Genomic DNA, 72,089 nt, shown 5'->3' with positions numbered 1-72,089 from the left:
CGGGATTCATAACTTCCACAGTCGATCGGTGTCCACCAGGTCCTTCCGCTAAATCCTTCATCAAGGTACCTCCAACTTCGACCACCTAGGTCTTTACATCAATTTTTCTACCTGGGTCCTCTATCTAGGTCTCACCAGAAGAAGGGAAAACGAAAGGGAGAGACTTAACAAAATACTGGGGACTGACGGTCCACTTGTCAAGACGATCGATTTCACAATCCAAAACCGATCAAGAAATCAAGACCAGAATAAAACCTCACATCTCTCAGAAGTCCAAGGTTCAAGATATCATGGAAAGAAAACTAAAGAAAGTCAGCAAAATAAGATTTCTGCTTTTCTTCATCCATCTTCTTCAACACGGCATCACTGGTGGTGAAAGAAGTGTCACCTTCCACCGCTTTCCTTATAGCATCAATCTTTTGACGAAGCCACTTCAGATTGAAGCCAAGTTCTTCAGCTTTCTTCAAGTTGTACTCCCAATCAAAGAGTACATCCCGGGTGACAGTATTTCCAGTTTGATGCGGATATCATTTATAACACGCAATATGGCTTCTACTTGCCTCGTCAAGAAATAACTATGCTCCGGATCCTTGGTAACGACGATGTGCCCATACATCTTCCACGGTTTCTCGTACAAGCCTGCATATCCAATGGGAACGCTGAATCCGCCAACTAGTTCATGATACGGGAGTGAAGCATCGAACGGAGGATCAAAAGCAACTCCTGCACTTGGATATTCATGCACCACTATACGGTTCTCAATTACTGGAGCAGCCTCCAGGGCAACAGTTTCTTCAGTATTCTCTACTGGTGTTTCGGTTTCTTCTATCACTGAAGCAGCAACAATCTGAGTTTCCAAGACTTCAATGACAACCTTCTCATGGCCTTGAAGTGCAGAGATGGTTGTCTCTTCATCAATAACTCCAGGGCAGTTTGAGTTATCCTCATTGGTTTCAATATCCTCAACTTCGGTATTTGGCACCTAATACGAAGATTACATGAGGATTAGAGTCATTTAAGCTTGAAACCAAATGAGATCATAAAATACATCATACAATCAATCCAACATTATCAAGATTAATCATTATACACTCAAGGCACGAGCAAATAGCATGAAAGTCATGAAAATACGTTTTACGGTAACCTCGTCTGAAGAAACTGTACTCTTCCCTGTACTAAAAGACGAACTTGGAGCAATCTACAAGGAATATGAAGATGGGTTATATACCATTCCCTTCGTATGCATATCCTCTACAACGTCTCAAAATTTCATGACAATCCGATGAACGAGCAAAGAGATGTGGCTAAAACATGGAGCAACATGCCATCTGAAAAAGTTCTGAAGGTCTCCTGGAAGTTCACTATTTCTCCTTTTTCAGGCCCTAAACATGCTCAAAATTCAAAGAGATTCGTTTCTAAAGCTTGGAAATTTCATGGGCTTGAAGATACATATGCAAACCGAGAAAATCCGACTTCGGACGAAGATTCTACAGCGTTTCTAGTAAAATCTGAAGTCTGGAATTTTCCGGTGACGTATTTCGGCAAAGTTATCCATAAATTCACATGGATTTTCATTCATTCATTCACTAATCAGCGATATCATACTTCTTTTAAGAAATTACAGGAGGTATACTTACTAAGGGAGTCTCTAAATCATTTGAAGGCTTGACGATGCCAGAATCTTCGTTGACAACACCGCAATCTCCATTCGGTTCGGGGTTTCGGGAATTCTCCATATTCCCATCTCTCAAAGAAGAGTGCACTTCATAAACATGATTCTTATCTACAATGATTTCTTACTGGATTCATCAACAAAAATTATTATTATTTCATTCAAGGAGATGCCGCGATCACCTGCACGAAAGAGATATTTACATCGACTTCTTCATAGTACTGGATTCCTGAATTGTTCGCCTGGGAACAAGTTGAAGACCGTCAATCGATGGAGAAAAGGTCTGAAAAGAAATAACAAAACCTTGGTCTCGTGATCCTAATTGCACGGGCAGGAAAAAGTCATGATACAAGGAGCGCTAACAACTCACCAAAAAAACGGCTGGGGACTGCACGTCATTTGCTAACATCCTGTAGTCCTTACTTCTGGGTGCTCCGCCCCGAAGACTTTCTTCCATCTCCGAGGAGTCTACATTGATCTGAAACCTCACTACATGATCATCCTGTGGTATAGTTGATGAAATAACCAGGAGTATAACTCAGTATGAAGGATCTCTCACCATCACTCAGAGGTCCCAGAAGTACCATTTCTTGAAGTTACACCCGCGGAGATGTCATCCCTGGAAACATCGTCTTTGAAAGTGTCATCATGGGAGTCAGTCATTCTTGCAAAGTGGCTGTGACAGATGCATACCATTCAGCGTATCATTTATACAAAGCGCAGGATTCAACAAAACAACGAATCATGGAATAAAGATGCAAAAATGCGGTTCAACACCAATTTATGCTCAAACGACACTCCAATCATGACATTGAAGCCTTTATCAAGTCGTGGTTTGCTCATGCTCTCTAAATCCGGTAACGTCTCAACTTACGACTAAGTTCAATTACTGGTATTGTTATTTATGGTCGGAAAATCACCATTTAATGATGTCTGAGGAACACAGCTTTCCTCAATAAGCAGGGGACTTAATGTAGATGGTGGATTTTAGACAAGGGCTAAAATCGTGAACTCATAATTATACGAAGCTCTGATTCAGCAATCAGACGTGAGTGATAAGTGCATATTTACAATATATTTGGTGTCAATTCCATGCTAGTATTTGTTGGTTTTCTTGCAAATTATTGTATATTACGCTTGTTTTCTCTTATTTATGTTTTATTAGATGAATCATCCAAAAGAAGTGAACTGGCATTTAATTGTGCAATAAAAGAAGCTAGCCACAAGTGAAGAAGGGCCAAAGACCCAGTGGAACTCGTTCAAATAGAGGATTTCTAGTCATCATTTTGTAAAGGACAGGAAGATGAAGTCAATGGCGAAAGAACGGAGTCATTCTGAGTTCGTACGAATAAGTTATGAGCAAAACAAGAACTTGGAAAACCAAAAGGGCAAAATGGTCATTTTCTAGGTCAAGTGCTATTGGCACCCATGTACGTTAAGGGGCAATCATTCTGTTAAGGGGTGACCTGTTTCAAAGGAACTGCTAAAGGCAGTCGATTCATTTACTGGGGAAAGTCATAATTCAAATATTACTTAAAACACCGGGAAGGTTACTCAGGGCTGCCACCTTCTTCCTCATGGCCACGACTCCAACAGGGTATCTTCTCCGGTTCTCATGATCAATTTCTGGTCCAGTGGTGATAATTGATCGCTATGGATGATTACAAGTAATGGGAGCTCGAGAGATAAAACAAGGAATGGAGGTATGGGTTGCTGCTGACGATCAACATCAGTGATAGATGGAGAAGAGTTTCAGCAAAACAATTGGCAGGGACGATGAAGTTGAGATGGTGGATGCTGATCACGATGATGGTGGGTTCTGGTTTGATGATTTTGAGCTGTTGATTGCATCGGAAAGGGGTTATGAAGACTGTGGTTGCAGCCAAGACACAGGGAAGAAAAACGGTGATGGACAAGACTCGAGTTTAGATGATGTCTTGGTTACTGCCATTCATGGCAATGGTGACGAGTTCATGATGAGAGATGGGTTTTGCGGTTACGAGCTCGAGAAGGCAGTGATCATGATGATCAATGGTGACTGATAGAGAAGTTCAAGAGGAGCATGAAGGTGCTGCTAGTTTTGCTGTATCTTTCAAAACACAGACCGTAAACAAAGAGTTTGAGAAGAAACTGATGGATATGACCCTGCTGGATTTGGATGAAGTTGGGCTGAGTCTCTTGACCGAGAAACCAGTGGAGAAGATACGAAGGTGATCACAGATATGGATACAAGATTTTAAGATCAGAATGAAATGTTTCTTACGCGACAATTGAGAAGAAACACGCATGAAAGAAGAATTACGGTGAAGCCTGTAATACATTAAGCTGATGTGTACTCAACCTTGAAAGCAGACACACTGGAGTACATGGGGTCCCTTGAAGTCCACAGCCTATCCCGAGTAGGCTGCACTATATTAAAATGCTTCATGTCATACCGATTCAGTACCACTTGATTTCTCCCACGAGAATTGTTCTCAGCCGACTCACAATGTTTATCTCATGCGGCTTTTGTGGATCGTACGCGGCTATCACACCACTATATAAAGCAGCCCTGCACAGGAGAGAATACAATTTTAGAGAGGGAGAAAAATAAAGAGAGAGGAGTGAGGTTCTTAATCTATATTTTAGGGTTTACCCTTTAGGTGGAAACCAAGCTATTTTCTTTTTCTTTCTTCTTATATTTTTTTGGGTTTTAGTAAATCTATGTGTAACTAATTTCTATCGGTTAAGGATGAATTCAATGTTCTAGCATGAAGCTTTATTATTATATAAGTCTATTTGAAGTTTTAATCATCATCGTTTGTTTTCATTATATCTAGGGTACATGATTGATTCTTAGATTGGTTTGGAGTGCACGCTAGATTAGTCTGTTAATCATTCTATTGCTAGTAGTGAGTTGAGCGATCCGTAATTGTCGTGCATCTCCTACACAAGTGGAAAACATGAGACCTTACAGAGGGATTCTGTAAAGAAATTGTGTGTGGAAACAACACCAGTAAGTGAATCGAGCGTACTGAGTTTAACTGCTGGAATCAAACCTAAATTCACAAACCCTAAAGCATTCGGTTGAGTTACACCTTGTAAGCGTACCTTAAGGCGACTCAGTTGGATAAATCTGGTGACTAAGCGTACCTGTTATCGGTGATACAAGGAGTTTTGGGGATAGCAAAGCGTACCTGCTATTCTACGGTTGGTGATGAATGGTTCTAACGGAAGATAGATAAGTATCCTAATCCAGTAATCGCTTGGTAACGGCGAAGGATTCCTTAATCATCTCTTTTATTTATTATTTTCTTTATATTTATCTTACAACCAAATCCCCCTTTTGCTATTTACTTTATCTTGATGTTTCAAATAACCTATCAATTACACAGCTCTCTGTGGGAACGATCTCTTACTACCGCTATATTATTTATTTAATTAGTGGGAAATATCTCGATTAATTTGTTGTGGTTACGACACGCATCAGTGAGTATTGAGACACGGGACTCTCATCGAATTCTGAACGGAGAGTACTTTCTCTCAGAGTACATGTAGATATGTAGTCTCACGACTGGACAACAGCATATCTCATGAATATTGAATACTTTCAGTGATTATTTCTATATAGTATCACGAGATGGACGGCTCCTAGACAGCTTTCTCTGCTAGTATAGAGCGATAACGTCTTCAGGAACAAACAACGAGTTTACCCTGACTATATAAAGGATATGACTTACCGACAAGCTCATATCGGGATAATTAATGCTCCTAGACATCTTGCTCTGCTAGTATAGAGCCACAAAGTTAATTATTCCAAATTACAATTGCTCCTATTCCATGGTCGAATCCACGACTGGTCCCATGGAATGGCAATAACAATTGCTCCTATTCCATGGTCGAATCCATGACTGGTCCCATGGAATGGCAATAACAATTGCTCCTATTCCATGGTCGAATCTGCGACTGGTCCCACGGAATGGCAATAAATAATTGTTCTGATTCTATGATCGAATCCACAGCTTGATCTCATAGAATAGCAATAACTATATTATCTCATTACTCCGATTTCATGATCGAATCCACAACTGGTCTCATAAATGATAATAGATAAATCTTAATTACTCTGATTCTATGGTCGAATCTACGATCCCATGGAATGGTAATGCTCACTTTATTATTCTGAATTCATAGTCAAATCCTCAGCTGATCCTATGAATTAATAATAAACATCTTATTATTCAGTTTTGTGAATTATTCTCCACTGAATTCCACAATTAGTAATAAATAATCAACAACCGAGCGTCTGAGCTACCTCTAAGTAAGCCCCGATTCAAATGATGAAAGTGTATTCAACGACGATACACTAACAGTCACCGCACGAACGAGTATTTCAAAAATACAACGAAACGATGAACCTATGCAAAATAGAGAAAAAAATAATAAATAATTAAAAATATTGACCAGGGTGCTGGGAGCACGGACACACGACCGACCGACAGTGTCGTGGTTAATCCCACACCAATTTTATATTTTTAATGCATTTTTATTATTTTCCATGATTTGATGAAAATTCTCTCATTTTACCAAATCTCCTTCGTCTCGAGGAAAATCCTCGGTTTCATGGTACTTCCATAAATCCATAAAAAATAATATAAAATTAAGGAAAGAAGTGTGGGGCGTGACCATTGGCCAACCGGCAATGCCTTGGTCCCAATCGGCCCCACACCCCATTGTTCCTTATTATTTTATTATTATTATTATTTCTCTAATTTCATGAAAAAACTCCTTGATTTCATGGTATTTTTGCACAAATCATCAAATAATAATAAAATAAAATAAATTATGAAAACTTGTGGGACCGGGCCTTGGCCGGCCGGCCATGCCCTAGCCGGTCCCACACGCCCCTTTGTTTTATTATTTTATTATTAGTTTTCCTTGAATTCATCAAATTCCTTGATTTCATGGTATTTCTCTCAAATTAAGAAAAATTCTCTCAAATCATCAAAATACCTAAAAATATTAAAAAATTAGGGAAACTCGTGGGACCGGCCTAAGCCGGCCCGCCATGCCTTCCATGGTCCCACACGCCCTTGTTTTTATTATTTTAATATTTTTTGCTTCCTTGAACTCATGAAAACTCCTTCAATTCATGGAAACTCCCTAAATTCATCAAATTTCTCAAAATTCATGAATTTTTCATAAAATCATCAAAATATTATAAAATTAAGGAAAAGGCACCATGGGACCGTGGTCACGACCGGCCGACCATGCCTTGACCACGGCGGTCCCACGTCTCCTTATTCCTTATTTTATAATTATTTTTCATCATCTCATGGTGTTTCCCTCAGTTTCGTCGAAACCCTAATTTTGGCATATTTTCTCGAATGGATGCTCAATTGCACGCCAGAAAATATCAAAATTCTCAGGACTGAGACGCGGACGCCTTGGGGACACGAGCACGCTATCTTGACCGACCAAGATTGGCTCTTTGGCTCACGGAAGCCGGTCCCATCAATTTTCACAGTTTTGACCTAATTTGCACAATTGCTCGTATTAGGTCCAAAACTGTCCCTAACACTTTGGATTTTCATGAAGTGATCGTCAGGCGGTCACGGGACAACCCAGGGCCGGTTTCATGACTCCATGGTCGGTACCTCGCCTCGCCTCGTCATAATTAATTAGGTTTTCTCACCTAAGGCTTAGACGAGCATTTTTGAATAAATGATTAAGCCAGCATTTAATCATTCTTCCACCAACAAATCGTCAACTCTTCAGGAGTTCTTCGTATTTGCTCACTTGAGCATATGGACACTACATGGTTGATCCACGGTCCCATGTAGTCGCTCCCTCCTTCGTCCCATGGTTGAAATTCTGACGAACCGTGAATTGATCATCAATTGATCAAATTAGGGTTTCTGAATCCAAGGATCATCATTCCAGATTCTAACCTTAATAATTTTACGACGACCTCATGGTCATTAATTTTATTAATTATGCTCGGTTCAACGACCAGTATTCTAATTAATATTTTTGGTACGCTACCAATAATCCATCAGACGAGCAACACATGCTCAGACGATCAAATATTCAACAATTCATCACATGAGCAACACTTGCTCAGATGATAAATATTTGCTCAAACCAAGGAATATTGGTTCAACAATCAATATTCAACGATCCACCGAATGAGCAATACTTGCTCACTTCATCGTAAGAACTATACCTCTATCTCATGACATGTTCAATTCATGAGTTTCAGAACATCATGTTCGACACTCAGCAACTACATGGACTCTTCGTCCCATCAAACCACGAAGTCATCAATTGACTAAAAAAACACGAGACGTCAATCGTGTCACTTGGGGGGATATCGCTTAGGGTTTTGGTCTGGCGGTCTACGACACGTGTGTTCAAACACACGATGGAATATGAGAAAGTCGTGCAATCAGTTGAAGGAATTCACGAGGTAGTGGGTGGAAAATCGACCAAGTCTCCACACGTTGAGCAACTGGTTTCAAACACGATCTCCACTTCCCCACTCCTTGATTCCATCAACTGTCACACTTCATGGAATCATGGTGTCTAAAATTCCAACAATATAAATAAGTCTCTGAATCATGATCGAATCATGGGCATCAACAGTATCATCAATCTCACGTCTCATCGACAACATGAGATCATCAACTCATCAATTGAGCAACTACTCTCGATTGAGCAATTTCAATCATTCAGAGCTTATCATATTCAGAATTCACACACCCAAAATCTTTAATTACCATTGATTCCACACATTTCCCAGCTTCCCTCCTACATATCAACCCATCCTCTCTTGTGACCGAATTTACTCTGGAACGGTCATTGTCTTGATTTTGGACGGAGTACTACAGATTGATATCTCGAATCTAAATCACCCCCTTTGCAGAGGTGCATCTGTGTGAGGTTTAACGTTTCGCTCGGTTCGAGGAGTCTCCTCCGTACGGTCGTCTCCTCAATTCCTTAAAAACCAGCAAATCGTTTTTCCTCATCTACACTTCAATATCTTCTTCGTCTTCAAATCTTCTTAGATCTTCAATAAAAACCTGCACACAATCACTTGAATCTCTTGTGATCAATCACGCACAGAACGGAGTCTGTTAACAATGGATTATCACAAGATCGTCTTTAGAACTAACAACAGTCTAAAGAACCCTGTCGAAACTCTGAACTAGTTTGAGTGAATCTTATATCATAAGAGAAGATTCTCAAGCATAAACAAACTAGTTGCAATCAAAGTTCAACCACCGTAAGTCAATCAAATCAATGAAAACAAAAGATAAACCGCAATTATCTAGTTCCCCACCAAGGGTACACGCTAGAGCTTCTCAATCCCAAAGAAGACTTTAAACTGAGCGGTCGTAAGAGATTTCTCCTAATTAGGTTACTCTCCTCTCCGAATAAGCGGCTACACCAGTAACAACACAACAAAGAGGAAGTATGTTGTTATGAAGGATTAGTTTGCAAGAAAGGAAAACTTCAAGTATTTATAGACAAGGAAGTTTGTACACCAAGGAAATTCCAAAACCAAAAATATTCTCAATATATTCATTAAAGCACAAATTAGGCTTCCATAATTCCTGGAAATGCTCTGTCCAAAAATAATGATCGAAATCTCTCGAAAAATCTCTAATTAGTAAATGCACATTACTAATTCTTATTTCCCTACAAAATGAAGTTAAATACCTTAATTAAAAGATTCTTAACTTATTTATGTTTCGATCCTGGAATTCTCTTCCCTTAGCTATTAAGGAATAACTTTGAACAATTAAAGAAATAAACATTCATAGCACGTGTTCAAAGTATGTCGACATCTTAACTTTGTAAGTTCTATTTCACACTTATAACTTTGAAACCGATTTGCCACACTTCCAAACAAGTTTTTCATTGGTTCATCTGACTTTCAAGAACTATGTGATTGATCAAATAACATTCAATCACAATTATGGGTTTAACGGTTCTACCAAAACAAGTTTCGGTTCTACCTTCCATGTGAGTATTGTGCATAGTCGCACTAGTTTTCCAAAATTCGATTGACTAGGTACTAGGATCGGTTCCCCACATATATATGGTATCTAACTTATATGTGTTGCACATGTCCATAGGATCGGTTCCCTTTTGCCTAAAAACGTGTTGGACATGTTCATAGGATCGGTTCCCCTTTCTGCTATAAACCTTGCTACACCTCATACAAGGATCGGTTCCCCTTTGTGATGTACTGCACTTCTTACTAGGATCGGTTCCCCTTTTCCATATTTGGTCAGACAAAAAATCACAAACCCGATCATACCATCTCAGGTGATTACTTAAGATCGGTTTCACTAATAAAAGTCATACCAATACATAAGTCGGGCCTTTGTGAACAGTTCTACTAAGAACACAACAAGTCGTGAACGGTTATACTCAATCACACATATTGGTTGTTCATAATATATGCAATGAATAACAAAACCAATAACGCCTGGCGATTTCCTTTTGATTCACAAACAAGTTTATGAACTTACTTCCTTAGAACACATGTAAAACATTGTTCCCTAGGATGAAATCCTCATCTCATACCCATACATAATCACAATAACATTCAAATTATTATGGCGATGTCTTATCCAAAGTTTAATGGTTAAGCAATAAACCTCGTATTGTATTCCTTAATACTATGTCTATCTAGAGTTTAAATATGTTTCGCAGTTTTGTTTTCAATATGCACGACTTGAAAGATACGTTAGGGAATAAAACAGTTCAAGTCAAATATCACTAACCTCAAGTGGAAGGATGATTGTTGTCGTTGTAGCTCCTTGCTTCTTCACATCTTCAAGTCTTCTCAATACTTGTAAAGTCTCAAATCCTAATACTTCCAAGCTAACCTATACGAAGTTGACTCTAGTACATAATCAAACGACTCTTAACATGAGTTTTAATTCAATAAAATATGACAACCAAACTTGACATACCAACGCTTGGTGGGTTCAACCGAGCTATGCTCTAACATATTTTCGCTTGCAACTCTTAGAGTCTTGACAGTTACAATGTTGAGGTCGGAGGCCGCGTCAATCAGCGTGCTGTCAAACTCGATATCCTTCAAGTGAGCAGTGGTTAGGAGTCCCCAGTTCCATCTATCAATCGTGCTTTCCAGGAGAGGTTGGGGTTTGGGAACAGCTTCCCTGGATGAAAATAGCTGCTTTCTTGATACAGTGCGGTTGAGGGCTGCAAACATGTCTTGACGTTGCACCTTGGAGAAATGCAGAATCTCACAAAAATATTCCATCATAGACTGTATGATTTTGTGGACGGAGTCCCCAGAAATCATGCGGCTCCTGACGGGAAGAGGGTCTCTGTGAACTCAGGAGGATTGTTGATTTTCTTTGCCTCGATTTTGGAGAAGTCGTTCCCGATCCTCACGTGTGATGAAATTGGATTGTTGATTCCTTTCTACTGGGCGTTCAGGAGCAACGTGAGCCTCATCTATAAAGGCGCGTCCTGCTGAAGTTTGCGTCGGGTGTTAAAAATATTCCTTGTCAGCTATATTTGGGGTTGATGTGACTCTTGCGGTAACCTCTCTGTTAGTGTCTTGAGGAAAATAAGTATCTCTTTCTGAGTTGTAGCCATGTATGAGCCTTACGAGAACTTTTGTCTTTCCATCAAATCAACAGTGGTAATAGGGGGTTGGCTTCCTCTGGCTCCTCCATCCTCTCATGATGATGGAGGAGTGGCAGTAGCTCTGGTAGCAATTGGGGGAGTTACGCTCGAAGAAACATTAGGAAGGGTGACAGTGGCTCTGGCTCTGGTTATAGGAGGCGTCACCCCGGAAAACAAGTTTCATGCGCCGCCGGTGTTGGTTCTAGAGGATGTAACGCCATGGGATGTGTTGACTGCGCTTGCGGGCGGTACATTGGTGTTGGTCATTCCCTTTTTCTCTCGTTCGATACGTCCACATACTCTGTATGCATCGTCGTTGGCGGAGGCACAAACTTCAGACAAGGATTCAACATTTTTTGTGCCATCTCTGAAATTTGGTGGCGTTCTCCGAGCGAATGTTTACTGGATCTTGCTAGAGACGGTTTGCCATACTTTTTAAAAGACAAAACGTCTCATTTTGCAGCTTGATAATATCAGCTTGATTTGTGACAACTTCTTCTAATATTTTTCCATACCTTTCATGGTGATTGGATTTCGAGCATTGGCGGATTTGGAAGTGTTTCGGATGGTCGGGATGCATCATGAAGCGGAAAGTTGGGATTGGAGATTAAAGTGAATTATGGATAATGATTGAATTTGACATAAGATCCACCCTTTTGAAATTGAGAAAAATGTAATGAATCCTGAGAAATTTATTTTGCAACCAAGAGATTAATCTCCCACTGTGGTCGCCAGTTGTTTTGGGGTAAAAATTGTTTCTGCTAGTTTTGGTAAATTTGGGTGTGTTGATGAGAAACAAATTTATACCTAAACAAATGCACTGCACGGGAGTACTTTAGATTCGAAAGATCAATCTGTACATTCCTGGACTAAACCAAGAAATGGTAGTTCCAGTCTTGCTTCGGTCACAAAGTGAAGGAAAAGGGTTGGTCTTATGGAGGGAAGCGAAAAAGGTGTTGAAACCAGAATGGTTGATTCTGAAGGTGTGGTTGTTTTATGACTTGTATCAGAATATGGAACTGTCTTGCGGAATGTAAGCTATCAGTTCTTTTGTGTTTTTCTGGATACTTATGTTGTTGTTAACCAAAACTCATGTTTGGTCGAAATAGGTAGAAACCTATTTATACAAGTCATAAGTGAACGCACCCTGATCTCATAGGAAATGGGAGTGATTGAGTGATGGAGAAGTGGGGTAATGTGTAAATGCTAGAAACCATGTCCCCACTATGAAGGAAACGGGTTAGTTTACACCCACTACTTCTTGTCGCCACTAACTTCCCGCTTTCCTGACACTTTCTTATAATGGGTGTGTTGCATGCCGCGCGCTGTAAACCACCAAACCAATACCCTGATGAGCATCCCCCAGTTTGTGACATGTTTGATGTCTCGAGTATTTTCGTGAAAAATGTGCAGCATAATGCTGAGTGGGTCTTGTGTGCAAGACCTGGCTATTCTGATTAATCGTACGCCATCTAAGTAGCGGATAATCATGTGTGGCAAGTTAAGTCTGAGACTTGTTATAGGCCGGTTAACTACGTGGCGAAGTTGGAAGGTTGAGATTGCAATTTATGAGAGAAGGTGGCTGTTGATATGGCCACATCTTGTTGGCGCCAGTAGTGGCATAATGGCGTAATGGAGCCTGTTAGTCGCATAGTGGTGCAGTGGCGCCTGCCTAAATTAGGGTTTGGCATCCGCAACCCTAATTAGTGCGTGTGTCTTGTGTCGTAACGACCCTGCTTAAATTAGGGTTTGGCATGCCGCAACTCTAATTAGCGAGTGTGGCATGTGGCATAGCGGCCCTGCCTAAATTAGGGTTTGGCATGCCGCAACCCTAATTAGCGTGTGTGGCATGTGGCCGCGGCACGCTGACGTTTTTTGTGCAGATGGTGCCATGGCCGCGTCAAAGGAATTATGGCAGGGCCATAATGTGGGAACGACCACATGCGCAAGGATAGACATGGGTGGCCATGTCATGGAAACTTTTTTAGGGTTTTATGGGTTCCGGATGGCTAGTGGCATGTTGTGCGGCCAGAGTGGCATAATTTCGGCCACGACCAAAAATTAGGGTTTCGACTAATGCCACTAAAGCAAGAATCGTGTTCTGGTCGGAATACCCTAACTGGAATCTGTTATGGCGTTGGCCACGAACAAAAAGTGGGTTAGCACGTAGCTGCGCTGTTTGTGGCACGTTGGCATGTTGTTGCGGCGGAGTGGCGTGTTGGCATGTTGCTGCCACAGCATGGCATGTTGGCGCGGCATGGCACGTTTGGCATGACGATTAGCATGGTGGTGCGGCATGGCACATTTGGCATGCCGATTAGCATGTTGGTGCGACATGGCACGTTTGGCATGCCGATTAGCATGTTGGCGCGACATGGCACGTTTGGCATGCCGATTAACATGGTGGCCGTTTGGCATAGTTTGACTTTTTAATGCGTGTGGTGGGTTTAGAACAACCTGATTGGTCAACAGAAAAGGGGTCGGCCAAACATAGGGCGTGGCCACATCTCTAGTGCGCGTGGCGCATTTAAAGCGACCTGATTGGCCGATAGGAAAGAGGGTTAGTAAGTATGGTCCCGACCACATCTCATATGGCGGGTTTAGAGTGACCTGATTGGTTGATGGGAAAGATGAGGTCCGGCAAGAATCATGGGGGTGTGGCCACATCTCTAGTGCGCGTGGTGGTTTTAGAGCGACCTGATTGGTCGATATGAAAGAGGGGGGCCGGTCAAGAAGCATGGGGCGTGGCCGTCTTCGGGTGGCGCCTAAACTGGCCGGCCATGTGACATGGCCACGCCTCTTTTTGTTGCTGCTCCTATTTTCTGCGGCTCCTCTTTTATTTCTTGTTTTCTGGTAAGACTCTGCTCCTACTAGCTCCATGGCGGATTAGTTTCCTAGCTTGCCTAGGTTTGGCCTCGACCAATAGGGTTCGAGATATTTGCACGGGCGCAAAAAGGCCTAATTTTTGCAAATTAATTAGGCCAAAACTTGAATTTCCTGAGTTATCACAAAATTGAACAAACTTAACAAATTATGTGTGTTGACACAAAATCCTTTTATTGTCAGAGAGCAGTTAGCGCATCTTCTGATTGAGCATTTTCATGCAGACCTTAATTTTGATACTTCGGGAAATTCGTGCTACTCAGCTGCGAGTGAACACTAATTGTCATGTCATACCAATACTAAGGGTTCAGCTGGGGAACATAGCATAGGAAAATACTTAATAAACCATACACTAATGAGTAATGTAGGCAAGAGTTTACAGAATGTTTGGGATTGTTGCTACATGCACCATTCTGAATAAATATACAGAATTGCTCAGTACATGTGTGACTAGTGAGGCTCGGGCACTTATTACTTTAATATGGCTCAGTCCTTTTGCAGATGGCGCATTAAATATAGGGTTTTACATTTTTAGCCCTGAACTAAAAACCGCCATCAACACTTACCTTTGTCCTCGTGGGCTCAACTGCATCATAAATATCTGAACTTGTTGTTTATCTGTTTTACAGAAAATCATCGCTCAAACCAAGTTTACTGAAGAAAGCGGAAGAGATTTTAAGCATTTTGAGTGCTATGAACTCTACAAAGAGAATGTCGCTGGATTTGATGTAGTTTGATGTTTTTGTTGGGGTTTATTAAAATGTAGTTTGATGTTAGCAAGTTTAAATTGTAACAAATTTCGCTTAATCTGAAGTGGAAATCTCTATTTTAAAATCTAAATATTTTCATTCATTGATGCCAATTCTTTTACAAGATATAAACTTAGGCAATAATAAAACGTACTAAAAATCTTCAATAAAAATCAAGTACAAGTTTTGGCCTCATGTTTATCTTCATTTGACGTATCTTCCAGTCAACGCGCTCTTTGACAGTTTCGCCTTTGTTTTTGAATTTTTTGTTGTTAACTTTCAAAACTGGAGCTCTTCTTTGACTTTTAGCGGAACATTTTCTTGGAGCAACTTCAAAAAGTTGTACTTCCCTCTTACAATTTTCAATCTTTTTAAAACTCTCACATATCTTAGAAGCAGCAGCTTCAAGTTTTGCATTGCAAAAAAGAATGATTGTCTTTTCAGCCAATGAAATAGATTTTAGAAGAGAAAATTCAAGAGAAGTGAATTTTAGTGTGAGTGAATTGTTTGAAATTGATGGTAATTTATAGAGGTAAAAAGTGAATTTTGAATTTTAAATGCAAATGCAGAAAAACCCCGGGACGTAGTCCAGATTTGAATACCATACTGTATTAATCTGCTACAGACTCTAGCCTACTGCAAGTTAACTTCGGACTGGAATGTAGTTGATCCCTAACGAATCTCACACTAATTAAGGTGCAGTCGCGTTCCTTACGCCTCTTGAACCACGCCGGATTCTACGTACTTGATTCCCTTAGATAATCTCACCCACAACTAAGAGTTTCTACGACCCAAAGTCGAAGACCTGATAAAAAAATCTGTCTCACACAGAAAAGTCTATTGAATAGATAAATTTGTCTCCCACATAAATACCTATGAGTTGTTGTTCCGTCTTTTAATAAATCAAGGTGAACAAGAACCAATCGATACACCAGTCTTATATTACCAAAGAACATCCTAGTAATATCAATCACCTCACAATATTCTTAATTGTACGAAAGAGAAACAAGATATTATGGAATCACAGACGATGAGACGAAGATGCTTTGACTACTTTTTATCTTACCTATCGGAGATTAAATCTCGAGAAAATCTTAGAGAAGATAGTACTCAACACGATAGAACAAAGTAAGATGAAAACACGCAACTACAGAGAAAATAGTTGGGTCTGGATTCAGAATCCCAATGAAGTCTTTAAGTCATTAACCTATAATGGTTTTAGGAAAAACCTAGGTTAAAGGAGAATCGACTCTAGTCGTAACTAGCATCACACAGGAGGTGTGGGGATTAGGTTTCCCAGTTTCTAGAGTTCTCCCTTATATAGTCTTCAAATTAGGGTTTGCAATCAATGTCACCTTGGTAACAAAGCATTCAATATTCATCGTTAGATGAAAACCTGATTAGAGTCAAGCTAATATCTTTCAACCGTTAGATCGAACTTAGCTTGTTATACACAAATGAAATGTGACTTTATTTAGTTATGAGTAACCGTACCCAAACATGTGCGCACATGGTTGGCTCAACAATAGTTAACCGAAGTTAGCCATATGAACACTTTCATATCAACCTTGTTCATCTTAATCACAACTAGTTCAAATGACTCAAATGAAACTAGTTATGGAGTTGTTCAATTGTTTATATTCTCATAATAGTATACAAGACACAATTGAAGCGAAATCGATTTTGATTCACTTGAATCAATTCATGAACATTATAGCCACGATTTGCAAAAGATTGCATTCCTTAATATGTAAATGTATTTGTTCATGAACAAACCGATTTTAGAACTTAACCCACTCAAGTATGCAAACGGGTACGCATACTCAAAGTTCCGGACTTGGCCTGGGTTCGCTAGTATGCGAACGGGTACGCATACCGTCGTACGCGACCAAACTCAGTTGAATTCCCGGACTTGAACTTTTCAGCCGGTACGCATACAGGTATGCATACTAAGTTCCCGGACTTCAACTATCAAACCAGTACTCATACGGGTATGCATACTATGGTTCCCTAACTTGGAATAACTTGCAACAGTCAGCATACAAGTACCCATGTTGTGTTATATCCAATCAACTATTAATCGTTCTAAACTCCATGTTAATCATTGAAACATTCTTGGAAGACGGGAATAGTTGTATCACACAAACTATTAGCTTCAAAGCAATTTTCAAGTGATCAATAGATCAATACGAAACATTCCGAGTCTACATCAAATGACTGTCTCACACAAATTATGTAAGATGTTATCACGCGATTTTCACATGATCATCTTTTGACATTCGTCAAGAATAAAGATGAACTTGATTAAAGCGAAAGCTTACCGACACATATTTCGAGAAATATGTAAGCAAGTTAAACTCAGCTCGAAATATCAAATGTGTATAATATAAAGTTTATATCGCTCTATGACTTTTGTCTCAAAAGGAGATAGAATAGAAATAGACTTCTGAGTGATAGATGAGTTCAAGTCTCCACATACCTTTTGTTGATGAAGTTCCACAAGCTCCCCTTAGTAGTTCTTCGTCTTCAATCGATGAACGTCGTGAAGTCTAAAGCTCAACTACACATTCTATCCTAATCCGAGACGTAGCTATAAGTAGATTAGAAATCAAGACTTATAGTTTTGGCAACTAAACTTGACAAACAAGCTTGAGATAGCAACGCTTGCGAGTTCGACCGAGCAGTGCTCTAACACGTACTGAGTACGTGTACCTACCCTAAGTCCAGATTTCAGTAAGTTCTTGGAACTCTCATTTGATATTTTAAAATATTCCTAAATGCCATAGATATAAAATTTTATTACTTGGGAAATTTCCAAATGATCCATATGACACAAACATAGTTCTTGAACAATAAATTGCTTCGAACTAAGATTGTTAAGGATCTATGAACATCTATTGCTTGAATCATATTTAGAGATGTTTAACAAGACAAGCTTGACCCAAAATTTCTTCTTTACAATATTAAATTTACTAGAAGTCATACGACATAGTCTCATATAGATAGAATTGTAACTCATGTGAGGAAATAAAATGGTTCAGTCTTTTTTTTTTATGAGAAGAGAGAACTTATTAGAGATAAAAGAATTTACAAAAGTCTACAAATGGTATACAAGAGAAACAAGCTAGGAAAAAAAAGACTCTCAATTGTTTACAATATAAGAGAAGTCACAATGCACTCTCTTCCCAAAAGCATTAGCCCAAGTTAGCACTAGAGTTTTCCCAAAAACAGAAGTTTTCAGTCTTCACATACCTCTTGTTGATGAAGTTCTCCAAATGTCTTTGTTGATCTTCAGTCTTCAATATTCGAGCGTTAATCAGCGATGTATAATACTCAAATACCAACCTCTAAACCTAGTCCGAGACTTGACTTTTAGTAAATCATAAATCAAGATATAGTTTTGTGCATCTAACATTGACAACAAGCTTGAGATAGAAAAACTTGCGAGTTCGAACGAGCAGTGCTCTAACAAGTACAGGTTAAACAAGTGAGAAAGTATACCAATGCAGTGAGTCAATGAGGCGTTTAAACCTTTCATTCACCAACACGAATAGATACAATAAAGTGAAAATGATAGAGGATGCAAGAACTTGAATAACATCTTGTATCATTCATTTACAATAACCAAACTAGGATAGAAACTGGAAAGAAGTAAAAGATAAAGAATAACATGCCACATTGTCAACTGAATGCAGACTCATCATTGCCAAAGCATCATCTTCAGTTTCATCATTACACACAAGCCAACTCACTCACATACCATTACTGTGAGCACTGAACCAAAGTAACATTGACAGGAGGAGCTAACTGGAGCAAGATTAAACACACAGTGGTGCAACAAACAGTCAACACACACGTACCCCAATATTCTACTAAATTTAAGAAAATTCTTTCTTCATTATCCAATGGACAAAACTAAGTTTCTTCCTAACTGACTATTGTAGAAGAAACAAGCATACTCGTATCGAATAGATTAAGGAATCGGTATTAGTAGGACTTGATAAAAAAAACTAGGTCAAAATCAAAACAAGTTATGATGAAAACAGAATTTGAAGACGAAATTGAATGCTGTTGAGATAGTGATGTAGAAATTGAACACATAAGATCATATATAAAGTAATCTAAAAAATTAAGTTGGAGATTACCAGCTGAGATCGAATTTTAGCAGTTGAGGTAGAGAAATTCCAGATTCAAACATAACCAAATCCAAAACAACCAAGAGTTCAAGTTATAAAACTGAATTTTAGATCCAAAATACATGCTTAACCCTGTTTGAAGAAGTTGCAATAAAGCATCAGGATCGAATCCAACTCCTCTCCAATTCCAGGAACAAATCTTCACTTCAAAGAAATCGTACTCAATTTGAAGATGAATCAGAGGCGAAAAACAACGGAAGATGCGGATTGATACCCTCAATAATTGAAATTTTTGAGTCTAATACCATGATAACATTCAAATGAGTTGAACGTCTACATTTTACTGGAGACGATTCGAATCAAAGATTGATCAAAAGAAGATATGAATTACAGAATGGGTGATTGAGTTTACACAGCTCAACTATTCTGTTAGAACCAGACTCAACTACCACCACTCTCACATTTTTTTTTGTTTTTTTGATACGCGAAAGCCGGACCCAGTCCCCTATCCGATTCCAGCCAGTTGGATTGGACCCAGTTCCTCCTTCCTGGAGTTGATGGGATACCACTGAGCTATGCTCTTGGACCCTCACATGTTGTTTGCATGGTTACTATTCGATCATTCTCACACACTTGTGACACCAATACTCATGCCTGGAGCTTCTCCAATGGTTATGTGGTCAGTTTCACATGGGGCATTGTGGGAAGACATCCTTTATCTTATTTGGCAACTAATTTTCCTAACTATAATGAACAAAAATAAAACTTCTCCGACCCATTACGTTTTTATCTCCCTATTTTGCTTAGTCGTCTCTTATTTTTAGATGGAATATAAAAGATTTTATTTGATATCCATTAATCTCAAGTGTATGATCTTGGATAACTTTTCTTTGATGTTGGCAGTGATGATGGTTAACAGTTTTTTTTTAACATCATTCAAAATTTCAAAAAGAATAAGACAAGCTGCACCGTAGCTCTAGGGTACAATATCATTTGAATTTTGTAATTTCAAAACGTTTTGTTTTGAAATGCTTGTGGAATTATACAGTACTATCAAAAACTAGTTCGATGGTTCAGTTAATTATTTTTTTCAATCGATGATTGTTCAATTTAATTTACAAACCATATTATTACAACGACATGGGATTAGTTGAAATAAATTGTTTGGCTAGGTATTCATCCATCATGGACTATGATGGAGTATATGAAGTGAATGGATCTGTTATGCTACTGATATAGTTTGAGAGTATAGATGGTGATGGACTAAGATCAATGATAGGGATCCGTTTGGTTGTTGACACGAATTTACCTGATTCTAAGATAATAATTTCTCAGAGAAGTATGATTGGATTTGATTATCGAGATGATAACTCTGGTTTTAGAAGACGAACAGGGAAGCAAATTGTTGTCGTTCATGAAACGAGGAAGGAGAAATTTTTTAATTTTATTTATATTATTAAAATAAATTTGTTTTTAATTTTGAAAAGCTGACTAGGATAAATACAAATTCTCTTGGTAAACCTATGAAACAGGAGGTCGGGCTAGAGGATGTCTATCTAAAAATATACCATGTCACCAATATGTTAGTCAAAGAGGTTAGGGTTGGAGAAACTTTTTAGGAAAAATGGTAGTGGATGAAGACATTTTGCTTCATAAACATTCCATTAGAGAAGCTCTTATGCTATGAAAAAATTATAATACCCTCCCCGTATTGCAAAAAAATTCACGTCTTGCCGATTTACAGTACTAAATCAAAATTCAGCATACGACAAATTGCAGGAAACATTTAGTTACAAGAATAAGATCGAAAAGAAACATTGATTACTGTAAGAACACTGGAAAATAAAATCAATGATCGTCAGCATCAGATAGAGGTCTCAACATTTTCGAGATCCTTGCGAGATGCTTCCCATAATTGGCGCTCGATTCCTAGTTTTCGCAGCTCCATTATACATTTCTCAACTGCAATAAGAAAGAAAAGACGACCTTGATTATCAGTTTTGAGGTCCTCTATAGATTATGAGATCATTTTTATTTATTTTTGTTCTGCAAAAGAAATAGGATTTATAATTTAGCTCAAGTACCCTTAACAGCGTCATGAGAGGTTGGTGCGTGTTGACTACGGTCAATCAAGAATGTCAGTCTTTTTTCTGCAATTTTTTCCTTTACACCATGTGTTTTGGCTCTTCTCCAGAAATATGTCAACCATGCCTGAATTCAAGTTGGAGAACTCTTGTCAAAATTATGTAGCAACAACGAACAAATATCTTATGTATAGAAACCCATCTTTTGTGATGGCCACACTGAAAAGGCGAGAAAAGGCTATATAAACCTTAGGCAATGATTTGTTGATCGACATATGAGTGCATATATATACCAGACAGATAGATAGAACTCTCAGTCAGTGTAGTTGGTCAATAAATGCTTAGGCTTTGTGGAATTAGGGTGCATCCCTCTAGTGCAACTAATGAATGTTTGTTCTAAATCTTGGAAGAACTTAGCGAAATAGGCAGCACGGCGTAGGTAAACCAAGAAAACTGTGAAAGTAACTGACACTTGTAAGCATTGCGAAAACCAACTGCTTACCTGCTTGAAGAGAACATCTTCTGATTCATCTGGACTTAATTCTGTAAAACCAAAGAAAACAAAAACAAAACAAGGACTGTTTAGTGAACCAAGGATTGTGACTCCATTCCAGATCGGATAATCTCAACCCACATTTTAAAAACACATAGGAGTAAAGAAATTAATGTTCTTGTTACCATATGCCTCCATAAACTTTGGATCACCAGGGGATTTTGGATCTGCTTAGAAATTTAACACACAAGAAAGAGATAAGAAAGTGTGAGAACTTCAACATCAACAATTTCGTGATAATGCAGATATTACTAAATACAGAAACACAGAAAAACTTCTTTTACAGCTCCAAAATCTTTGTAGCAAAGGTGACTCCTGCTTAAATTAATAACAACTCAAATTCGTCTTCTTCTGCCCCTCAACATCACTCAAATTTGTTCCATTGGGATTCTAAGGATGCCTACAGTTTCAGCCTCGTCCAACTACAAGTTGGCTGCTTCAAGAGTTGGTCATTTCTAAACTCCTCACCCCCTCCAACTGCTGCTATTGGATTGTCGCGGCTCTTGTTGATCTTCTTTGTCACTTCTAAGAAATTATTGTCTAGTTTTGTTTTTTCTTCTTGTTTTGTTTTGTTCTCTTCAGTATTGTTTTATTTCGAGGAGCAAACAGTCATACTTGCTAGTACTCAGTTTGAGGGGGACTGTTGGGATAAATGTGATAAGGGATACCAATGTTACTATTTTAGTTCGATTACTCTTTGGTTTAACTGAATTAAAATTTTAGTTTGAGGGGGACTGAGCAAACAGTCATACTTCCTGTATAAGGCTGTTTGTCTGTGAGCTAACTAAGATTTAACTGAATTAAAATTTAACAGAATTTAAGAAAGAAAAAAACATCAAATTGAACACTCTTTGGTTGAAAATAGGATCAAATATTTCATCACATTGTACGAATACAAACCTGACAAAGATTGGCGCACCAAATTTGGGCGTCGGTGTTGGGTCAATGCTAGTACAACAGCCTCCTCAACCTTGAATGCATCCATAAGAGAAAAAGCATGTAAAGAATGCTTCTATAATAATCCAGCTTTTAAATATTCTGAAAATTAATGCAATAGATAGATACAAACTGAATAGAAACACAATCCACAAGGTTTAGTAGTAATCAAGTACATCAAAAAAGACACTTACCTTTAGAGAAACTAATTCCCTCAGTCCCATCTCAACTGAAAGAATGCTCTCAATGTTACCCTCTCCAGTTAGATCACTGTATCCCCGTGTAAGGTTCATCCTGTCCTGATCAACAACACCTGGTTTGCCACATTAACAAATGAAGTCATATTATACAGCAATCTCACAAATCATAATATATATCCAAAATTTTGGATCTTAGTCATGTTTCGGTTAATTGAAAAGCTGAGGCAAACATGCATCACTTCTATAAAAACCAGTAGCGTTTAATACCTGGAGATTCATCCTTCGCCTTCTGTCCAGCAGAAATGACAACTTCAAAAGGAAGAGGTGCTAAAGATGACCAGTGCTCATGTTTTGCCGCTGCAATATCAGCACAGATGCCTGCAAAAATCATAAATCATAAGGACATGAGAAGGCTTCCCTGATTCTACACGCCAAACAATCTCCCTCAGTTTTCCTCTACTTCACAGTTGTTTAATAGAACTCAAATATTTATGTCTGCAACATGAGTACGGTCTTGAGGGCTCCTTAAGACATGTTAGAGTCTAAACCAAGATTGAGTTTGAATAGCATGCTCGGAGCACCTTCATGGCAAAGTAATAATAGTTCCACTAATTACCATGCCATACAGCTAAACCCCAATAGCGAGCAAGCCAGCACCTTTTAAGAACAACCTCTTCCTGAAACGAAGATCAAAAGATACAGTTCAAGTCCCATAATGCAAATGATAGGAAGATAAAAATATGTATATAGACATTGGCGGGACTTAAAGTTGCAAACCATCTCTTCCTGAGTTAATATCATTCTTTGCGTCATTGAGCGAAGAGCTTTCATATCAGATTCTGCTTCCCGTACCTGTGCAACAGCCGCCACAGCCACTTCTTTTGCATTCTGGTTTAAGCAACATTAAAGCAATAAACCACTACGCAGAAGCAAGTGTTTGTACTTAACTTAGAGCAACCCGTAAGAACTTAAAAGCATATGTGATGTTTGTGCATTTTAGAAATACTTTACCGCAGCTTCTATCCGCAAAACCGAAATTTCCTCATCCCGCTCATCCTTAGTTTGTTTCCCTGCCTTATAAGCAGCCTGCATCGAAGAGTTGTGTTTGAAACTTTCAGGGTGTACAAATATCATTCAAATGATGGCATGACGTCAAAAAATTTCAGTGCTTCTCCAGTTCTGAGTAAGGAACTTTTTTGGTTCATTTAATTTTAAAATCAGACGATAATGGTTTTGCACTATACCTCTCTTTGACGCAATGCTGCTTCTTTTCTGCAGAAGAATCACATAAGATGTCAGAATGGGATTACGATGGACACAAACTACATAAATGTCTTAGAAGCACCTGCTCAATAATTTGGCTTCCATAGATGCACCTTCCCCAAGAGAAGCAACCTAAATATACAGATTAGATAGTGAAAAAATGGATGTGATACTGAAAGGTAAATCTAAGTACTCAAAGCCGACACAGACACAAAAGAAAGTGCACATTCAGATACAATACTAGTATACTGTAGTATGACCTTAGAGATGCTTTTTGCACTCCTCAATCCAGCAAACTAGCTAAATACGATAAAGATAGGGAATGGACCTGTTTCTCAAGCTCCTTGGTCCTTGCTTCCGCTTCCTTACATCTCTCTTCTGCTAACCGAAGCTGTATGGCACATTTATGGTAATTGTCACAAACATTGGTAGATATGCGAACTAAACAAAAATGAAAAATCCTACATTGGGAACAAAACTGCACCTTGTCTAGCATGTTTTCATTCTCTTCTTGTAGCATATCTAGCTGCAATTGGAAAAAAAATCATTTTAAGGAAGATTATGCTTTTAAGTCTCCCTGAATGAGGTCCGGGCACAATAACACATGACAAGAGAAATAAAACTCACCTCATCATGAAGAGCTGAGGCCTCATGGCGATTTCCGATACCGTTTAGGCTCTGTCCCACATCTGATGGAAGCCTGCAAAAAGGATTGAGTTGATCATAATTCTAAAATTTCTCAAGAAAGTTTATCACCCTTGTGTCCTTGTCGAATTTGAGACATACACACATATGTGAACACAAACACACTTATATATCTATAAGCGTACTCTAGTTTCCTTACATCACACTATTTTTTTTTTCACCATCTCGTTGTTTGTCCAGGTATACACAAACCTTATGAGGGAAACAAAACAACGAATCAAGAGGGGATGATTGTACCTTTTATCTCTTTGCTTATCTCTTTGTCCAGGTTCTGTTGGTGGAATACTATCCCGACTCCTCATTGATGTTCTGCCAGGTGATGCGCTGGCTCTAGGTGGACTTAAAGAAGGTTCCATCAGTGGAAGAGACACCTGTGTCCTCAATGATGTTCTGCTTGGTGATGCATTGGCTCTAGATTGCATTGGGGGATAAGAAACCTGGTTCCTCAACGATGTTCTGCTAGGCGATGCATTGCCTCTAGGTGGGTTGAGAGAAGATTCCAGCATTGGAACAGAAACCTGGGTCCTCGAAGATGTTCTATTAGGTGAGGCATTGGCTCTAGGTGGAATCAATGACGTTGAACGAACAGCGGCTGATGACCTTCCAGCTGATGTAGAGCGAGCCGATTGTGCATGCTCCACACCGTTTCGGCCTAGCTATTCAGAACATGAAATGAAGTAAGAAAATGGATGCATTAAACTTCAGAACTGAGCAAAATTATAATTGGTTGCGCACTAAGATAATCGCAACAACTATGCATGACCTCACATTAAAATCAACTAATTTCACTCCTAGTACATGATTACCCCGAACCACATCAAATCCAATGATCTCATTACAGTTCTTAACAATCAACGAATAGCATATTCAAATTCAGTTCTCAGATTGTCAATTTCACTAAATAACAGCGACAAACTACTCAAATTTTGAAAGATCTAATCCATATTGAAACAGAGATTTCAATCAAATAAGAGCAAATCAAGAAACTTACAGCAGGAGATTGAGATCTAGTACTACCATTCGGCTTCACAACCAAAGGAACTCTATTCCGATTCTGATTATTAAGGTTATTACTGCTGGGTCTGTTTGAGAATGAGATTGGAGGAGGAACACTATAAAGATCATCATCGTCGTCATCGTCATCATTGTCGGTGGTGGCATCGTTATGAGAAGCCATAACTTGAGCAAGACGCTGAGCAGCAGCTTTAGCAGCTACATTTTGTGATCTCTTTATACTTGAGAATCCATTTGCTGAATATCCACCACGATATGATGATGAAGAATGTGGATGTACTGGTGACATTCCTCCGCCGGGAGAAGTTGATTCAGCATCACCGTTTCTTGATTGTCTTGTATACAATGGACTGCCATTTCTTCTTCTAGGATGATCCATTTTTTCTTACAATATCAGAAATACAGAATGAATGATAGTATATATCAAGGACTGATTCCTAGTTTTTTACTACTACTAGTTGTAGTTGCAGCAGTAAGGAGTAGTTGTTTGTTGTTAGTTGAATTTGACTAGAAATGGGTTTTGAGTGGGCCATTGACTTTTTTGTACTGTTATTGTCTTTAGTAAGCTTGTAATAAAAGTAAGGAATTTGGAGGAATCATTATCTATATCAATGTCTTGTTTTATTTTTTTACTCTGAGCCAGTGGAAATGACTTGTAAAGATCTTTTTTCTATGATTTTTCCTTGGGAAATAATCAACCCTCTATTTTCCGACAGAAATTTATGATAATTGATTGGGGAAAAGTCACTTTTACAAGAAGGAAAGCTGATTTGGGTCTAGTTTATTTCGGTCTAGTTTATTTGAGCGTGGGCCAATGTTGGGTGAATAAAAATAAGCTTTTCCCCTAATAAAAAATAGTTTTTTTTATCATTAATTAAAGATTAACAAACCCTAGCTAACATCCAAACGCTTTGATTAATTTGATCCCGAATGTAAAGTATTAAAATGACAGTAAACCATCATATATATATACCCATGTTTCTTACCGATGTGTTACATTTTGAAGATTCTTCATTGTTTAAGTCGAAAGATCTGTGGAGTGCGAGCAACCAAGGGATCATGTGCAAAGCAATTTGGAGGATTGCTTGTCATTTTTGATGCATATATTATGCAGACTAGAGGAAGTCAAATTGCGTTCCTAAAAAAGAATTCTTTCAATCGATTGTGAACTTCTTTTACACCAAACAACGAGTACTCTTGGATCAAATACTTTTGGAGAGAACGAAGTATGACTACTGTGTTGATTAATTAAGCATTACATCTATACATTGGCTACTGTTAGATGTTTTCGAGGAGATTGCTTATAGTAGACCAATTGCACATAATGGATACTGTTTAGCAATCCATTAACAAGTAGACGGTCGATGAAGTAGATAGAGATTGCAACACTACACTCTGTTTTATACAATCACTGGAGTAGTTTTGATGTGAACAAAACCATTGCTCGGTCGAACTCGCATGCGTTGCTATCTCAAGCATGTTTATCAATGTTAGTGCTCAAAACTATAAGTCTTGATTTCTAGCCTACATAGTTAAAGGTCTCGGACTAGGATAGAAAGTGTAGTTGAGCTCAAGACTTCATGGCAATCATCATACAAGACGAAGGACTACTCAAGGAACTGGTAGATCTTCATCGACTGAAACGTATGTGGAGACTTGAACTTATCTGTCACTCAAAAGTCTAACTACTCTATCTCCTACTCTTGAGACAAAAGTCGTTTTGATATACAAACTTTCATTATACACATTTGTTATTTGGAGCCGAGTTTAACTCGCCTATCTGTTTCTCGAAATATGTGTTGGTAAGCTTTCGCTTTAGCCAAATTCATCTTTACCTAGTGACGAATGTCATGTTATGTTTCAATCACTTTGGAAATTGCTCTGACGAAAAATGGTCTGTGAATAACGGCTATATAACGTCCTTTGAGAATGTTTCAATAATTGAAATGAGAGTTTAGATTACATAACCATTGGTAGGATATAAGCATTGTTTTGGAAACACATATATGTATAAGTCCTTATTCCTTGAACTAAAGTTTGCGAACTTTGTTGATCAAGAGAAACGGAATGTGGCGTGAGCCAAGTACGCGAACTGGCGGAAGTTCTCGACCCGAGAATTTCTGCCGAAGTTTGTGAACTCCTTCCGTGAGCTTAAGTCCGCGAACCCAGTCCGCGAACTTGAGTAGGTTATATCTAAAATCGGTTGTTCTTGAACTCATGTTTATATAAACTAAGGAATGCTTTTGAAAACCATGGATATAAATTTCATGAACCAATTCGAGTGAATCAAACCGTTTTTGCTTTGATTGTGTATTGTGTAGTTACATAAGATCTAAGCAATTGAACAACTCTCTAACTAGTTCATTTGAGTCATTCGGACTAGTTATGGTGAAGAAGAATATGGTGGATATGAAAGTGATCATATGGCTAACCATTTGGTTAACTATTGTTGAACCAACAAATGCTAATGTTTGGGAACGGTTCATAAACCCAAAATTGGACATTTCATTTGTGTATAACAAGCTAAGTTTTCGATCCAACGGTTGAGAAATATTAGCTTGAATCTAATCAGGTTTTCATCTAACGGTGAATATTGAATGCTTTGTTACCAAGATAACTTTGATTGCAAACCCTGATTTGAAAGACTATATAAGGGAGAACTCTAGCAACTGGGAAACCTAATCACCACAACTTAAGTGTGATACTAGTTGCATAGCTAGAGTCGATTCTCCTTTAACCTTTGGTTTCTTCTTCTAAACCAGGTTAACGACTTAAAGACTTCATTGGGATTGTGAAGCCAGACCAATACTACTTTTCTTGTAGTTGTATGATCTGATCTTACTGTTTCTATCGTTACGAGTACAATTGTAATAATTGGCTTGATTTATCAAAAGACTTCGTCTCATCGTTTGTGATTCCACAATATCTTTTATCGTTGCGTCGATTAAGATTATTTTGAGGTGATTGATAATACTAGGATGTTCTTCGGGAATATAAGTCCGGTTTATCAATTGGTTCATGTTCACCTTGATTTATCAAAAGACGGAACAAAACTCGTAGGTATATTCATGAGAGACAGATTTATCTATTACCGTAGACTTTTCTGTGTGATACAGATTTGTTTATTAAAGTCTTCGACTTTGGGTCGTAGCAACTCTTAGTTGTGGGTGAGATCAGTAAGAGAATCAAGTACGTAGCATCCTGCTGGGATCAGAGGCGTAGGGCATAACTGTACCTTGGATCAGTGTGGGATTGATTGGGGTTCAACTACAGTCTAGACCGAAGTTAATTTGGATTAGGCTAGTGTCTGTAGCGGCTTAATACAGTGCGTGTTCAATCTGGACTACGTCCAAGGGTTTTTCTGCATTTGCAGTTTCCTCGTTAACAAAATTCTGGTGTCTGTGTTATTTCTATTCCGCATTATATTTGTTATATAATTGAAATATCACAGGTTGTGCGTTGTTCAATCAATTAGAATCTCCGACCTTTTGGTTGTTGATTTAAATTGATTGACACTTGGATATTGGTCTTTGGTACCATCCAAGTTATCTCTCTTTGATAAAGACTCGCAAATTTCCATTTGCTTGAGTAAAGATCAAATCGAGAGATTGAGATATAAAAATTTTGATATACTTTTTATCTGGATTGAGTCTGACTGTCTAGTTGATTCTCTAGAAAGTATATTGGAGTTTGTCCATACAGATTGCTAATCGAATTGTTGGGTGTGGTTGTTGTACCCCCGCTTTTTCAGTAACCTCCCACGTTAATCAGCTGATGGTAGAACTTATTTTTGTTGTGCATGTACACCAATATTAAGTATGGGATAAGTTCATCATAATTGGAGTTTACGTTTGTGTCGTTGTGTCGATGTTGGACAGAGGCAGGTAAAGAGAATGACATCATATTGGTTAGGATACTCACCTTTATAGATCACTGTCCTCTCATGTGCATGGCTATGGTTATTGTTTTTATAAGCATTTTCTTGAGTATTGTGACCTCCTCACATTAATCAGCTGATTGATTTTTCTGTGCAGGTACACCATTATGAAATAGGAATAAGTTCATCATCATCATCGGAGTTTATAATTTTGCTGTTTAATCAATAGTTTTTTAGTTCATCATTTTGTAATCGAATCCTAGAACTACATATTACATTGGTCGGAACTACAGATTTTAATCCTCTGTGTAATTTGAAACCAATGAATCAATGAATGTTAAATTGAATGATTATTTGTGTGCAAGTTTAATTTGATTCTCATTTTTATTTGATTTGAATTTGGTTTTCATTTGATTCTCATTTGAATTCTAATTTTAGTTTCATTTGATTCTCATTTGAATTTGGTTTTCATTTGAGTTTCATTTCTGTTTGATTTCAGATTTAGTCAGATTCAGACAGGCAATCTGAATCTATTTTTTTATTTATATTAAGATTTATATCTATGACTGATTGAAGTCAGTCATAAAGTTTTGACCGTTAAAATCAGTCGTTGATATAAGATTTTCAACGACCCCCAGAGACAAGTCATAGTTGAAAAAGACGCCCAAACAGCGACCCTTTCTTCGACGGACAAAGCAAGTCATAGATTCGAGTTAAATGACTTGCTTTTTTGGTCGCGAAACTGCTGATTTCCACTAGTGTGAGGAGATGCAGCTACAAAGCCTACTAAGGGACTGCGCAGATGTCTTTGCGTGGTCAATGGAAGATATGCCTGGAATTGGCCCGAATTTGATCTCCCACCACCTTCGAATCAAACCAGAAATTCCACCATTAAAGCAACGCATTTGCAAGATAGCAGACATCTACCAAGAAGCGGTAGAAAAGGAGTTACAAAAACTGCTAACCGCAAGGTTCATACGAGAAGTCAAGTATCCAACATGGTGATTGTGCCCAAGAAGAACGGAGGCGTACACATTTGCATCGACTTTAGCAATCTCAACAAAGCGTGCCCCAAAGACAGCTACCCGCTGCCAAACATTGACCAGCTAGTCAATGCAACCGAAGGTCACCAGTGGCTATCCTTCAAGGATGGATACTCAGGTTACAACCAAATCTCCCTTGCAAAAGAATACCAAGAGCATACTGCGTTGTTTACCTCCACGAGGATTGTATTGCTATACAAGGATGCCTTTTGGACTAAAGAACGCGAGGGCAAACATACCAGCGATTGGTAGACAAAATCTTTAAGACATGGATAGGCAAAATCTAGAGGTTTACGTGGATGATATGCTTTTCAAGAGCAAAGAGGCGAGAAACCACTTGACAGACCTAAAGGAAATATTCGAAGCCATGAGAAACATTCACATGAAGGTGAACCTGGAAAAATGCACATTCGGAGTAACCTCAGGAAAATTTCCGGGATACTTGGTAACAAAGCGAGGAATAGAAGTGGACCCCGAAAGGGTCAGAGCAATAATGGAAATGCCATCTCCACAAACACTAAAAGGAGTACAAAAGCTAAATGGAATATTAGCTTCCATGGGAAGATTCATAGCAAGGTCATCAGATAAGTGCAAGGCATTTTTTGATACACTAAGGAAAGCAAGCAGGTTCATTTGGACCACGGAGTGCGAGCAAGCTCTCCAAAAAATCAAGGACTATTTGACTTCGGTACCCATCTTACAGAAGCCAGAGCCAGGTGAAATCCTTACCTTGTACTTAGCTGCAACAAGCTACGCTTTAAGCGCAGTACTAGTACGAGACCAAGGACAAGGAGAAAAGCCCATATACTACATCATCAAAACACTCAGTTCAGCGGAGCATAATTATACCAAGGTGTAACAGCTCATATATGTCTTAGTAGTGGCAACACAAAAACTAAGGATATATTTTGACGCACATACCATCCGAGTCTTTACAAAGGCTCAGATATATAAGTCAAATCCTCGACAGCACGGAGAAAATTGTAAGGGTGGAAAAATGGATTGCCATGATCAAGCAGTTTCACATAATTTTTGAAACAAGGACGGCTGAGAAATCACAAATCTTAGCAGACTTTCTAGCAGACCTACCTCTCAACGACGAAGCATAGATTGATGACATCCCAGGAATGGAGAAAGAAAAGCAAGAACCAGAGGATCTCTTGGAACCTCAGAATTCACGAAGGTGGGAGATATTCTTAGATGGCTCCTCCAACGGAGAAGGCGCATACATAGGGATTGTAATAACAACCCCTACGGGAGACCGAATCATCCATGCGTTCATGTTAGAATTCGAACAATACACTAATAATATCACAGATATGAGGCGGTCATACATGGTCTACGCTTGGCACGGGAGCTAGGCTTATCAGATGTTCGTTTAACTAGTGACTCACAGTTAGTTATTAGGCAAATCGAGCTCAAATATCAAACTTTGGATCCGGTACTATCTTCGTACCTAAAGTTAGCACAGGAGCATGCGTCAAAGATCAACAACGTTACCTTCAGACACGTCTGTCGAAAAGATAACAGACACGCAGATGCCTTATCATTCATATCTCAATGCTAAGGGACAGAAATACCACCTCCGTGCAAATTGGAAGGATATACGAGCTTTCGATAGAAGGACCAATCTCAGGAGCAGAGGAGGCTGTGGCCGTTCAAACCCCATCCATGAGAGAAGTTGAGAAGGAAAAAGAAGACGAAGAAGAATCAGATAACGAATTCGAAGAATCTGACAAAGACCAACCCATGCGGGACGAAGACAACGTAGATGAGACGTAGATGATTGGAGGATTCCAATTCACCAATATCTCGACAAAGGTACCTTACCAGCATATGTCAAGGAGGCTCGAAAGCTCGAATCAAAAGCAGCAATGTACAACCTCCGTGATGGAGTACTATACAGAAGGTCATTTATGGGGCCTCTAATGCAGTGCCTCTCACATACCGAAGGTAGAAAAATACTACATGATATACACAGCGGAGAAGCAGGCAACCATAGCGGAAGAAGGTCTTTGGAAATCAAATCCAAGATGCAAGGATACTACTGGCTAAGAAAGGACGAAGATTCAAAGAACGTGGCTAAACGCTGCGGAAGATGCCAACGCTTTGCCAGGAAGATTAAAGTACCAGCAACAGAGCTCAACTCAGTCATCATCCCTTGGCCATTTGTCAAATGGGGGGTTTATATTGTTGGACCCTTGATAGAGGGGACCTCGAAGAGAAAATACCTTATCGTGGCTACGGATTATTTCACCAAGTGGGTGGAAGCAAAAGCTTTGGCAAGAATTAGGGACACAGATGTATTTAAGTTCTTGTTTGAGAAAATCATATGCAGGTTTGGGATACCAGTCGCCATAGTCTTTGACAATGGCAAGCAATTGCAAGGAAAAAACATAAATATGTTGTTTGATACTTTCAACATTCAGAAAAACAAGTCCACTCCTATCTACCCTAAGAGCAATGGACAGGCGGAGGCGACTAACAAAACGATAGCGATGATCTTGAAGAAAAAGATGGGAGCATACAAGAAAAGGTGGTGTGAACAGCTGCACAATGTCCTATGTGAAAAAGCGGGGGTATAACAACACCACCCAATATTTCGCTTAGCAATTTGTATGGACTAACTCCGAAATACTTTGCTAGAGAATCAACTATACAGTCAGACTCAATCTAGATAAAAAGTATCTCAAAGAGTTATTATCTCAATCTCTCGATTTGATTTCTACTCAAGCTAAAATCAATAGCGAGTCTTTATCAAAGAGAGATAACTTGGACGGTACCAAAGACCAATGTCCAAGGATCAATCAACTACAATCAACAACCAAAAGTTGTATTAGAGAAGATGATGATCACGAACGCACAACATGTATTATTTCTATTATATAAAATATAATGCGGAAAAGAAATAACATAGACACCAGAAGTTTTGTTAACGAGGAAACCGCAAATGCAGAAAACCCCCGGGACCTAGTCCAGATTGAATACACACTGTACTAAGCCGCTACATACACTAGGCTACTCCAAGCTAACTTCGGACTGATCTATAGTTGAACCCCTACCAATCTCCCACTAATACAAGGTACAGTTGTACTCCTACGCCTCTGATACCAGCAGGACACTGCGTACTTGATTCCCTTTGCTGATCTCACCCACAACAAAGAGTTGTTGCAACCCAAAATCACAGACTTGATAATAAACGAATCTGTCTCACACAGAAAAGTCTATCAAAAGGATAAATCTGTCTCCCACAGATAAACCCTAGGTTTTGTTCCGTCTTTAGATATAAAATCAAGGTAACATGAACCAATTGATAACCCGGACTTATATTCCCGAAGAACAACCTAGATTAATCAATCACCTCTCTACAATCCTTCCTGACTACACAAGCGGATTGTCGAGGAATCACAAACAGTGAGACGAAGATGTTTGTGACTTCTTTATCTTGCCTATCGGAGAACTCTCACGATCTCAAGCCAATCAACCGATTGTACTCGTACGATAGAAGATGCAAGATCAGATCACACAACTACGATAAAAGTAGTATCGGTATGGCTTCACAATCCCAACGAAGTCTTTAAGTCGTTAACTCGAGTTTAGAGAAGAAACTCAAGAGTTAATGGAGATCGACTCTAGCGAGAGCACTAGTAGCACACAGACGTGTGGGGATTAGGTTTGTTCAACGCTAGAAGTCTCCTTTATATAGCCTTCAAATCAGGGTTTTGCCTTAGGTACAAAGAAAACTCTATTCACCGTTAGATGAAAACCTGATTTAGATTCAAGCCAATATCTCTCAACCGTTAGATCGAAAGACATAGCCTGTCATACACACTTGGGTACACGTTTACTGGGTTTGAGAAAAACCATGCCCAAACGAGTACACGTATGTTGGTTCAACATGATATCCCAAAAGGTAAACCATATGAGCATCTCATATTAATCATGTTCTTCTTCACCATAACTAGTTCAATTGACTCAAATGAACTAGTTAAGAGTTGTTCAATTGCTATGAGATCTTATGTAACTACACAAGACACAATTGAAACAAAGATGATTCGATTCGATTCGATTAGAATCGGCTCATGAACATTATAGCCACGGTTTCCATAAAGCATTCCTTAATAATTAATGTTTCATTTCAGAGCACATCTTTAGATCATAACCTCTTAAGCTCACAAACAAGTTCGCGGACTTAAGTTAATCGGTTGAGTTTTCCAAACTCAGCAGAAATTCTCGGGTCGAGAACTTCCGCCAGTTCGCGGACTTAGCACACAAACGAGTTTTGGAAATCCCATCAGAAATTCTCGGTCGAGAACTTCCGTCAGTTCGCAGACTGAGTCTACGGACTGGGTTCGCGGACTTGGCAAGCCGATTCCACAATCCTACCGATTTCTCTTGATCAACAAAGTTCGAAAACTTCGGTTCAAGGAATACATGGTTATATAATCTAAACTCTCATTTCAATCATTGAAACATTCTCAGAGGGCGATATTCAGTCGTGAAGAACAACAGACCTTTCTCGTCAGAGCAATTTCCAAGGTGATTGAAACTTTCATGACTTTTGTCACTAGGTGAAGATAAACCTGATCAAAGAGAAACGCTTTACCAACACAAGATTTCGAGTAAAAGATAAGCAATGAATACTCAGCTCGAAATATCAAGTGTATATGATCTAGTCTATATACCATACGAATTTTGTCTCATAAGAAGTAGGAGAAGAATAAATAGACTTTCGAGTGATAGATAAGTTCAAGTATTCACATACCTTTTTGTTGATGAAGTTCCACGGTTCCTTGGTGTAGATCTTCGTCGTTGTCGTTGAATAACCATGAAGTCCTTGAGCTCAAACTACACTTTTCCTATCCTAGTCCGAGACTTAGCTAATAGGCTAGAAATCAAGACTTTATAGTTTTGATCACTAACATTGAAAAATATGCTTGATATAGCAACGAATGCGAGATTGACCGAGCTATGCTCTAACACTATGGGCCTACCGAACTACAAAAAGGGCGGCCATGGGAGAAACTCCGTTTTTTCTAACCTACGGAGCCGAAGCAGTCATCCCAACGGAGATAATACTTCCAACAACAAAAACTGAGGCATGGGAGAAGAACCTGACAACGGACCTAATGCTAGGAAAACTCGATGATCTTGAAGAAAGGCGGGAAGTGGATTTGCAAAAGATGGTAAACTATCAACGAAGGCTAGCTCGCGAATACAACAAACGGGTCATTCCTAGAAACTTTGTGGTTGAAGAATACGTGCTACGTCAAATACCACCATATCAAAGAAACAAGGAGCGGGGCAAGTTAGCTCCGACATGGGACGGACCCTACATCATACATGACATCGCCGGGAATGGGTCATACTACCTAAGGAACCTCAAAGGTGAAGTATTGCAACACCCTTGGAATGCAATGTACCTAAAGAAATACGACCCGTAAGAGAATGGTGATTACTCAGGAGAACAAGGGAATGGGCAATAACCCTCCATGTTCTATCCCTGATCAAAGGTATTATAAACCTTACTAATCAAATAAAAACCGGGTTAAAATAGACACCCTCCATCAGGATTGATGATGAGATAAGGCAAGACATAACTGCGCATATGTCAATACTCGAATCCTCGAAGTGATAGCTCCATTCATGAGGCAATAAGAAAAAGTAAGATATCCCTATAGAGATACCTTGTCGAAGTAAAGCAGTCTTCGCGCTGAACGCGTAGGGTTACATGAAAATTATTGCCCACGTAGGATCCTTCGCCACCACGGTACCTTCTGGACAAAGGATACTTAGGTAGGACTATGAATGTTCCACCAAAGGTTAAATATACCTTAGCACCTTGTGATGACTCGAGTGTGCAAACAACTAGACACAATACGTCTACAAGAAATATATATATATATATATATTCATGCAATAATAAGGGTACGATAATAATCTGACCAAAATACGACTAACACGTCTTAAAAGTTGCAGATAACAAAGGTTCAAGCCACCACGAAGTATTGTTTCAAGGGAAGGAAACAATACCAAGACCCCTCAGCTGGGGGAATAATACAACAGAGAGTTCAGTTAAAAACAACATGAACATGACACGATCATGGGTAAGGAAGACGAGGAAACACTACACCTTCAGCCTGACGTTCAGCTTCTGCAAAGGCGTCGTTGATATAATCAATGGCCGACTTATCGAACTGAACCTTCATTGGGAGGTTGAGCCGCCAAATCAGAGGCAGATTTCTGACTGAGTTCCCTCACCTGATCACTGAGCTGATCATTAGCTTGTTGAAGTGCCTCAGCCTTAAGCTTAACAGCAGCATTAAATTGGCGAGATATCTCCAACGAAGATATTTGACCCTCAAGACAATTCTTGGCGTTTTCCCCCACTAGCTGCTCTTGAAGGCCTGCGAAATACAAAGGGAATAAGTAACAAGAAGAAATAACGAAATAAACAAAGGGTGCTACTGGAATATGAGGACCCTAAGCTACCTTCTGCATGGCTAAGGGACTCTTCTAAACTATGCTGAGCCTCAGCAAGGTCCACCTCAGCGGCCTCGAGATCCTCCTCGAGGGTATCACGTTCAGTTCGGAGTTCATCAACATCAATCTGAAGCAACGCATTCTCATAGGACAAAACTTGGTAAACATTCTCTAACTCTTCCAACCTCTTAACCAAAGCTGCATGAGACATGGAAGAAGGCACAGAGCCGGCCTCGGCAAGTTTGTTCTTAAGAGAACAAACCTCAAAAGATAAAACGTTACACTCTGCAGTAACCTTAGCCAATGAAGCACAAGAATCTTCAAAATCCGTATGATATTTCTTACGGATGATTTCTTGGGCTGAGAGGAATTTCTCAACTAAGGCAATATCCTCCTTTTGCTTTAAAATGAGACTCTCCTTCCAATTAAGGGATTCGTCACATTCTTTGCGAAGCAAAGCCATCTTCTTCACTAAATCAACATTATGAGTAGACTCAAGGGAAAGTTGGGCCTCATTACGAACGACTATGTTCATCAACCTATCAGACTTCTTTTGATAATACCAAACATCGGAGGTTAACTTGGCTACTTGATCCCGGAGGCATATAAGCTCACTAGAGCTACCAGCTGGCAGGCGAAGGTTGTCTCAGGACTATGCATCCAAACAAGAATAAAAACAAGGCTGAGGTAAAAAAGAAACGAACCTACGACTTTGGACGATTCGGCAGCCAGAGCGGAATCAGCAGCTTTACGACCTTCCTTAACAACTTTAGCAGCATTATAAGCTCTCTCGAGAGCCAACAAACAAGCCTCCAGAGACCTGTGAGTCTTTCTCAAATCATCCTCCAACAAAGATACCCTAGCAACAAAAGCAACGTCACTAGACGATGTGTGCTAACAAGGGAATATTCTTGACGGTCACACTCCAACATAGCACTCAAGTGAGTACACTTAGCCCTATAGAACTTGAACAAGGTAAAACCAACATCTATCTATTTGCAAAGCTGCAAACAAAAGAGTATAAGAACAGAGGAAGAATCAAAACAAAAGGCAAACGGTAAGGTAAGAATCACTTAGTGAAAACGCGGAGAGACGGGGAAGGAAATCAGCGTAGGTGTCAATGAAAGCCACCATCTCTTGGATACTACCCCTGCGGATTTCACCAAATCTCTGGCTGGAGCGAAGGCAATCCGGGTCAAAGAATAGATCCTTAGCCGCACGATATTGAGCAGACAGCACATCCAATTATAAAGCTACTTCAAAAGAACTACCCAGATGATGACGATCAACCTCATCAGAAAAAGGACCTTCGAGTCCCGCAGAATGGCTTCAAGGATGGTATCGTCAGAACTACCAAGGCTCAAGTTCTCATGCAACTTACCCTTGCAAGACTCGGTAACAACTCCATCAATCGCTTGAGAGTAAACATGAGGCACGATTACTGAGCCGTCACCACGACGAAGAGACGGCATGGTGGACGAGCTGGGAACCGAAGAAAAAGCTGGAGAACCGCCCAAGTCCATATCACCAGCAGAAGGAAGATTGCCCAGTACGGTCCAATCTGTTGACGAAGATGGAGGTCCAACAGCTTTGCTAACAGGGGCAGTGGAAACAGACTGAGCATTACCTAACGAGATTGACGTAACATTGAAGAAGAAGATGGAAAGTGAAACCACAACCTTCTTCCTCGACTGAGAGTCTAAACTGCTAACCCTCACCACGGGGGTTACAACTTTAGCAAACGAACCACTTGATTGAAGAGAAGTAGCAGGAGATGAAGGAAGACTCTTGGAAGCTATGACAACAGCTCCAATGGTAGCCAAGACGAAAAGGCAATACTCCGCCAGGGGCAGAAGACGAAGGTACCTTTGGAGACAAAGTAGGAGAAGGAGCACGAATACTAACAGGGTTCACCAACTGAGCATCACCACCAGCTAGGAGATTCTCACCCTCCACCGAGCCAACACGACGGGGACTAGGTTTGTCCTTGGAAAATTCTTCCTCACTATCATCCAAATGAGGGCTGAGGCCAGTATCCTCAATGTCCTCCATATCTTCATCATCCGGCACCTCTTCACCAGCCTTGGGATCCTCATCTGATGCCTCAAGATCAATAACAACCTTCAGCTTTCCCTTTCTCTTGGAAGACTGTGGAAAAACACAAGCGACAGCTAAGAATCGGGGGCAAGATGTTAAGGAACCAACGAACACAAAGGCATAGAAATGATCCTTACCTACGCAGGTGTTGGCGTGGCTGTGTCAGCTGAAGCCTTTCTCTTCATAGTCCTAGTGGCTACAGAGTTACCAGTAGAGCCCGGAGCAGTCTTAGCAGCAGAGCCCGGAGCAGTATTAGCAGCAGATGCCGGAGCAGTTCCAGCCGAAGAAGCAGGGGCAGACTGCAAAACAAAACCATCAGAATATCAAACAAAGGAATTTAACCATATGCCATGAAACGTAAACAAAGGTTACCTCATAAGGAGCAACAGGGTTATAAACCCAAGGCTGATATCCATCATATTTTTCAGGAAGAGAGAAAGCTAGTCGAGGAGCATGAGGATCTGCGGTGGTAAAACCATAGGCCCAAGGAACCACGACACGAAGGGGAGTACGCTCCCAGCGGTCATCATGATCAAGACGAATGCGGTCATCCTTCGGCAAGAAGAGCTTATCATAGTAAGGGATGACATTCAACCCTGTCTTATCAATCTCCTCCAGCAGACGAAGACTGTTACCTTCCCTAATCTGCTGAGCAGTGACATGAATACGGCGTGGACCAACACTCCAAGGAAGAAGATTAGTTTTCTGAATAGCATCTGCATATGTAGCATTGAAGTTGGCAGGGGTATAATCTTCCTACTTAGACCTTCCCTCAGCAAAGCGGTCATATCCAGAGTAGTCTTACCCTTGCTACGACACCATCACTCACGAAGGGCACGCGAAAAGTTACCAGTGTATTGCATAACTCCTCGGACCTGAGTCTTGTTCGTTGGGTCATCTCTGGAAGACAAGACATCATAGTAGAAAGGATCCTTTCTACTGAACAAAGGGAGGAGCATACCTGCGGCCAATTGACCAACACTAATCAGAAGATTATTCTCATCGTAAAGAAAATCCCCGATAAGGGACTCGGTGAGAACATCAGGGCCATCGACAAAGGAAATATCGAACTTGTGGAGGCGAAAAGACTTGGTGATCTCAGCCAAGGACAAATGAGCATAGATATCTTTATCACGAAGTGTCATCCTTTGAAGTTCAGAATGAGGAGGAGGAGGTGGAAGATCCTCAATAACAACTTCTTCTGCCTCTGGAATCACAGCAGCCTCCGACACCATAGCCATCTCAGTAACAGTAGGTAGCTCAGTATCCTCAGGAGTGGAGATGGCGTAGCATCAGGTTGATCCATCCGCAGAGGTGGATCAGCATACAAAGAGGTCCTTTGCCCCTTACGCGTAGGCTTCTTCGGAAGTCTCATTATCCCTAACATCAACAGGAAGAACACCTCATCAACAATGGCGGATGAGAATTGTAGTCGACAACAAAGCAAAGTAGGGGAAGAAACCAGCATACTTTGGTCATGGGTTTCACTAAACCAACCAAAGGGGACGGTTTAAACTCGTCATGAGACAAAATCAAAGATCATTCATCACCATGAGCAAAGTTGTAGACAAGGAACAATCATGGCAGACTCATCATCAAAATACAAAATGGGATCAAACCAAAGTTCTCATACAACTTGAACGAGTACAAAAGAACTAGGATTTTCATATGCAAGTACAACAGCGACATCAGCAACCTCCTAATCAGAAAAGGAAAGACAGAATCGAGCATGGAGAAAGATGAAAGCAACAGTAAAGAGCAAGTACCACTTACTTGTACGATTATATGTTGAACCAGAGCCTTGAGGAATCGAAAGGGAGATGAAGCAGTTAACAGCGGAAGAAAAATCTCTATGAAATAGACGGAGAGCGACAGTTCGAGAAAGAAGAAAAAGAGTTAATGAAAATTCCTTTTCTTTATTCTCTTCTTATAGGCGGATGGAGAATCCAAAAATTTGGATGTCCCGAAATACGTGGGGAAGTTATTGCATGAAAGGACATGTAGGGACCACCCAATCGGTACGTGCAAAAATGGCGGCGTAACAGAAGTTTTCTTCCAATCCTACCAAACGGTAGAATGTGAAAGAAAAGGGTCAAACTGTGAATACCAATATTCCGCGGAGCATGTGTCACGATCTTAGTGGCCGCATACAGAGGATACCTTTGTAGATCTACTTTGTCTCGTCCCAAGAAAGGATGCCTCGACGGCTGAGATGAGAAAAGTAAAAGCCTAGTCTATAAGGAGGAAGCTGGCGAAGGGACAAAGGTAGATGGCATATCTAATCAGCATTAAATGCACAAATATCTTATCTACGCGCATAATCAAGGCACATGGAGAGAGACAATGTGGCAGAGCCCGATTGACAGACACTGGCGGTGAACGAAGGTACAACATATACTAAGGTTGGGAAGTTCCTGAAGGAACGTGGGTCAGCTGAGGTGGCAGAGTTTGACTGGATAAAGCACGCGGCGAACGAAGGTACCATTTATACGAAAGGTATATCAGCAAACGAAGAACCCAGAGGCAGTAAATATGTACCTGGAGCTATAAATACCAAGCCTCACCAACAAACTAAAGGAATTCAATATCTATGAGAGAAGATCTAGTCTTAAGCTTATACCTCTTTAATGTTTAGAACTTAAGTAATGACTTCAACTTGAGTTCTCTCTATTACTTTGGGAAGCATTTAAGATCTTTGTAACCACTACAACTTAATACAAAACAATCACTCATTACTCCGTGGACGTAGACAAAAGTTGAACCACGTAACCTCTTGTATTTCATGATAATTTAGTAGCCTTTACATTATATTTGTGTTCTTCGTTATTATTGTGATCTTGAGTAACTTTTATTACTTAGCATTATCAGTTCAACAGAGGCATCGATACTATTTAGCATCTGATCCTCCGAACTGTATACATTACGTAGGATACGGGAAAACGAGTAGTCACAGTTGAGGAGAGAAAGTTCCTTAGTCGTGAAAGGTTTGTGATTTAAAGAGTTTCCATTGATGACGTTTCATGGAATCACATCAGGTTTCAATAACTTGTCATGTGGATAACATTTATTGAAAGTCCCAAGTGTATGTTAAAGGAGCTCGTTCCACAAATGAATGAATGATGTTGCATATGCTTCAGAAATCTTATCATGGGGTAGTGAAGACTTATCGATTGTAGTTTAGTTACACTTTGATTGTGTTGGTGTTGAATCGGTGTATCATCATCGAGATATTTGTGCTGAAGCTAGAGGCGCAACGAGGGTGTTCTCTTTTATTGGGATCACATTTTGAAGGCTTTTGAAGAATATAGCACTCCCAGATGAGAGGTTTTGACTTTTCTTTGGCCTTGGATAAGTGGATTGAGGATTTTCTTTAAGTAAAATGAACTTTAATAATATTGCTGAATTCAAATATTGAATGCAAGTATTGCATATGTTTTTGTAAAATTTAACAAAACACAAATAAATTAAGAAAATCTTAACTGCTTCAAACTTCAGATGCTTGACCGTTAAAGCATCAGATTCCTTAAGCGAACGTATTATGTATGATCGTCTTGGCCCTGTATATCTTCTGTTCGGCTTTTCTTTCCTCCAACTTGTGAGATATCATACTCATACTGGCGTCAGCGCTATTCCACAATTCTGCGGTATATGTGGACATTCTTGAATGCGGAACAGGAACACATCCAAGATGTTCCTTGTCATGATTGCATATCGTTTCTAGAATGAACATTCCAGTGAGATGCTCGATTCAGAGAGGTTCTAGATTCGAACACTTGGTAAAATATTGTTGAGGTGAGGTTACCCACTAATAGCGTCTTGCAATGGATAAGTTGTTAGCGGAGTAGATTCCCCGGACTAGGAGGGCATGTTTGAAAGTAGATATTATGGGCGTATGAGAAGGAATGAAACTTGCCTGAGCGCGGAACCTCTTGACGAATGCCAGAATATCTTCCCCCGATTCTTGTTTCAAATATACTAGAGTTTTGAATTCCTCTAGGTGTTCCGATAGAGTGTCTGTCATGTCCTGTGAGTTAGAGCTTTCCACATCAGAGAAATGTGCAACCGAAGGCATTTCATCAGTAGTCATCTTTTCAGCATGGATCCACGTTCTTCTAAGGACCATGTCATACCATGGGTCCTCTCTTATTATGTGAAACTTGGTTTCTGTCAAGGTTCAACCAATTTTCACTTTAAGAATGATGTAACCATACGCATCTCTAGGTATTCCTTCGTGATCCTGGACTGAGATAGGAGCGTGAGTAGCTTGTTTTCGAGTAATGCCCGCAGCTCTGAGAGTCTTTAAAGGAATAATATTGACAGTCTTGCCAACATCGACCAACTCTCTCTTGAATTCGTTTCCCTTGAGATGGAATGTGGTAAGAAGTCCCAGTTGTACATCTTTTTACTTGTGGATGGATGCTCAGGGAGTACTTCCTGAATGGACATAGGTTTTTCTGACACGATGTGAATTAGTGATGTGAACATGTATTTATTTTGAGCCTTTGACGGATAAAGAAATTCGCATATATGCTTGATCAAGGATTGAATTACTTCTTTGACAGGTTTCTCAGAGAGGGTGAAGGTCCTAATCGGGAGAAGATTCATGTGTACTCCTTCATCCCCCAGTTCTCCTAAATCAACCTTTTCCTTAAAGATGCGCTTCAGGACTCTGCAATCGCTTGTTGGGTGATTGACAAATCTATGGAAACGACAATACCGGGGATTCTCTATTTCTTTCTCGGTTGGCTCTTTCCTGACGTAGGGAAATTTGATCACACCGTATTGAATGCATACTTTCTAATAATTATATCACCTCTTTAATGGGAAAAGGAAGATCTGGGTCCTCCTGGTCATTTTGCTGACGTTGAGTCGGTACTTGTGCATTTTGGGTTTGATTATCCTTCCTTTGTGGAGAAGCCTGGGATAATGGGGAAGCATGCTTGTGCTGTTGTGCCTCGGTTTTCTTTATACTTCCTTCAACAACAACGTTCATGAAAGGATGGAGGTTGAGTTTCGGACTGGAAGAATACCCGTTTTTCCTTATACCCTTGGAAACTTCTTTATTTTGGAATGACTCAGATTGGCTCAGTAGAGCAGCAGTCGATCGGTCAGTTGCTCCGGCTACGATCCGAGAATGCAAATCCTCTTAAAGGGATTTATAAAATGGTATTATCCTTTCATAATAAGACTCATGATTGAAGTGTGCTAAAACGGAAGGGTCTTCTTTATGATTCGTGGTAATTGTTTCTAGCTTTCACGAGCGTCCAAGCTAGATTGGTGGAGCCTTCTACGCTTAGCATGAGTGTAGACCTTGTCTTCATCGTCACTGGTGGAAGTATGGATTTTAGAAGAGAAATCAATATTGGCGTTAACATATGAAGGATTTTCAGCGACATTCTTTTTAGAGCGATCATATGTTGGTTCCCTCGGTAACTGATCTGTAAGAACTTTTTCAAAAGGGCGAACACCTTGTTATGTATCTTGACAATTTCCTCTTGATTTGTTACTACATCATTTAGGATTTTCATCAGATCAACAATAATGGTTGAGCTTTGAGCACTCATAGCTTCCGAGGGAGCTTGACCAGGCAAGCCTAGTTTAGTAGTAATTGAAAGAGATTCGCCGGTATTGGGAGATAATACATTGAGAGTAAATGTTTCTGGGACCTCCCCATAATCAACCATCTTGAGAAAATTTAGACCGCAACCGAGGGATTAATCCCCCACCATGGTCGCCAATCTTTTGATGGGGTAAAATGATTTGCTGGTATTTCAGGAAGTGAAGAGACGACCGCGCAGACGGGGACTCCTCGACCTATCAAGCTGCTTAACCTCAAACAGATGCACTGCACGGGAGTGTTTTGAGTTCGAGATATCAATATGTAGGACTCCGACCTAAACCAAGAAATGGTTGTTCCAAAGTCAACTCGGTCATAAAAAGGGAAGAAGGTTGATATGTAGGAGGGAAGCTGAGAAGTGTGTGAGATCAATGGTGATCAAGGATTGTGAATGTGTTGTAGGTTTCAGCAAGTTTCATGAACTGCTGGGTTCAGATAAAAAATAAGTTCTAAGTGATTGAGTGAATTCTGCTCTGAGAGTTACTGAGAATTATGGGTTTAGACGAACGTTATCTATCTTATCCTCAATCATGATTTCATAGACTTATTTATATTTCTAGAATGTAGATACATTGATCTCAAGTAAGTGTGACAGTTGCTCGAGTGGAAGAGTGGAAAAGTGGGAAATCGTGATTACACCAGTTCCATATCGTGCAGAGACTTGGTCGATTGCCCACCCACTAATTTTCTAACTTCCTCAACCGTTTGCACGACTTACTTACATTTTTCATCCTGGATGGACACACGTGTCGTAGGTCGCCAGACCAAAACCCTAATTAATATCCCCCACGTGGCATGATTCATGTCTCATGATTATGGAGTCTGTAAGGCAGACGCGTATTTAATTAGTCAGTTGTTGACTTGATTAGACGCAATGAGTCTAAGAATTATCGAGTCGAGCACGATTGACGAATGCTCTATGATTCATAGATTAAACATGTTTGATGGGACATATGTATAGTTCTCGAATGAACATAGATAATTGAATCAACATTCTGAGCAAATATTGCTTAATTAGTGGATTGTTAAACATTGATAATTGAATCAATATTACTAGTCTCGTCTGAGCAAATATTGCTCGTTTGAACTATTATTGGTTGCATGACCGAATAAAATATTAACTAAAATATTGGTAGATGGATTAAATATTATATAATTAATCAAGATGTCGATTGCTAGATCGTCATAAAATTATTAGTGTTTAAACTTGCTCGGAATTAGGGTTTGCAGAGTGAAAAACCGTGGGTCTAACAACTACACCCAATATTTCGTTAAGGCAATCTGTATGGACAAACTCCAATATAATTCTGAGAGCACCATCTAATACAGCGAGCTCTTATCAATTATATCTAAGAGTTGTATTTTTGTTTCTCAATGTAATCAACAAATCAAACAGATAGAATCTGTGAGCCTGATTATTATGAGAAACAACATGAACGGTACCAAAGACCAATGTCCAAGTGTCAATCAATTTATATCAACAACCAAAGGTTGTATTATCCAATTGATTGAACTACGCACAACCTGTGATATTTCAATTATATAGAAAATATAATGTGGAAAAGAAATAACACAGACACCAGAATTTTGTTAACGAGGAAACTGCAAATGCAAAAAAAAAAAAAACCCGGGACCTAGTTCAGATTTGAACACCACACTGTATTAAGCCGTTACAGACACTAGCCTACTCAGAGTTAACTTCGGACTGGAATGTAGTTGAGTTCTAACCAATCTCACACTGATCAAGGTACGATTGCGCTCCTTACGTCTCTGAATCCTAGCAGGACACTACACACTTTATTCCCTTAGCTGATCTCACCCACAACTAAAAGTTGCTACGACCCAAAGTCGAAGACTTGTTAAACCAATCTGTCTCACATAGAAAAGTCTATTAAATAGATAAATCTGTCTCCCACAGAAATACCTATGAGTTTTGTTCCATCTTTTGATAAATCAAGGCGAACAAGAACCAATTGATACACCGGACTTATATTCCCGAAGAACAGCCTAGTAATATCAATCACCTCACAATAATCTTAATCGTATGGTAGCGAAACAAGATATCATGGAATCACAAACGATGAGACGAAGATGTTTGTGACTACTTTTATCTTGCCTATCGGAGAATAAATCTAGAGCAAATCTTAGAGAAGATAGTACTTAATAAAATAGAAAACAACAAGATCAGAACACGCAACTAAGATAAAATAGTTGGGTGTGGCTTCAAAATCTCAATGAAGTCTTTAAGTCGTTAACCTATAATGGTTTTAGAAAAAACTAAGTTAAAGGAGAATCGAATCTAGTCGCAACTAGTATCACACATGAGGTGTGGGGATTAGGTTTCCCGATTGCTAGAGTTCTCCCTTATATAGTCTTCAAATCAAGGTTTGCAATCAATGTTACTTTGGTAAGAAAGCATTCAATATTCACCGTTAGATGAAAAACTGATTAGACTCAAGCTAATATCTTTCAACCGTTAGATCGAACTTAGCTTGTTACACACAAATAAAAAGTAACTTTATTTAGATATGGGTAACTATACCTAAACGTGTACACCTTGTTGGCTCAACAATAGTTAACTGAAGTTAGCCATATGAACACTTTCATATCAACCTTGTTCATCTCAATCACAACTAGTTCAAATGACTCAAATGAAACGAGTTCTAGAGTTGTTCAATTGTTAATATTCTCATATAAGTATAAACGACGCAATTGAAGCAAAATCAATTTTGATTCACTCGAATAAATTCATGAACATTATAGCCACGGTTTGCAAAAGATTGCATTCCTTAATATATAAATGTATTAGTTCATGAACAAACCGAATTTATAACATAACCTACTCAAGTACGCGAACGAGTACGCATACCTAAGTGTCCAGATTAAGTTTGGGTTCGCTAGTATGCGATCAGGTACGCATACCTCCAAACTCAGTTGAATTCCGGAAGTTTGAGCTTACGCCAGTACGTATACGGGTATGCATACTGAGTTCCCGGACTTCTAGTAAACCAATCAGTCCGCATACAAGTATGCATACTATGGTTCCCGGACTTGGAATAACTTGCAACAGTTAGCATACAAGTACGCATACTGTGCTATATCCAATCATGGTTATTCTTCTAAACTTCCAGTTCAATCATTGAAACATTCTTAGAAGACGTGAATAGATGTATCACACAAACTATTAGCTTCAAAGCAATTTTCAAGTGATCGAATGATCAATACGAAACATTCCGAGTCTACATCGAATGACTATCTCACACAAATCATCTAAGATATTACCAGGAGATTTTCACATGATTATCTTTTGACTTTCGTCAAGAATATAAGATGAACTTGGCTAAAGCGAAAGCTTACCAACACATATTTTGAGAAATATGTAAGCGAGTTAAACTTAGCTCGAAATATCAAATGGGTATAATCGAAGTCTATATAGTTATAAGACTATTGTCTCAAATAGGATATAGAGTAGATAGAATTTTGATTGATAGATGAGTTCAAGTATCCACATACCTTTTGTTGATGAAGTTACACAAGCTCCCTAAGTAGTTATTCGTCTTCAATCGATGAACGTCGTGAATTCTAAAGCTCAACTACACTTTCTATCCTAATCCGAGACTTAGCTATAAGTAGACTAGAAATCAAGACTTATAGTTTTGAAAACTAAACTTGACAAACAAGCTTGACATAGCAACGCTTGCGAGTTCGACCGAGCAGTGCTCTAACAATCTCCCCGTTTGTCAATTTTAGTGACCAAACTATCTATACATATGGATTACAAAATAAATAAACTTTGTAGCTTCTCATCCAAATGCTTGATTTCCTTGGTTATTCAACATTAACCGAAATCTTCGTCACTTCCAAGTACTCCAGTGATACCGAACGTGTTCAACTCAACATCATAGTTGTTGAATATCCGTAGCTATAACAATGTATAAAAACAAGATATTTTTGTATTGTTATACAGTAGCATAGTATTATTACACAACATGAAAATCCAATTGCATCACAACTTTGACAACAATACTATGGTGATATGTATCACTCCCCCTTAGTCAATACTTCATCTCACAATAAAAACCACTCCCCCTTACATAATGATCCGTAAACCATATGTATTTGTAGTGTGAACTACACATTAATTCTCCCCCTTTTTGTCAATATAAATTGGCAAAGGTACGAAAACTAGTGGGATCATAATGAAATTCTCATAGAGATACTTCATGACTAAAAGAGAACATATAAACTTTTTTTAGATGATTTCACATAGTCGAAACTTAGTTTATTCATCAAGGAGTTTATAAAGATACAAGATAACTCCTACAATATTCCACAGCCGCACTCCCCACAAAGATTTAGAAATTAAGCACAAGTTCGATTAAGAACTGTCCCTTATAAAATGCCATTCCCGAAAGAACAACAAGAGCGACCTTACTTTTACAGGAAAAGAATGATTTCTTTGGAAATTAACAAATTACATGAAACATGAATTTGTATCCAGACAACTCAATTAAATTAACCACAAGAGAACCCATGATTAATATATCGGAATTTCTCAACATAAGAGAACTTACGGAGCCGCACAGTACTTACATAAAGAAGTGGATCAAGTAAAGATCAATATTGTGGATTATTCAAAGATTCATTCTATTTTCATCAATATTTGCATAATGATTTCATAGACTTAATCTTTGTTACCAAAAGTTCATTCAATCTTTCATTAATATTTGCATAATAACATATAATACACTTAACTTTTGACATATATGGGATAATCATAGTTCGGGGACGCAAACACTAATATCCCATAATAATTTTTGTAATATATAAAACCAATAATGATTAATACTGCAAAATCACTTCCAAATAAACTTTAGAATTTAAATAAATAAATCTAAAAACAGTGCAAGATGAAAATCATTGGAATAGTTATGTGTACTCACAATAATTGCTATTCCAAACCCTAGTTATCCTTCTTAAAACACAAGCATAAATTCTCATAAGAAGTTTCCTAGACATAGAAATATAACTCCTAAGAAGAAAAGACCTGAAGGTCTTCAGACATAATCAACAACTAGGGATCGAACATGAACAAGTTCATCAGTTGCTTTCTTCAATTCAGTTTTCAGAAATTCAAGATTTTTTTGTTGTAATTTCAAGTTGTTCACGAACAACCCGAAAATCTCGAAGAAGATTTCTCACCAATTGAGACATCTGAAATGGCAGATCTTTCATGATCAACTGCATGAAAGCAGGTTATGGAGAGAGGAATTTCGTTAAACTCAATAACTTTGTTGCCTTCAACATTGTCTTCCTTTATATCAGAGGAAGAGCTCATATATATATATAAGATATCCATAGGGAAACCCTAGGGATACTCGTTTACGTTCATTAATGGGCCAGGTGCACGTATGCTCATGATTATGAACTAGGTTCAAAACCAAGAGAACAATGAAGCCTAATTTAGAAGAAGTTTTTGATAAATATCTAAGACAAATTCTAAACAGATTGACAGATAATCTTAGCTTAAAAGCATAAGATAATAGTTGATAGACAACAAAACAACTGTCATTAGGAAGAAAAATGAGGGTTTTCAAAGTGAGCAACAAAGAGAATATTCTCAAGAGTTATTGATCAAAAATATTACAACTGTAATAATTAACCGGAGCAAGGCTCAGCATTAAGATGATCATGTTATTCTTAAGTGAAAAACAGATACCATAGAGACCACCTTGTCAAGAAGAAAATCTTCTTGAGAATTATGATCATCCTCACACAGTCTCAAAGAGGATGCTCATTCGTAAGAAGTCAAGTTGTATTTTGACAAGAATTTAGCTCATCATGGGTATTGATATTCTCCCTTTTTCCTTCTTGACTGACATCAGAAAAGTCACAAGGTTTTTCAGGAGAATTAATAAGAGGAGAACAAGAATTACCTACTACAACAACTTTTCTCGCCTTCTTGATACTGCGTTTTAGTCTATTGATAATGGTCTTGAGCTCGGAAACACGATTATTGATGTGAATGTATTCAGTAACAAACACTTTAGGTTCAAGACTTTCCTTAGAAAAAGACAAGGAATTTGAAATTTTCTTCTTCCTTCGATGATTTTTTCTCTTCACAAAGCAATTTAAAGAGTCGGTCGTTCATATAACATTCTTTCCTTTACAATTGTAAATGGATTTAGTGTCATATTTACAACCAAGAATTGGCTCATCACAACACTTTTCTTGATTGCAGACTAGACCTTTAACATCAGCATAATGAGAAGTAGGTTTGATTACTCCTTTAGACATCCATACAAGAATGTTATGAAGTTTTTCATTCCGGGGACGAAAATGACATCTCCTTTCAAGATGACCTTTGTTCCCGAAATAATAGCAATTAAATGGAATGTTCTTGACTGTTCTCATATGCATTGTTTTTAAAGGTTGACAATTTTTGTTCTTAGGAACATTAGCTGCTGAAGGTAATTTTTCACTTTTGTTATTAGTGAAGTTTTCACTTAGGAAAGTGTCATTAGCACAGACAAAATTGATCTTACTAGTACTTGGAGCGTCTATTCCTTTATAGCCCACACCACGTGTATCGCGATATTCTTTCATGCTCCCAACATAGTGGATAATTTTGTAGAGCTTGTATTGAATCTGTTCAGATTTTCTTCCAGTGATTTGACCTTATCAAGACAGCAGCTAGATCAGCCTCCAATTTTATTTTTCTCTGGCGAGAAAGTCAATTTCTCTGTTAGTGGAACATTTTTGTTGAGAGTCATATGTTGCTTCACTTTCTGCAAGTCTTTCTTTCAACACAAAAAGAATTCGATGAAGATTATCACATTCAGAATTTTTTGAACGCATATCTTTTTCACGATCTTTGAGAAGAGATTGTAAGATTTTATATCCAAAATCATATCCCTTAAATAGTTTTCTCTATTTCCTGTTTTCTAGATAGAGAAGAGTTAGAAATTCAGCCAAGAATTCTGTTGACTTCTTTTTCTTTATGATATGGTCGAAAAGATTGATATACTGTGAGACTTCCTCATCAACATTTTGTCCCTTATCTGAATCACTTTCATATGAAAGATCATCCAACTGTTTATCTAGGCTTTTTTCCCAGTTGAACTCAGTTTCAGACAATGGAGAAGACGTGAGATATTTCTCAGGAGACATAAGGCTTTGGACCAAGTGAGACTGTTTCTGAACTGGTGCTATGTTGTCAGAGATAACACTATTTTCCATAGAGTCAGATTGCTTACAAACACACACTTATAAGGTCTTAAATATGTTTGCCTGCTCTGATACCAATTGAAAATCGGGAGTCTAACAACGACACCCAATATTTCGTTTAGGCAATCTGTATGGAAAAACTCCAATATAATTCTGAGAGCACCAATTAGTACAACGAGCTCTTATCAAGAATTATATCTAAGAGTTGTATCTTTTTTTCTCAATGTAATCAGCAAATCAAACAGATAGAATCCGTGAGCCTGATTATTATGAGAAACAACTTGAACGGTACCAAAGACCAATGTTCAAGTGTCAATCAATTTATATCAACAACCAAAGGTTGGATTATCTAATGATTGAACTATGCACAACCTGTGGTATTTCAATTATAGAGAAAATATAATGTGGAAAAGAAATAACACAAACACCAGAATTTTGTTAACGAGGAAACCGCAAATGCAGAAAACCCCCGAGACCTAGTCCAGATTTGAAAACCACACTGCATTAAGCCGCTACAGACACTAGCCTACTCCAAGTTAACTTCGGATTGGAATGTAATAGCCCTAACCAATCTCACACTGATCAAGGTACAGTTGTGCTCCTTACGTCTCTGAATACCAGCAGCACTCTGCGCACTTGATTCCCTTAGCTGATCTCACCCACAGCTAAGAGTTGCTACGACCCAAAGTCGTAGACTTGATAAACCAACCTGCCTCACACATCAAATTCTATATCGAATAGATAAAACTGTCTCCACAGAAATACCTATGAGTATTGTTCCATATTTTCATAAATCAAGGTGAACATGAACCAATTGATACGCCAGACTTATATTTCCTAAGAACACCCTAGTAATATCAACCACCTCGCAATAATCTTAATGGTACGATAGCGAAACAAGATATTGTGGAATCACAAACGATGAGACGAAGATGTTTGTGACTACTTTTATCTTGCCTATCGGAGAATAAATCTCGAGCAAATCTTAGAGAAGATAGTACTCAATAGATTAGAAAACAACAAGATCAGAACAAGCAACTAAAGATAAAATAGCTGGGTCTGGCTTCACAATCCCAATGAATTCTTTAAGTCGTTAACCTATAATGGTTTTAGAAAAACCTAGGTTAAAGGAGAATCGACTCTAGTTGCAACTAGTATCACACATGAGGTGTGGGGATTAGGTTTCCCAGTTGCTAGAATTGTCCCTTATATAGTCTTCTAATCAGGGTTTACAATCAATGTTACCTTGGTTCAAAAGCATTCAATATTCACCATTAGATGAAAACCCGATTAGACTCAAGCACCTCCAAAGAAAAACCATTTTTTTCTTCATCTTTCTGGATCTGCTTGCTATCTTAGAAAAACCAACAGATTTTCATGAAACAAAAAAATCACTACCATGAACTAGGAAGAAAGACCATTATCTCCTTCATCTCTCCAGATCCATTCATATCATTATTTTCGATCTAAAACCATTTTCTTCAATCTAAAGTGAGAACCATTCTTATTCAATCAATTTCTTTTTCATCTTTTTATTTGAGTTGCTAATTGTTCTTTTTATATTTTTAGTTAGGGTTTCATTTGATGCAACTTGGGTAGCTAAAATCAGGCTTTGGAAGTGTAAGTTTCCCCCTTTTTTGTCTTTGTTCTCGTTGATTTTGTTTGCTAGAGTTTTAATCTCTTTCGATTTCTGTTGTAGGAAGTTGTCAATTAGAAGACCAATTATCAGTCTCAATTGGATTTTTCGAACATCTTCAGGTATAAATTCTCCACCACTTTTATTTGTTGTAAAAGTTATTCATTTGGTGTGGATATCAGTCTTAGGGATTATTCAAAATCAATCTATTTCAAGTGTTTTTAAGCCTTGTTATTTGATAGGTTTTAACAAAATTTCAATGTAAGCTTCCTTGGTAAGATGCTGGCTATGTTGATATTTAGGTTTTTCATTTTTAGGTATTGATTTGTTTTATTTATTTATTGTCTAGAAAAGATTTATGGAGGTTTTTCGTGATTTTGGTTTTTTATTGATAATTTGATATGATGTATGTGTTGATAGCATGGTGGGAATTAATGATCTTGAATGAGTTTTTATAATGAAGTTTTCTTTATTTCTTACTACTAACTGATGGTATTATTAAGATTTAATTGATTTGATTTTAACTTATAAATGTATTAGGATGTGAATATTCAGTAGTTTTGGATTGTAATTGTGATGTCCAATTTATAGATGTATTAAGATTTGTGCATTCAGTGGATTTTGATGTCGAATAAAACCCACTCTAGTTTTTTTATCAGTCTAAAAGGTATGTATGAGCAGTAGATGATATAATTGTGGTGGTTTATGAGCCATTTTTTTGTACTCACTGTCTTTTTGTCTTTTGTGATGCATGCCATCTTTTAAAGGTTTGCCGAGGATCAGATATTCAGTCAGATACCAAGCATACTTATTACTGCCACAGGGTAGTAAAGACGGAGTTTCATTATGAATTGAATGAATTTTTTAGTTCAAAGATGGTGTGTGATTGTTGTTCCCGTGATGTCAAAATTAAATAGGTATATTTTGTGTCGACTCAGCCGAGCTTTCTCAAACTTGGCTCTATAGGGCTGGTATATTTTTTTAGGATGATGTCCTGTGGCTGCTAGGTAATATTTGTGAGTTCTGTTTTCCTTTAAATGAAGAATTATCACTCTAATATCTGAATCAAAATGCAATTTTTATATGTTAAGAATGTTTGCTATTGCAACTTGTGCTTTTATTAGCAAAAGACTGAAGTTGGGAAATAGTATTTGATTTTCATTTTTTGTGCTTCAATTAGGTTGTGGCGCCTGACCTAGTGGAGAAACATTATCTATGAGTGGAAACAAGTGAACTCCTCACACTTTTGGGCTGGGGAGCTGGAACTGGAAATCAACCCTTTAACAACTTGGTAAGTATATATACATTGGGAGAAATCACTATTAGCATATAAAATCTCGTGGTTTCTTGCTCTGTAATTTAGTTAATTCTTGTGGCCGCAGTTAAAAAGGTTACTATTGATGGTGTTAAAAAAAATGGAGTTATGGAGCCATTTTTCATGGAACAAGGCTAAGGTAAACTGCCCCTGCTTCTCTCTGTAGTTTGATGAAGTCCTCCTATCATGCTTGTTAAAGAAACTGGTTTTTGATCTTCTCATTTCCGTATCTGCCACATAGCAGTTTAAAGTTCAAATTAACTTTCTTGTTCGAGTCACCATGTCAATTTAGCATGGTGATTAACCAGTGTTTGTTTGTTGAAGTATAAATTATAGATTGGGGATGGGATGTCTTCTTTGAACTGAATCTCTGTAGGTAGCTCATTGGTGTTGCTTTTTCTTTGTAATTTGTTTCCTGTTTATAAATATAATATGATGTATATTACAGGCACAGGTAAGAGAGCTGAATGAAACTGAGCAATATAAAGAGGAAACCCATTTGGACAGAGATGCAGTTGCCATGGTGGGTGCACATGAATTCGTATTATTGTTTGCAAAAAATACAACCCTTGTTAGTTATAAGTTAACTGATTTTGTTTACTTGGTCATAGGTGTTTTGAGTTGATGATAGGGGTTATGTTCGAGGAATGGAAGGTGGGATAGCTAAGGCTGAATTTCTTGCTTCTGCAGTTCCTAGAGAGCAGTTACGGCAGCAAGTGCTGAAGACTAGAAATGTGGAAGACCGTGTTCTTAGTCTCGAGGTAAATGCTGAGACACTAAAGGATGGTTTAAGTTGCAATCTGATTTATCTACTTGACTCCGTCACTGATGAATGGATTCTGAGTAAGGTATTTTGTACCTTCTCCAGACCCATAGTTGAGTCACACCTCATAAGGTGCTTTACTTTTGAAGGCTACTTTTGAATTGCTAGGAATTTCCCCTTGCACTTGAATCCTTATGAACCCAATCAGGTTGAAGATATAGAATCTAAAACTTGTGCCTAAAATTATAATTTTTGCCTGGATGTGTTAACAACATACTTCCAGTTAAGTCTAAGTTAGCCTCTTTAGGTGTCGAGTATCTCTAATTTGTATTCTTTGTGATAATGTTCCTGAGACCATGAATCACCTATTTTTGGTTGCTCCTTTTCAAGAGTAGTTTGGTTTTCTTTGCAGTGTCTTGTTCTTAGCTCTAATTGGATTGACCTGCGATTTTGGATTGGTTTCACATATTGAATGAAGCTAAACATGATTTTTCTACAATGTTTAGTTTCTCTAGATGTCTTGGGGTTATTTCTTATGTTAGTGCAACCTTTGGTCATAACTGCTGGTGCATAATCTTGGTTTTGATGTTTGTTTGTGAATTGGAAAATGATTTATTGATTTTTTTTTTTGTGCTTTTGTTTGCAGCTACTGATGTCCTGCTTTACCAAGGCTGCCATAAATGAATATTACTTCACAATTAAAGTACATCTTTCTATCTATTCCCATAAATATGATTCATTGATGTTTCAGATTATCAGTTGATGAATGCTAAGATAAAAGTTGCCTGAATCTCTGTTTTTCTCGGTTTCCCTCAAATTTTGGGTCAGACCAACATTCAAACAATGTGATTAGAATGTTATTCCACCAGTAAAACTGATATTTCTTCATGTAGTATTTTCACATCGTACCAAGTTAGATTAGTGTATATCAAAATTCACAAGCATGCGGATCAGGAATTAAGTTTCAATTGTAGATTTTAGTAGTATTTATTTAATTAAATTCGAGTAACCACTAAAACTACTGTAAACTGCATTCTAGATTGCAAACACCAGTATCTTCGGTCATTCAACCCATTTATATATGGGTGTTCTATTTTCAAGCTTTGATATAATGTGCGTATGGTGTGGTTATTGTTTTTATAAGCATTTTATTGAGTATTATAACCTCCCACGTTAATCAGCTGATGACAGAACTTATTTTTGCTGTGCAGGTACTCCATTATTAAGCATGGGATAAGTTCATCATAATTGGAGTTTACGTTTGTGCCGTTGTATCAATGTTGGACAGAGGCAAGAAAAGAGATTGACATCATATTGGTTAGGATACTCACCTTTATAGATTACTTTCCTCTCATGTGCATGGCAATGGTTATTGTTTTTATAAACATTTTCTTGAGTATTGTGACCTCCCCACATTAATCAGCTGATGGATTTTTATGTGCAGGTACACCATTATGAAGTAGGAATAAGTTCATCATCATCATCAGAGTTTATAATTTTGCCGTTTAATCAATAGTTTTTTAGTTCGTCTTTTTGTAATCGAATCGTAGAACTACAGGTTACATTGGTTAGAACTACAGATTTTAATCCTCTGTGTAATTTGAGACCAATGAATCAATGAATGTTAAATTGAATGATTATTTGTGTGCAAGTTTAATTTGATTCTCATTTTTATTTGATTTGAATTTGGTTTTCACTTGATTCTCATTTGAATTCTAATTTGGTTTTCATTTGATTCTCATTTGAATTCTAATTTGAGTTTCATTTGATTCTCATTTGAATTTGATTTTCATTTCTGTTTGATTTCAGATTTAGCCAGATTCAGACAGGCAATCTGAATCTATTTTTTTTACATTAAGATTTATATCTATGACTGGTCGAAGTCAGTCATAAAGTTTTGACCGTTAAAATCAGTCGTTGATATAAGATTATCAACGACCCCCAGAGACACGTCATAATTGAAAAAGACGCTCAAACATCAACCCTTTCTTCGACGGACAAAGCAAGTCATAGATACGAGTTAAATGACTTGCTTTATCGGTCGTGAAATTGCTGATTTCCACTAGTGTGAAGAGATGCAGCTACAAAGCCTACTATGGGACTACCAGATGTCTTTGCGTGGTCAATGGAAGATATGCTTGGAATTGACCCGAATTTGGTCTCCCACCACCTCCGGATCAAACTAGAAATTCCACCATTCAAGCAACGCATTCGCAAGGTAGCAGACATCTACCAAGAAGTGGTAGAAAAGGAGTTACAAAAACTGCTAATCGCAGGGCTCATACGAGAAGTCAAGTATCCAACGTGGATATCCAACATGGTGATTGTGCCCAAGAAGAACGGAGGCGTACGCATTTGCATCGACTTTAGCAATCTCAACAAAGCGTGCCCCAAAGACAGCTACCCGCTGCCAAACATTGACCAGCTAGTCAATGCAACCGAAAGTCACCAGAGGCTATCCTTCAAGGATGGATACTCAGGTTACAACCAAATCGCCTTGCAGAAGAAGACCAGGAGCATACTGCGTTCTTTACCCCAGAGGCTTGTATTGCTATACAAGGATGCCTTTTGGACTAAAGAACTTGGGGAAACATACCAACGATTGGTAGACAAAATATTTAAGCCATGGATATGCAAGATACTAGAGGTCTAAATGGATGATATGCTTGTCAAGAGCAAAGAGGTGTAGCCACTTGACAGACCTAAAGGAAATATTCGAAGCCATGAGAAACTTTCACATGAAGGTGAACCCGGAAAAATGCACATTCGGAGTAACCTCAGGAAAATTTCTGGGATACTTGGTAACAAAGCGAGGAATAGAAGTGGACCCCGAAAGGGTCAGAGCAATAATGGAAATGCCATCTCCACAAACACTAAAAGGAGTACAAAAGCTAAATGGAATCTTAGCTTCCATGGGAAGATTCATAGCAAGGTCATCAGATAAGTGCAAGGCATTTTTTGATACACTAAGTGTTAGAGCACTGCTCGGTCAAACTCGCATGTGTTGGTATCTCAAGCATGTTTGTCAATGTTAGTGATCAAAAGTATAAGTCTTGATTTCTAGTCTCTTATAGCTAAGTCTCGGACTAGGATAGTAAGTGTAGTTGAGCTCAAGGACTTCATGGCGATTCATCATACAAGTAGAAGATCTACTCAAGGAACCGGTGGAACTTCTCGACAAAAAGGTATGTGGAGACTTGAACTTATCTGTCACTCAAAAGTCTATCTATTCTATCTCCTACTCTTTGAGACAAAAGTCGTATGCTATATATATAGACTACATTATACACATTTGGTATTTCGAGCCGAGTATACCTCGCCTATCTATATCTCGAAATATGTGTTGGTAAACTTTTCGCTTCGACCATGTTTATCTTTACCTAGTGACGAAAGTCATGAATGTTTCAATCACTTTGAAAATTGTTTTGACGAGAAATAGTGTAACAACTGTATAACGTCCTCTAAGAATGTTTCAATGATTGGAATGAGAGTTTAGATTATATAACCAATGGATTCCTTGAACCAAAGTTTTCGAACTTTGTTGATCAAGAGAATCGGAAGTATGGCAAGTGCCAAGTTCGCGAACTCAGTCCGCGAACCGGCGAAGTTCTCGAACCCGAGAATTTATGCTGGAGTTTGTAAACTCTATCCGGTGTCTTAAGTCTGCGAACCTAGTCTGCGAACTTGAGAAGGTTATATATCTAAAGATGATTTCTGAACTTAATCTTAAAAGACTAAGGAATGCATTTGCAAACCGTGGATATTAAAGTTCATGAACCGATTCGAGTGAATCAAGTCATCTTTGTTTCAATTGTGTCTTGTGTAGTTAAATAAGATTTCTTTGCAATTGAAAAACTCTCTTAACTAGTTCATTTGAGTCATTTGAACTAGTTATGGTGAAGAAGAACATGGTTGGTATGAAACGCTCATATGGTTAACCTCTTTGGGTAGAATATTATTGAACCAACAATGTACACGTTTGGGTGCGGTTAACAAACCTAGAAGCGTACAGTCATTTGTGTATGACAAGCTAAGTTTTCGATCTAACGGTTGAGAAATATTAACTTGAATCTAAATCAGGTTTTCATCTAACGGTGAATATTGATTGCTTTGTAACTAAGGCAAAACCTTGATTTGGAAGGCTATATAAAAGAGACGTCTAGTATTGTGCAAAACTAATCCCCACACCTTACGTGTGATACTAGCTTGCGTACTAGAGTCGTTTCTCCTTTAACCTTTGGTTTTATTCTTCTAAAACCAGGTTAACGACTTAAAGACTTCATTGGGATTGTGAAGCCAGACCGATACTACTTTTATCGTAGTTGTGTGATCTGATCTTGCATCTTCTATCGTAATAGTATAATCATATTGATTGGATTGAGATCGTGAGAGTTCACCGATAGGCAAGATATAAAAGTAATCACAAACACTTTCATCTCATTGTTTGTGATTCCGCAACATCTTGTTTCGCTACCATACGATTAAGATTGTTGTGAGGTGATTGTTTAATCTAGGCTGTTCTTGGGGAATATAAGATCGGACTATCAATTGGTTCCTGTTCGCCTTGATTATTATCAAAAGATGGAACAAAAATTTTAGGGTTTTTCTGTGGGAGACAGATTGATCCTTTGATAGACTTCTCTGTGTGTGACAGATTTGTTTATTGTTAAATCCTGCGATTTTTGGTCGTAGCAACTCTTAGTTGTGGGTGAGATCAGCTAAGGGAATCAAGTGTGCAGTATCCTGCTGGGATCAGAGGCGTATGGAGTACAACTGTACCTTGGATCAGTGCGAGACTGATTGGGGTTCAACTATAGTCCAGTCCGAAGTTAGCTTGGAGTAGGCTAGTGTCTGTAGCGGCTTAATATAGTGTGTATTCAAGCTGGACTAGGTCCCGGGGTTTTTCTGCATTTGCGGTTTCTTCGTTAACAAAATTCTGGTGTCTGTGTTATTTCTATTTCCGCATTATATTTGTTTATATAATTGAAATAATACAGGTTGTGCGTTTGAATCAATCAATTGGAAATCCGACCTTTGGTTGTCGATTGATATTGATTGACCCTTGGACATTGGTCTTTAGTACCGTCCAAGTTATTCCTTGTATTTGATTAAAACTCGCAGGATCTGCTTGAGTAAATCAAATCAAGAGAGAGATATAAAATCGTTGATATACTTTTAATTGATTGATTCTTGTTGATGCTCTTGAAAGTATATTCGATTTTGTCCATACAGATTGCTAAGCGAAATATTGGATGGTGTTGTTAGACCCCCGCTTTTTCAATTGGTATCAGAGCTGGCAAACACGTTAAGACCTCACAAGTTTGTGTTTGTAGCGATCTGACTCTATAGATAAGAGTACTATCTCTGATAAACGCGTTACCAGAAATAAGAGTTATATCTCGTCTAATTCTAAAAGTAAGAGTTCTATAGATAAACCTTCCACACCGATGAGACAGACTAACACCGACATGTGTTCTTCCGATAACCCTTCAGTTGAACGAAAAACAGCTGAAGAGAGTCAATTGATTCTAAACCTTGATAGAATCCAAGCTGATAGATTTAATCGGTTAAAACATCATGTCGATGTTCTACTTGATGTTATAAAAGATTGCAAATCCAAAGGAAACTTTGATGTTCAGTCATCGTGTATGTCTCTTGAAGCTAGTCTCAGAAGAGATGCCTTGGAAATTGAATATCGCTTGAGTAAACTCTTTATTCAAGGATGCTCAAAGCAATCTAATATACCAAGTACTTCTGACACAAAAGATGGTTCATGCTCAGAAGCAAAAACAGAAACCCCTTCTTGTAAAACGAATGTGCCTGAAGTCACCATCAATCAAAAAGGATGCATATCAAATGAAGGGAGAAAATATTCTAACGATGTTTTTAAGACTGTAATATCTAATCATTCTGTTGATCAAAAAGTATGTCTTGTCTGTGAAACAAAGAGTTCAGTGAAACAACAGGGAACAACTAAGTTGAAGAAAAACTCCTTGCTTAAACTTCAACACACCTTAGATTTGATTCTTAAAGATGTAACTGACATTCGTATGTATAAACCAATTGGTTTTCTTACCTACCCTGTGTATGTTACCAGGAAAGTCAGTTCAATGAGTTCCTCAAACACTCGAGAATAAAACAGACATCTGAATAAACATCGTCTAAAGGAAGATCGTGTGATGATCTCTGAAAATAACCTTGCTCCAGTTGAGAAAGAAAGTTCAGATGAAAAGATAAAAATTGATGAAATGAGAGATAATCTGAAGAAGATAGTTGAAGGGTATAAATAATTCGTTAACAGGTTGTCTTCCTCATCAAACCTAAATTCTTCTGGTAAGAACTCAAACTATGTCTCGTATTTTGAGGACAGTAAGTTTTATGATAATTTCTCACATAACAAGGGATTATTTCCTCGTCTCGGAAGGAAAAATAAACTTGGCCATAAACAAAAATCTCTTGAGCATATTACTCATACTTGTGTTAATTAATCACAAGGTTTAAAGAGCTTACTCATAAAAAATCCTGTTGAGTAAGATGTGTTGATATTCAGGTATACTTTTGGCATGGGCATCTATTAAGTTGAGCTATCTTCTTATCGTCCATAGCGAAACAATTGAAGACTTGTTGTGCTTAGAGTATTGTTTTGGTCTAAAGTTGCGTCTCATTTTCTTTAGGAATTCCTCCGTTTCTTAGTACTTCCAGGTTCAAAAGTGCTTTTCTGAGGTTATAAAGCCGTGTTTTTATGTAGCAAAAATATTTTCTTTGGGCTCTATTTTTTTCTGGGTCATGTTGTACTCGAACGGATACCCGTGTTCTGGCACGAGCCAACTGTTAAGAAAAACCTAGAATCTCTTCTCTAAGAGACCCTTATATACCGACTTGTTGAGTTTCAAAAGTCACGTACGCATACTGTAGGTTGGTTTCTGGGTTATCAAGTGTGTCTTATTCTTCATCTTTCTATGGTGGTTTCGCAAGAGGATTCCTTGACAAAGAAGTTGTTGTCGAGTCTAAGAAGAAAATAACTCTTGTAGATGAAGATCATCCCAATGCTTCATGTTACTTTGCCTATGTCCATGAGGATGCTGAAAAGGATGATATGATTTCTGCTGAAGTTGTTCACGACTTTCTTAAGTACATTGGAGAAGCAAAACAAGAGCTCATTGCTACTCTGAAAAATCTTGATGCTTTGAAAACTGAGTTGGAAAAGGTTACTACTGACCTTGGTCTCATGAAGTCATGCATCAATGATCTTCGCAAAGAGAATCATCACTCCGATGTTGCAATGAATGCTGTCATTCACAAGATCAAAGACCCCTTGACTCGTGAAGTTCCTGAACCGTCCATATGATCTTAGTTCGTGTTCGGAAAGTGTATTGGAGTCTGTTTTCCTTTAGCTTGTTGATTTACTATTGTTGCCTAGTATGTCTTCTTTTTGGCTTAGTTGGAAGAATAACTAGTGCTTTGAATAGCGATGATTGTGACTACACATAGCTATTGTTTTCATCTTCTTGTTTTTAGGTTTTTGGTTTACATTCTAAAACTATTTGGAGGATGATGTTTTGCAATATTTAATTTTTTATTTTTTTTGTTATATTGCAACTTGTTATGGGATATTGGTGTTTGCGTCCGTGAACTATGTTGTCCCATATTTTGTCAAAAGTAAAGTCGTTCATGATCGGTATTCATTTATTGGTTTAGGAATGAATAGACTTTTGACATATACAAAAGTTAAGCCTATATTGTCAATCTTTGACGGAAGATAGGTTAAAATCTTTTGTATCCAAGGATTATTGTTATTGTATATGCTTGTGCAAAAGAATGAATCCTTATTCCACGGTATTGATCTTCTTTGATCCATCTTTTTGTATTACCGTGAGGCTCCGTGATGTATCTTATGTTGAGCACGATACAACTAAGTTGATAATTTTTGATTAGCTTGGTTGGTTGTTCCATGAGGTACGTTATATTGAGCATTTAGAACTAAATTAATCATCTTCTTGGTTATTTAGTTATTACTCCACAAGTTCTCTTGTGTTGAGTATATGAAGATTAAGACAATCACTCTCTTGTATGGTTATCTTAGTCGTTGCTCCGTAAGTTTACTTATGTTGAGCACAATGAATTAAATTGATCACTTTTGTGTTTAATTTGATTATGTATTCCGATTAAATTATTCATGGGTTTACTTATGAATAATTTGATTGAGTTTTGGATATAAAAATCATTCGCATGGTTTTGGTGTCCAATAAAAATCCTTCTTTTCTCTTGAAATTAAGGTCGCTCGTTGTTGTTCTTTCGGGAATGACATCAAATGGGGGAGAGTTCTTTTGAACTTTTGCTTAATGGTCATATCTTGAGGGGTATGCGACTGTGGAATTTTAGAGGGGTTATCTTGTATCTTTAAACTCCTTGATGAATGTTGTTAGCTTCGAATATATGATTGCATTTAATAAGATGATGTGTGTTTCTTTCTCTCGGTCATGAAATGTCTCTTACGGAAATTTCATTATGATCCCGTTCTTGTAACTTTGCCAATTTTATTGACAAAAAGAGGGAGAATTAATATGTAGTTCACACTACAAATACATATGGTTTTTGGATCATTGTGTAAGGGGAAGGATCATACAAAGTCCATTGCATCCCACTCCCCATGTGGGCGTCAATCCAGGAGGAGGACCGACTTGCATCATTAAGGACTGAGCCCCATGACACACCTCTGCTGACAAGGCATTCTTCTTTATCTGGTGAATCCGCAACCCATGTTCACACAAAGAGGGAACGAGCTTTTGTGGCAAGCTGTGACCAGAAAGGGAAGACGATATATCGACGCCGCTGTTAGCAATTAGCAGGGGAGACTGGTACCTAGTCTCTCCGCCCAGTTGAATGCTGCAAAAGCGACGAGCCACAAGAAGAGGTATTGGACGCTCCGCAACAACTACAATATGACACCAACTCCACGACCGACGAGCTCGAGATCGTTAACATCGGGAATGAAGAATCTCCCAGGCCTGTCTCTATCAGTTCGACTTTGTCCACGGATGAACGCGCGAAGCTTGTCCAACTTCTAAAGAAATATCAGGATGTATTCGCTTGGTGAGGAAATGCCTGGTTTAGATGAAAAATTGGTCACCTATCATCTACATATCGCATCCGGATCCAAGCCGATCAAACAGTCTCCGAGGCAATTCAGACACGAAGTGGAAGAGCAAATCAAAACCGAAATTCAGAAGTTGTTAGCTGCCGGCTTCATCAAACCTATTCATCATCCAACCTGGATAGATAACGTGGTTCCGGTAAAGAAGAAAAACGGACAGATCCGGTGCTGCGTGGACTTCAGAGACTTGAACAAGTGCTGCCCCAAGGACGATTTTCCTCTGCCTAACATCGACATGTTAGTGGACGCCACCAGTGGACACGACATGTTCTCCTTCATGGATGGTTATAGCGGCTACAATCAGATAAGGATGTATGAGCACGATGCAAGTAAGACAACCTTCCGAACCCCTCTTGGCAATTTTTACTATACTGTTATGCCATTCGGTTTAAAGAATGCCGGCGCAATGTATCAACGCGCTATGACGACAATCTTCCACGACATGATGCATAAACAAGTAGAAGACTGCATGGATGATATTGTGGTCAAGTCAAGAGCTCGAGCGGACCACACAGGAGTCTTACGACAAGTGTTCGAGAGGTGTCGTGAATACAAATTGAAGATGAATCCTTTGAAATGCGCTTGCGGTGTCTCTTCAGGCAAATTTCTGGGATTCCAAGTGACTGCTGAAGGGATCAAAGTGGACCCGTCCAAGACTCAAGCCATCCTCACGATGCCACCACCACGAACTGTGAAGGAACTCCAAAGCTTCATGGGCAAGGTGAACTACATTCGAAGTTTTATACCTGGCCTGGCCCAGCTTGTTGCCTCATTCACTCCTTTACTGAAGAAGAGAGCAAGATTCATCTGGACCGCAACCCAACAGGAAGCGTTTCGAAAGATTCAACGAATATTGTCATCTCCAGCCATCATGAAGTCTCCCGTCCAAGGAAAGCCGCTATGTCTCTACACCGCTTTCAGTGATACCGCCGTCGGGGCTTTACTCGCTCAAGAAGACAATGAGGTAATCAAACGTCCCATATACTACTTCAGTCGAATATTGAGAGATGCTGAACTCAGATATCCCAAGGCGGAGAAAGAAAATTTATCTCTAATCCATTCCATTCAGAAGTTCAGACATTACCTGCTGTCCAACAAGGTGGTACTCATATCTAAATCCGACCCTGCGAAGTTTTTTCTTTCAAAACCGGTCATGATGGGAAGGACGGTCAAGTGGCTTCTCCAGATGTCAGAGTTAGACATAACGTGTGCATCACCTAGAGCTATCAAGGGGCAAGCAGTCGTAGACATGCTAGCAGCATTCCCCGGGGAAGGCACTACGGGGCTACACGAGGATCTTCCTGGAGAATTTCCAGACATCTCTGTTGTCGAAGAGGAAGTGTGGCTGTTGTATTTTGACGGCTCTGCCACCCCTAGCAGTAACACTGGAGGAGCAGGTGTAGTCTTATTATCTCCGACTGGGGAAGTATTCTCGCACTCCTTCAAGATGGACTTCCAATGTACCAACAACTCAGCAAAATATGAAGCCTTCCTCATAGGGCTGTCAATAGCCAAGCAAGCAGGAGTCACACGCCTGGAGATAAGAGGTGACTCCAAGTTACTAATGAATCATATGAATGGAGTATATGCATTTAAGGAGGTGACGCTAGATCCATACCGATCAGAAGCACAAAGGTTACTAAAATACTTTGCTGATGCAACCATAACCCATGTTGGTCGTAGCAACAACAAACACGTCGATTGTCTAGCAACGCTGACGTCTAAATTGAAGTTCGAAGTTTTAGAAGAAAGCCTAACAGTGAAGAGGAGAACCGTAGAATCAACATGGCTTTCACAATACAAAGAAACCGAGATTTGCGATTGGCGAACTCCGATCATTCAAGAACTCAGCAGCTCACTTTCTCAAGGAAAGTTCAGTCTCAAAACCCTGCAAAACTTCTTCATGCTTCATGGTGTGCTATATCATCGAAACCCGGACGGTTCCCTATCAAGATATCTTGGGGATGATGAAGCGCAGCTGCAGCTTAACCGCGTTCACGATGAAATTTGTGTACAATCACTGGTGGTAACGCTTTATCGACGACTTCAACGCCTGGGATATTACTGGCCATAGATGGAGACTCAATCCCGATTACTTCAGAAGTCCTGCTCAAATTTTCAAGCGCCACCACACCAATTGGAGGTTTTTAGTGTGAACCACACTGGGGACTAGAGAGTTCCGTACATTAGCTATCTCCGCGACGGGGCAACTGCTGCTAGCCAAAAGGATGTCGTCAAGATGAAGCAAAAGGCCAAGCGGTTCGTGTTTCATGAAGGGATCATATATCGCAAGAGCTTCAGAGGCGATCTATTGCGGTGCCTGGTTGGGATAGAAATCCCGGTTATGCTGAAGGAAATGCATGAAGGGGAACACCAAGGGAAGAGGAAACTGTTTCTCCAGATACACGAGAAATATTATTGGCCGACCATGGAGGATGATGCAACCGCATTTGTTCAAAGCTTCCACAAATGTCAAATTCATGGGAACCTTGTTCACGCGCCTTCCACCCCTTTACACTCGATAAGCATTCCATGACCATTTTACAGTTGGGGACTGGACATTATTGGGAAAATCAATCCTCCGTCATCAAAGCAGCACGAGTATATCATAACCGCGACAGAGTACTTCACTAAATGGGTGGAGGCCATTCCTCTGCGAGGAACTACAGGAGCAACAATTGCGTCTTTCATTAAAGAGTATATCATTTGTCGTTGTGGTGTGCCTAAGCATATTATCACTGATAACGGCACTCCCTTCGCAAACAAACATGTACGAGAGTTACTTGAAGAATATGGAATTAAACAAGTCTTCTCCACTATATACTATCCTCAAGGAAACGGGCAAGCTGAAAGTACCAACAAGACGTTGATCCGGATTCTCAGTCGAACAGTACATATCCTAGAGAATGGCATGATCAGTTACCGATGGTGCTATGGGCATATCAGACGTCACCTAGGAGTTCCATTGGAGTTTCTCCATACTCACTTGTTTACGGTGCAGACGCAATCCTCCCAGCAGAGATCAAAATCCCATCAGCCAGGATCGCAGCGACAAGCGGGGTCCACTGGAACGAGGCTGAAGCATCTAACTCCAGAGTAGCTGAGTTAGACACTTTGGATTTCAGAAGAAGCAAAGCAGAGGAACGCACTCAGGTGTACAGAAATAGAATCTCCAAGGCATATAACAAAACTGTGAAGCCACGTGTTTTCAAAGTGGGAGATTTGGTCTTGAAGACGTCCAAGCACATCCAGCAAGACATGTCTGCACCAAAATTCTCACCGAAATGGGAGGGTCCTTATACAATTATTAAGGCTTACAGTACCGGCTACTACAAGATCATTAAGGTGGACGGGGGAAAGTTAGAAGCAGTCATCAACGGAAAATGGCTCAAGGCATATCATGCTTGATCATTGTTCGCTTCTGTCTCATGACACGACAATACATGCATTTATTTTCATTACACATTTGAATTATCAATTTATTCAGAGATGAATTAATGAAAAAACCCCTTTCACCAATCAAAAACCAATGCAATTTGTTCAGCAAAGATGTTCAATTTTTTTTTTTTTTGACATGAACGTCATTGACAATAAGAGAATACAGCTGAATGCGACTTAGAAGAGACCATCCAACAAATTATAGTTCCTTGAGAGCATCATCTTCAATCTAGCTTGATATCTCTCTGTCCTATTCTTCAACTTCTGTACTGCCTGCTCCACTTTCTCTGATTCAGCGGCCAGAGCCTTTTCTTCTTCCAAGATAGCTTTCACAGCAGGAACTACGTTCGCAAGGATGCTGGCTCGATCAACCTTGATGATGTCAAGACGCTTCCGCAGCAAAACCATATTGAATCCCATCGAATCACAGGTAGACACCATGTTCTCCCACTCCTCAAATTTCGATTCAGCAACGTTACAGATGGAGATATCTTCCATCTCGGCAATCATAGGGAGAAGGCAGTTTACTGTGGTAACCAAAGAAGATGCACAGTGCTGAACTACATTCCTGGTTGCAATATTGCCATACCTCCTCCATACTTTTGTGTATAAAGGCACAAACTTCTTCCGCACCAAGAATCCGCCGACGGTTCGATAACTGGAAGATAGGCATTTCATGTAAATATCGAATGGAAGACCTGCACTAGGATATTCGTAAGAAGATATTCCCAGATCAGCATCTTCAAGGTCCGCAAGAGTAGGTGTATTTGAATTCGAATGAGGAGGGCTGGTTAAATCATCATCATCGATCACTGTCCCACATGGGCGTCTCTGCAAAAAAGAGAAAACTTTATTTGTTTGATCATGAAGAACAAGCAATGGTTTAGAAAAAGGAAAGGGAATGAACCAGTACGGTCATCTTAACTCGGCGAATACGAGCATGAGAGTCATCGCGAAGCTGTTCATCCTGAACCTCAGATGATCGTGCACGTTTAGCGGAAGAGTCTGGGTGGTACGAAGAAGATGATCTGCTGCTGTTTGACATGATGAAGAGATGGAGTTTCTGCAAGAAAATTCTATCAACAAAGGCGGTTTTAAAACCCCCTGCGCATGTGTCGATAAAACCCTAGAGAAAGGTTGAATCGGCTGCAACAAAGCTTATCCAATGAATAAGGCCCCAACGCCGACCAAGTCGTACTTTTCTCCCAAACCCTAATCAGGTTTGACCAGCTCCAGGACAGCACCTGGCGATGTCTATCTATGCGGTAAATATGTATTTACTGTAGCTCGGTCGTTTCAATATGCAAATTTGTCACCATCTCATGCCTACCCCACAATGATGCAACCATTATGTGCTAGGCAGGGGACTTAATGTTGATGGTGGATTTTAGTTTAGGGCTAAAATTGTAAAACCAAATTTATGCGCTGACATCCTGCAAAGGACAAAGCCACTGATAAGTGATGAATACTTCTTCGCTTTACTAATTCACCTAGAATGGAGCATTTGACAACAATCCCAGTATTCTGTGAATTAAATACAAAAAAATCATCCAGGTTGGAGCATGTAGCAACAATCCCATATACCCTGTGAATTTATAACATTATTAATTAATGCGCGATTAGCCTTGTATTTCCCGTGTTGTTCCCGCAGAACTCTCATTATTGGTACGGCATGATGACTGAGTGTTGCTCTCAACAGAGTAACACGGATATCCAAGTGTCAATAATGAGGCATGCCCGAAATACCCGTACAGGCTACATCTCTCGGTGTGTTATACTAGCCCGATTGAGAATACATCTCTCGGTGTGTTATACTAGCCCGATTGAGCATATTCAAATCTGGACTGTCCATATCAGTCTCAGAAACAATTACGACCACGCAAATTGGCCGCATGATTTAACCAGCCTAGACGATCCTCAGCAGGAGCAGGCTATCACCACAATCACTCTCTTGTATGGTTATCTTAGTCGTTGCTCCGTAAGTTTACTTATGTTGACCACAATGAATAAAATTGATCACTTTTGTGTTTAATTCGATTATGTATTCCGATTAAATCATTCATGGGTTTACTTATGAATAATTTGATTGAGTTTTGGATATAAAAATCATTCGCATGGTTTTGGTGTCCAATAAAAATCCTTATTTTCTCTTGAAATTAAGGTCGCTCGTTGTTGTTCTTTCGGGAATGACATCAAATTGGGGAGAGTTCTTTTGAACTTGTGTTTAATGGTCATATCTTGAGGGGTATGCGGCTGTGGAATTTTAGAGGGGTTATCTTGTATCTTTAAACTCCTTGATGAATGTTGTTAGCTTCGGCTATATGATTGCATCCAAATAAGATGATGTGTGTTTCTTTCTCTCAGTCATGAAATGTCTCTTACGGAAATTTCATTATGATCCCGTTCTTGTACCTTTGCCAATTTTATTGACAAAAAGGGGGAGAATTAATATGTAGTTCACACTACAAATACATATGGTTTTCAGATCATTGTTTAAGGGGGAGTGGTTTTCATGTGAGATGGAGTATTGACTAAGGGGGAGTGATACATATCACCATAGTATTATTGTTGAAGTTGTGATACAATTGGACTTTGACACTTTGTAATAATACTATGACACTGTATAATAATGATCGAGACCGATGCTTTCTCATTGTTATAGCTACATATTTTCAACAACTGTGATGTTAAACTTACAACCTTTGGGATCATTGGAGTACTTGGAAGTGACGAAGATTTCGAGGAATCTTGAAGATTAGACATGTGGAATAGGAGCTACTAAAGTTTCATTATATTTTTTGTATTTCATATGTATTGATAGTTTTGTCACTAAAATTGACAAAGGGGGAGATTGTTAGAGCACTTCTCGGTCAAACTCGCATGCGTTGCTATCTCAAGCATGTTTGTCAATGTTAGTGATCAAAACTATAAGTCTTGATTTCTAGTCTCTTATAGCTAAGTCTCGAACTAGGATAGTAAGTGTAGTTGAGCTCAAGGACTTCATGGAGATTCATCATACAAGTAGAAGATCTACTCAAGGAACCGGTGGAACTTCTCGACAAAAAGGTATGTGGAGACTTGAACTTATCTGTCACTCAAAAGTCTATCTGTTCTATCTCCTACTCTTTGAGACAAAAGTCATATGCTATATATATAGACTAGATTATACACATTTGGTATTTCGATCCGAGTGTACCTCGCCTATCTATATCTCGAAATATGTGTTGGTAAGCTTTTCGCTTCGACCAAGTTTATCTTTACCTAGTGACGAAAGTCATGAATGTTTCGCAGCATTATTAGCTCTCTCGAGAGCCAACAAACAAGCCTCCAGAGACCTGTGAGTCTTCCTCAAATCATCCTCCAACAAAGATACCCTAGCAACAGAAACAGTGTCACTAGACGAAGGTTGTTGTATGCTAACAAGGGCATATTCTTGACGGGCACACTCCAATAGAGCACTCAAGTGAGTACACTTAGCCCTACAGAACTTGAAAAAGGTAAAACCAACATCTATGTGTTTGCAAAGCTGCAAACAAAAGAGTATAAGAACAGAGGAAGAATCAAAATAAAAGGAAAACAACAAGGTAAGAATC

At 38.9% G+C, this 72,089-nt stretch overlaps 1 protein-coding gene and 1 long non-coding RNA gene across 19 annotated transcripts; one reads left to right on the top strand and one right to left on the bottom strand.

Moving 5' to 3' along the window:
• Positions 1-20,770: 20,770 nt before the first annotated feature.
• LOC113281355 (coiled-coil domain-containing protein SCD2-like) lies at positions 20,771-26,304 on the bottom strand. 2 transcript variants are annotated; one of them, XM_026530072.1, is made up of 17 exons: positions 25,824-26,304; positions 25,070-25,488; positions 24,755-24,827; positions 24,612-24,653; positions 24,456-24,518; positions 24,210-24,259; positions 24,109-24,136; positions 23,876-23,950; positions 23,642-23,752; positions 23,481-23,541; positions 23,132-23,242; positions 22,859-22,977; positions 22,629-22,698; positions 21,854-21,895; positions 21,678-21,718; positions 21,176-21,302; positions 20,771-21,053 (listed from the first exon to the last, which is right to left on the bottom strand). In XM_026530072.1, the coding sequence occupies exons 1-17, from the start codon at positions 26,223-26,225 to the stop codon at positions 20,956-20,958; spliced, it is 1,932 nt and encodes a 643-aa protein (XP_026385857.1). In that variant the 5' UTR covers positions 26,226-26,304; the 3' UTR covers positions 20,771-20,955. The 2 variants fall into 2 exon arrangements, 1 of the variants encoding a protein (XP_026385857.1); XR_003326083.1 differs by lacking the exons at positions 20,771-21,053; positions 21,176-21,302; positions 21,678-21,718 and having other exon boundaries at positions 22,629-22,766.
• A 27,146-nt stretch (positions 26,305-53,450) lies between these two features.
• LOC113281354 lies at positions 53,451-57,581 on the top strand. 17 transcript variants are annotated; one of them, XR_003326076.1, is made up of 12 exons: positions 53,451-53,681; positions 53,760-53,810; positions 53,890-53,948; positions 54,594-54,650; positions 54,744-54,833; positions 55,007-55,117; positions 55,209-55,280; positions 55,590-55,664; positions 55,753-55,902; positions 56,551-56,607; positions 57,116-57,221; positions 57,349-57,581. It is a non-coding gene; the product is annotated as an uncharacterized LOC113281354 (long non-coding RNA). The 17 variants fall into 17 exon arrangements; XR_003326078.1 differs by having other exon boundaries at positions 53,764-53,810; positions 53,894-53,948; positions 54,594-54,833; XR_003326073.1 differs by having other exon boundaries at positions 53,764-53,810; positions 54,594-54,833.
• Positions 57,582-72,089: the final 14,508 nt, after the last annotated feature.

This window comes from Papaver somniferum, chromosome 5, assembly GCF_003573695.1.
Source record: "Papaver somniferum cultivar HN1 chromosome 5, ASM357369v1, whole genome shotgun sequence".
Classification (NCBI taxonomy): Eukaryota; Viridiplantae; Streptophyta; class Magnoliopsida; order Ranunculales; family Papaveraceae; genus Papaver; species Papaver somniferum.
The sequence above is the reverse complement of the archived record's forward strand: the minus strand, read 5'-3'. Positions and strand labels throughout refer to the sequence as shown.

Bases quoted from the DNA above. Each gene is read 5' to 3' on its own strand.
- LOC113281355 (XM_026530072.1), bottom strand. From the start codon at position 26,225: ATGGATCATCCTAGAAGAAGAAATGGCAGTCCATTGTATACAAGACAA. The intron at 25,489-25,823 runs GTAAGTTTCTTG...TGTTCTGAATAG, and splicing joins CTAGATCTCAATCTCCTGCT to CTAGGCCGAAACGGTGTGGA. The intron at 24,137-24,209 runs GTGCTTCTAAGA...ATTCTTCTGCAG, and splicing joins GAAGCCAAATTATTGAGCAG to AAAAGAAGCAGCATTGCGTC.